Source organism: Falco biarmicus, chromosome 8 (assembly GCF_023638135.1).
Source record: "Falco biarmicus isolate bFalBia1 chromosome 8, bFalBia1.pri, whole genome shotgun sequence".
In the NCBI taxonomy this organism is placed as follows: Eukaryota; Metazoa; Chordata; class Aves; order Falconiformes; family Falconidae; genus Falco; species Falco biarmicus.
The window spans coordinates 26639315-26690274 of NC_079295.1; the positions used below are offsets into that span (position 1 = coordinate 26639315).

Below are 50960 nucleotides of genomic sequence, written 5' to 3' on the forward strand. Positions count from 1 at the left end.
TCTGGCCCCACCATCCCTCCCCAGGAGCATGGGGGGCAGTGGCGCAGCCCCTAGCCCTGGCACAGCCACGTGGGGCCAACAGCCAGGATTCCCACAGTATGGATGGGGTCCAGAGTGCATCCAGCTGGGCAGAAGCCTCCCAGCAGCCACCTTACAAAGGTCTGGGGTGCCTGCGGGGCATCTCCACCTGCTGCCAGTCTGCAAACAGCTCCTAGTGAGATGGCAGCAGAGCACCGGGGACAGTGTCTTGCACCAGTGGGTAGGAAGCGCTGAGGGTCCCCTTTCAGCCTTCTGGCACTCTGCAGGAGCAGAGCGCCCTGGGCAGCAGGAATAGCAGGGTGCTGCAATCCGAAATACCCCATGCTGTCTCCAATCCACTTTTATTCACAATGAGAAAATAACTTACCATACAATAACACAGGCACGCACAGCACAGCCCTGGGCACCCTCCCCTCTGGCCACAATACTACAGCCCAAGCTGGCCCAAGCTCTGCCCTGGCACAGGTGAGCCCCAGCCCAGGGAGCTGTGTCCCCTCTCCATCCCACAGGATGCTCCATCCCCATCCTGTGCAGAGCACAGCCTCGCACGTGGCCGGAAGAATGTGTGCACAGTGCCAAGTGCATGTGTCCTACCCCTCCCCTCCCACCCTGGGCTCCCCATGCCCTGCTGTTCCCCCACCCCACCCTGCCACGTCCCACTGGGTGCCAGCGGGTCCTCCCCTACCCCCATGCCCACCCTCCGCCCCCCTGAGCAGTGCTGGTGTCGGCGGTCTGTACAGCATGGCCATGCGCTCCCCGGGGCCGGGAGCCTTGGTGCTCTGTGTGGGGCCAGGTGGGCGGCAGGCAGTGGGCAGCCCTGCCCTCCCCAGGTGACGACAAAGTGCTGATTTTGGAGGGTGCCGAGCATCTCCTCTCCTGCTCCCCTCAGAGTGGAAGGAAGCGGGTACCGTGGCTCCATATCACCCCCAGCGCTGATCCCTGTCTCCCTCCCACACCATGGGCAGGCATGCTTGTCCCTGGCACCCTGGGGTGGGCACCCATCCCTGCCCAGCTACTTGCAGACACTGACCCACTCGGTGATGCGACACTCCTCGCAGGCTACAAAGCAGCACCAGTGGAACTTGCAGTTGCAGCGCTCGCTGCGCGTCTGCCGCAGGATGTTGTGCCCACGGCCGCAGCACAGGCTCTCGCAGTTGTCCATGCCCGGGCTGGTCTTGTTGCACAGGCGCCCTTGGGTGCCCAAGGAGTCCAGGGCTGGTTCCCGCTCGCAGAAGTCAGGTGACTTCTCAAAGTAAACCAGCTCACTGATGCCGGCCCGGCGGCGATGCCGAGCGTGACCTGGCTCCAGTTGCCCGGCATTGCGGTTGTGAGGTCGGATGAGGGTGGCCCCGTAGAAGCGGTCCTTGAGCAGGGACCCCACCAGGCGAAACTCAGGCGTCACCTGCCAGCACGTCTTCAGCTGGCAGCTCCCCGAGGTGCCATGGCATTTGCACTTCCTCCTCATGTTGTCCATCACCACCTGGGTGGGGAAGGAAGGACAGAGGGGTTAGCATGGAAGAGACATTTTTTGGGGACCGGAGAAGCCATTATAGATGGAGCTCTCTGTGGGCTGGCACTATGGGAACACCGAGAGCTGGCATGAGCACCTTCAGAGCCCCGGCGCAGTAAAGTCAGTGAGGCTTCACCCTGTTGCTGTGCCCAGTGTCACCCATGTACCCCACCCTCTTCCTTCCCATCCTGGCAGTACCAACTGGCTTTTACACTCCAGCAAGGGATCAGCACCTAAAGGAGAGGGTGAGCTCCCTGACCACAGGGAGGAGGAGCCTGGATCTCACCTTCCACTGCTGCTTGGCTCCAGCATCATCAACCTGACCATGGACCCCAGTTAAAAGCTGGTGTGGCTGTATCTTTGCAGCCCTACTGGGAACCCCCAGTGCTGGGATATCCCACACACCTCAGTGTCCAGGAGCACTGGAAGCAGGGCAGGTGGGAGGGATGCTTTCCCCTCCCCAGAGCTTTCTTTCCCATAAAGCCCCAGCTCCAGGAGTCCTGGGAGCAGCTCCACTTTCAGCTCTTGCTTGCTTTCTCACAGGAGCCCTGTGCACAGCATCAGGGGGCTGAGGTGCTGCCTCCCACCATCACCCAAATTTCAAGCAGGGAGCAGAGATGCTCACAGCCCTGACTTGTGGTTTGGGGAGGCTGCAGTGAGGCCAGTGCTACAGACCCACCCCACATGAGCACTAGGGTGCGTGGGCTGGGCTGTGGACATGGTTTGGGCTGGCCAGGGAGCACAGCTCATGCAGGGGCCAGAGGCCAGTGCTGGGGCAAGGAGGACCTTGGGCTCCCTGTGCAGTGCTGCTGAGGCCCCAGGCTGCATGCTGGGGTCCCCCTATGACCCCCACCCCTGCAAGGGATGCTGTTGTTGCTGTGCCAAGGGAAACAGCTCATGCCCAGCAATCTCCAGGGGCACAGAATGGCTGCACATCCCTGAACAGCCTGGAAAGAGGGAGTTTATACCATCCTCTGTTCTGACCCAAAAGGGATTCCCTGCTGGGTCGCATGCCCCCATGCCCACGTGCTTGCACAGGCTCCAGCAAGTTCCCTTCCCATGGGGGGACCCAAGCCCCACAGGGAGCCAGGCTGGGGCTTGCAAAGACTATTGCAGGCTGATGCCCACATCCAGGGCCACGCTCCAGGGCTCAAGGGGAGCCCAGGGGGCATGTGGCCCTGCGCAAGGTCCCATCGCACAATGCCAGCCCTGCCTGACTGCCCGGCTTCACGCCTGACACGCGCTGCCTGTTCCTGCCTGCTCCCTGGGGGGGATGCGTGTGTGAGGAGTGCCCTGTTTTCGTAGGAGTTGGGTAGTTTTTACTCCTTGTTTTCTTGTTTTTGAGTAAATCTCCCCGTTGCTAAGCAGTCATGGTAATGCAGGCAGGTCAGGAAAACACGCCTGGAGCTCGGAGCACACAGCAGAGGTCTGGGCTGGGCTGGAGCTTGGCTTTCATCCTGCTGAGAGTCCCGTCTCCTGCCGGGAACAGCCTCCACCTCACAGGTAATGAGCTGCCTGGCTTCTCCACCATGCCCTGGGTGTGCTGACTGGGAACACTGGCTGCTCACCACATTTGTCCTTGCCACCATCCATGGGAACACACTGGCACTGGGACCCCAACCTTTCCCACATCCCCTCCCTGCTCTCTTAGCTGGACCAGGGAAAATCTGCATATAAGGGCTGTGGCTGGAATGATCACCACCAGGATGGAGGGGACAGTGGCATGACAGTTGGACGGGGGCTTATTTGGGGCTACAGCTGGCTGCAGCAGGGGCTGGAGAAGGCAGCGTCTGTGTGCCATCTCCATCACCCAAGTCATCACCACTGAGCATCCCAAGGTCCAGCACCAAAGCACACACCCATCGCTGCCCAGGGATGGCTAGTTCTTCCTCCTGCATGGGCAGCACAGCAGGGACAGGACCCTTATAGAGCTGGGACACCCAAGAAGGACCTGTCTAAGCCTCGGCCCCATGCTTTTGCCATCAGATCTGCACAACGCACCCCTACCCGGCCACGTCCTCCTGTCTCACAGACACCCAGGTTAGGCACATGCCCGGACTTGCTGGTGCTTTCTTTCACACATTCCCAGCTCCTCCCAGACACGCTCATAAGAGCTTTATCGTAGGTCTTTGTTGTGAGGGTAATGGGTAGTTCCTGGCTGCCTTTCATCCTCTCTTGCTCTCTGATCTGGTTAGGAGGACCTGCAAAGCCTCTTGCATGCTTCTTCTACTCTTTGCTGGGGAACATGCTCCCTCCCAGAGTTGCAGGACACCCAACTCAAGACCAAGATGACCATTGCCACCATTCGAGGATGCTGCGCATCCCCTGCAGCTGCAACCCCCTTCCTAGCTTCACAGTTGGACTGCAAAAGAGCAAAGAATCAACATGTTTCTGCCTGGTTTCGAACCAGGGACCTTCCGTGTATCAGGCGAATGTGATAACCACTACACTACAGAAACCCTCAATCCATGGTCACTGCATGTGGCTCTTGGTGGGATTGCCACCTCCCCCTGGCATTGCAGGGTCTAAGCTAGGAGACAGGCTCACCCATGTGCAGAGCACCCTTGGGACACACAGGGACCGCAGAGAGAATGCTCAGAATCAGTGAGATGCTAGAGAGCCCTGGGTACTGCAGCTGCTCAGTGCATGGAGAGGGATGGTGTGTGGCAGGGCACAGCAAGTGGCATGTGTGTCCACATCACTGCTCTGCTCAAAGGTTTCAAGCCTTGGGACTTGAAGGGGAGGACCACAGAGCTGCTGCATCCAGCACGGCTACTCACTTTCCTGGGAAATCCCAGCAGATTGCTCCTTATTACAGCAGAAAGGTAGTCCTAGGAGTGAGGAGAGCTTGGGTGGACAGGGGACCCACGGCATTGCTAAAAGAGCAGGTGGGGAGCTGGAGGACTCATCCCCAGGCAGTGTGGATGGCCAGGTCCAGCTCTGGCAATAAGGATGGCACCAACAGGCACAGACCAAGCACAGCATTGCCTCCTTGCTCCAGTGCATGGCACCCACAACCATCACAACCTGACCCACACACAGGCTCACACCCTCATCTCAAGAGGGTCCCTGAGCTGGGCAGCCATTCCAGCCAGTGCTTCCCCACCTGCACTGGTACCACTCCCTCCTTTCATCCCTTTGGCCCTCCTCTGCCTCTGCTTCCAGCTTCCAGGCTTCTTCCATCAGTCCAGCTCTTGTCTCTGAAAACACCAAGAGCCAACATTGCCAGTCCTGTGCCTGCCTGCCCTTGCGGACAAGCAGAGCTCAGGCATTTTTGCTGTTGCCGGATCCCACAGGCACCATGTGGTGACATCCCCCACATGCAAATATTCCTCTCTCACCTTCCCCTCCTTCTGCAGGGGGCTGTGGGACCTTCCTTGGTAAGCGGGCAATATAGACCCCAAATTTCTGAGCACTGCCGAGTCCCAGTGGTTTAGGTCACGCAGAGCTGGAGGGGAACTAGGATAAGCCCTGCATCCAGAATTGGGATGGGGGATCTTGCTTGGCTTGGGGCAGAGTAGCTTGTGAAGGATTTAGCTGCCTAATGCTGACCGAGCCTTCACCATGTGCAAGCAAACAAATCCAAACAAGCAAAAAGCTTCAGCTTTCCCCAGGCATTTACAGTTTGGCCAAACTGGGACAGCTTCTTTGGGGTGGTAAAGCTCAGCTCCAGCACCAGGGAAGGGCACACATCAAGGTCCTGCTCTGCAGCGTCCCCATCTCACAGCTGGCTTTAAACATGCTCAAAGCAAGAGGTACATCCAAACATCTGAGCCATCCGAAGGAAACACTCCCTGTGGAATTCTGATCTTTAATTGCTTATTCCTGCAGCTACTACACACACCCCTGCACTGCCTTGGCAGCATGTGACTGGTGCCTTGGGGACAAATGTCCCGCTGAATTCATGGGATGGGGTCTCCCTGGCACCTGCTAGGAACAAAGGCAGGCAGGGAAACGAAGCCATTCTCCCAGCCTCTTCTGCCTGCACGCTTCTTGTCTCCAATGTCCGGCTGCTTTTAAACATCAGCTTCCAGACAGAGTGAGCTACTAATTAGCACCTTTAACGAGGCCTGACATCATGAAAACAGAGGGGAGGCTGCCCTGCTCGCCTGGACAGGCTCCAGCACCCCCTCAGAGCCAGCAGATGAGGCTGTGGGCTGTCACCTCCACTCCCTCCGCACTTCCCAGCTGGTACAGGCGCCTGCTGCCTGCCTCAGTCCCGCTCACATCTGCCCCCTCGGGACACTGGCTCCCTCTCCAGGGGCAGAGCCGCAGCTGGGTGTTGCACAGCCTGTACCATGTCCTCAAGATGCCTGTGCCTTTCTCCTCCTTGTCCATAGCTCCCTCCCAGTGCAGCTGCCTGACACCAGTTTACCCAGTCCCTAAGAGGCAGGAGCTGGCCTCATTGCTGTGCCACCCCTGTAGCACCACTGCAGCACAGGCAGGTGACAGTGGCCTGAGCAAGTGTCCCTTGGCATGGGGGCAGCAGCAATGCTCAGAGGTGCCCTCCCCGGCAGAGATGCTCAGCAGCTGGGCTGCACCTTTTCTCTGGGCAAAAGCAGGGAGAGGGGGTGCCTCAGGGGCAATCCCAGCCTCACACGCGTGTACCACTGCAGCCAGCACGAGCCGCTTGCAGCCCTCCCATGCACGTCCCGGTGACCCTGTCCCCACCACCATCACCCTGCCCCCCTGTCCGGTGCCCCGCTCACCTGCCGGCCCACACGGTTGTTGTGCAGCCTCATGCGGGAGTGGATGTCCCTGTAGGTTTCCCGGGAATCGAGGAAATCCTTGGAAAACTTCTCCCCATAGTCCACATCAGGGCTGCACCCTCCCCATTCCCAGGAGTCCTGGAGGCCAGGGGTCTCGGCTGGCATATGCTCCATGTGCACCCCGTGCACCATGCCTTTGCCGCGGTTCATGGCCTCCAGCTGGAGACGATGCAGCTTGCGCCGAAAAGCCTCCTCATCGCCCCGGCGCTTCTGGTCGCAGCCACAGGCCTGCAGCTTGCCAAGGGCACAGGCGTTGGACACGGCGTGCACCACGCCGGCGGCTGCAATGGCATAGGCAAAGGCGCTCTCCCGAAAGCCTGTGAGGAAGAAGAGAGCAGGGCTCAGGCTGGGTGGTGTGACCCCTGCAGGGAGCTGAATGAGCCTAGCATCATGCTAGGGTGTAGGAAGCCAGAGGTTTGGTTTGTGCCTTGCTTTGTCTTGATGTACCAGCTCCCACCTGGACCATGAGCTAATCCTCATTTGGTGCTCTCCATCCCCATCCCCACGAGGACACACTGCTGCCCTGAAGCCCAGCCTTGTCCTGGCCAGGATCCCAGCTCCCTCCAACACCCTGCCCTCACATTGCCCCGGGAGATGCCGCCACTGCATTGCTCAGGCATCAGCGTTATGGCTCGGATGGGAAAGGCAGTATGTGCTCCCCCATCCACTCAAGAGTTTCCTACTATAAAATAGAATGCTGGTTGAGGAATACTTGTGCTGAGGAATGGGCCAGTATGTGCTCCCCCATCCACTCAAGAGTTTCCTACTATAAAATAGAATGCTGGTTGAGGAATACTTGTGCTGGGGAATGGGCCATTTCTGCCTACCCACAGGGTGCAGGATCAGACAATAACAGGAGCAGGCAGCACTGCCTGCCAGCCACATACATCTGCCCATGGCCCTTCCCTCCCCAAGCCCCGCCAGCTCCCGCAAGAAGCTCTAAATGCGATACTGCACTGGAAAAATCGAGCATCCCTGGTTAGTTAGAGCATGCTGTGACCACAGCGCACGCTGCCAGGGCCAGCAGCTGGTTGTCATTAAACGCTGGGGAACGAGGACATTTGCAAGTGTCATTAGCTGGGGATGGGGCGGATGGGGACAAGGACAGGTCCCATGGCAGTGGCTCCATGGAGCTGCAAGCAGGGGCTCCCCAAGAGCCACTTGGCTTTGCTGCAGCCAGGTGAAAAGTCTCCCCTACCTGGGAACTTCTATTTCATTTTAAATGCAAAGTAATATTTTTATTTGTGGTTCCCAGGCCAAGCAGAGAGCATGCAGTGCCCTTTGCTTTGGTGCACAGTGACCAACCCCAGCACAAGGAGGGAAGGAGAGAGAGCCAGATTTCGTGCTGTGGCTTCACACGTGACTAAATAAATAGTTGGAGTTCACCAGCCTCTCTCTCACTGTTGTACAAGAGCAGCTTGATCAACCCTGGCCTTGCCACAGCTGAAAAGTTTTGGGTCTTTTTCTCCAGCAGATCCATGCCAACAAATGGGGGACTTGGGTGAGCACCCCAAAGCACAGATCTTGGGCAGGGACTCTGCCAGCTCCCTGCTTGTACCGTAGAGTCATGAGAGGTGAGAGTACAACTGCTCTCTGCTGCCGTTGCCAGTCCTTGGCGATGCTCCCCATCACGCAGTGGTTCGCTGCCACCCGCTGAGCAAACGCTATGATCTTATTAAAGGGAAATGAAACGCAGCTCGGAAACCTGCATTTAAAGTCATGCTGCTCTTTTGTGTGTTAATTTGACACTGGTGCATTTAAAAAATTAACGAGGCGCTGCTTAAAAGCCAGTGGGAGCCTCTCCCAGCTTCCCCTTGGTGTGGGACAAGCTTGCTCTCAGCCTGCCTCTTTCCATGCACAAGTTGAACAACATTTTTCAGCAGGCAGGTAATGGGGCTGCTGGTGCGTACACTGTGCAGCCTCCCTGGGGAGAGCGCTGGCAGGCAGCGCCTGCAACACACCCACATCACTGTTAGAGTGGGGCAGCCCAAATCTGGGGAACTTCAGCCCCCAGGTGAATGATGTCAGATGGAGAACCAGCACAGGAAAGTCTCCAGGATCTCCAGATCCTCCCCATATCAGTTCTCCATCCCCACAGCCTGGGCCAGCTCCAGCCCTTCATGAGCCAAACCCAGGCATAGCTCAAGAGCAGGGACTTGTCACTGCCACCTTGCTTGGCATCCCTGGCTCCTCATGCAGCCAGTGCCAGGGGATGGCAGCAGCAAACCCTCCACCAGGCACAACACTCTCCTCGGCCCTGCCTTTCCGTTAGCCTCTTTCTCACACATTTCTCCAGCCTAACAAATAATTTCCTATGTGGCATCTCCTTAAAATCCTTTCTGGAGCCCAGACAGAAGCTCTACCCCACCCAGTCCGTCTAGCAAGCTTGCTTCCTTACAGGGAAAGAGGCTAGGTTCGTTTGGTGCCCTCCATTGCTGGGAAACCCCTGGGGTCAAGCCCTAGCCCTCCTCCTCCTCTTTCCTCTGCTGCTCTCCAGCCATGTGCAAGCTGATGGCTGAGGCACTGATCCTTGTCCCTGGAGCTACCATCTCCTAGGCTGCAGACAGAGGTGGGCTGGTCCCCAGGACTCGACATCCCAGCGCTCTGGGAGTCTTGTCCACATACCACCCTGGCCATTTCCCCACTCAGTATCACTCCACCTGGCCCCACTGCTCCTCCCTGCCTTCTCCCCTCCTTCCCTTACCTGCCCTCATGGGGAGCTGTGAGCAATGGGGAGGAGGGGGCCAGGGCAGCACCAGGACCACAGCAGCCATGCCAGCGCATTTCTGCTTGAAGATTCAGTTTACATTCCTCACTCTACCCCAGCCATGCCAGAGCCCAGAGGATTGCAGCAAAACAGCGAGCAATGTGGCTGCAGGCGACAACCACCAGCCTCATGGGTTCGGTGAGGGTGGGAGCTTCCAGGAACCGCAGCGGAGCATGGCGTGCAGCAGCCGGCCCTGAGCCCTTTGGAAGGGAGGCTCTCCAGCTGCCCCAGACACCTAAGCCCTCAGTGGTGATGTTTGAATCACCAGATCCCTCCAGAGACCGCTGAAGAGGTTGTAGCTGTGGGAGGTACAAAGTATTGCATCCTGCAGGGAAGAAGAAATGGAGGACACCACCCTGACACCACCGCCGGCATCCAGCCTGCCGTGTACTTAAAGGACTGTGCTGGGCAGAGGATGGATCTGAAATCTTGGTCTCAGGTCAGATGCCAATGCAGCTTTCTTAGCAGGGGAAAAATTTCCCTGTCAAGATGCACCTAGGAGACTGGGGGGAATTTAGCAGGACCCCCAGTCCCAGCTGGCGCTGGCTTTGCCATGGATGCGGCACTTTCTTCATCTCTCATGCCCACGTGGGATGAAGGCAATGAGGCCAGCTCAGGCAGAGCTGTGGGCTCCATGTCTGGGGACAGAGGAGAGCTGGAGTTACGGCCTTCCTTCCACAGCTCGCCATCACATCCAGGCAGCGACACCCTGCTGGCACCCATCACTGCGGTGCCTGGGTGGCATCAAGGAGGCAGGTAGGACAGCCTGGTCTGGGCACACCCTGGGGTACCCCAGGGATGCTCAGCTGCCACCGCCATGGGCAGTACCCCCCAGAAGTGGGAGGCAGCTGCCAGGAGCTGCGGGCACATTGCCCCAGCCCTGCTGGCTGGTGAGGCGGAGGAGAGCTGCTCCCGCCACCTCCTGCAAGGCCCGGGGAGACGGCCAGTCCCAACACGCCGCCTCTCCCCCGGCCCTGCTCCCCCCCCTCTCCTTCCCTCTCCCTAATTAAACTGCAGGTGAACCTGCCAGGGTCTGGCCCGGCGCCAGGCGCTAAACGCCTCCCTGCAGATCCCGACTTGCCTCCCTGCTCCTCCTTGAGCGTGCCAGGGGCAGCCGGCAGCCCTTGCTCCCCATCCGCCCACAGTGCTCCAAGCCGGCAGCTCTCGGGGCTCTGCAGGCTGCAGGGAGCTGGCCTCAGCCCCACACCTCCGGCAGTGATGCCCTGGCCCAAGGGTCTCGCTTGCGCTCATCAGCTGGGGGAAGGAAGGTCCAGGGATGGGGGCACTCACAGGGATGAAGCCAAGCATCCAAAGCACCCACGTGTGCTTCGGGGCTGGGTGGGCAAAGCCCTTGGCTTGCCTGGGGGTACCAAAAACCCTGCCAGCAACCCAGCTGCAGCTGCACTGGGCCAGGCGCTGTGGTCTGCGGGCACCAGAGTTTGGCTGGGGCTCTGCAGAGCTGGGAGCTGGGGTCCTGGGCTTGGTAGCATCTCCCTGGATGGCTGTAACAGCACCTGCCTTCCCTCAGCCCACAGCAAGGCCTCCCCAAGCTCCAGTTCACAGCTGGCTGGGTCCCAGCACCTGGCGTTTCCAGCCTTGCAAGGAGCTCCCCCCTCCTTGCTGTAAGAAATAAAGGTTTGGCCATGGCCATGCAGACCCCTTGGTACCAGGGAGCCCTTCTAAGGAAGACACAGGGCATGCAAGCATCACCTGTCCCTCCAATGGCTGCAAAAGGAACCGGGGGATATTGTACTCCAGAGCCACATCCCCTCCAGCCATGCACCCTCGAGGTTCAAAGACACCCAGCTCCTCCGTGGGAGTCCCATTTCTTTCAGAGCTCCATATAGATGGGGTTGTGATGAGCAAAGAGGAATACCTAGGGAGGAGGGATCCCTTACCACACTTCAGACAGCCCCTACCCAGCAGCCGGACAGTCCCAGTCCTGCTGGCATTGTACCCACCCATGGGTGCGTGTGTACCAGACAAAGACAAAGGCTCGGTGACCCATCACCATCTGCAGCTTTCTTTTTGGCAGGCACCCAGGCACAGTTCAGCCTAACCAAGCCACAGTGCCTGGAAGCCCGCAGATGTTGTGGAAGGATCACATACTGCGGGCAGCAGGCCACCCACTCCAGCGAGGTGGACACAATTGTGCTGTTCACACTTGGAGCAGGAGCAAGGGACCTGTCTCTATTGCTGGTGCAGCTGCAGCCATCTGCCTCCACCTCACTGTTCCATCCTCCTACATCTGCCCCTGGGGCCAGGAAAGGATGTCTCTGCTGGCTGGGCCAGCACATGGAGGGAGAGGGAGGGACAGCAGAGAGGGATGGGACCAGGGGCAGGACTGGAGGGTGCTAGCAGGGGTGACAGTGCCAGGGAATGGGCAAGAGGGTGGCAAGAACACAGGCAGCCAGCTGAGAAGCCAGGGAAGATGGGAGAAGAACTTGCAATGGCAATGCAAGCCTGGATGCATGTGGAGGGGACATGGGCCAAGGAGGATGGGGGATGCAGATGGCACCACAGTCTCAGCAAGGGGTACAAGAGACACCCCAGATCCCTAGGGTGCAGCATCAATAGACCAAACCTGAAAAACTCACAGCCTATGGGGGTGTCAAAAGACCCCAGGGGCTCTGTGAGACCAGGGATTGTAAATCCCTCCGCACCCCCTCTGTTTGTCCTCAGCTAACCTGTTGTTGTACCTCGTAGATGCTGTGCCCTGCATCCCAGGGATGGCTGCATCTCCCTGCTACCTCTGGCAGGTCTGTTCTCTGCCCAGGATGCTGTCAGCATCCCTGTCCCCAGCTATGCTGCACAGAAGCCACCCCAGACTCCTAGTCCTGTGTGATTTGAAGCCTTCTTGCTCATTCCTCGTTCCCCAGGGCTTGCACTCAAACTTCCAGGATCAGATGAGTGGGATGGGAACACAGGCATTCATTTGCCACTGTCCCCTGCTCTGTTCCCAGGGGATGATTTCCCTGGCTCCACCAAGTGCCTGGATGCCAGGCAGAGCATGGGACAGGTACTGGTGCTGCACCCAGATGGCTCATGCTCATGCTGGCGAAGATGCAAGAGATGCAGGAGGACGGGGCGGAGGTGGGGAATGGAGCCAAGCGGGGAGAGCAGGAGGGAGAAGCCAGCTACAAATAATTTAAAGTGAGATTCACGCACGGCTGAACTGATGGCAGAAGAAGTGGGAAAAGGAATGAAAGATTAAAGGGGTCTGTCACTTCGGGTTACAAACAACGATCCTACAAGTACGTTGTGTTCCCAGGCACAGCAAGGATGAGGCAGGGCGCTGAGCAGAGACCTGGTCCCTGGGGGTCAGATGCATTAATGCCTGTGGCGCAAAGCCTGCACCCCTTGCTTCCACCACTCGCCTCGCCTCCAGCACCAGGCTCAGGAGATGCACCCAGCAAACTCTGATGGCTGTGTCCATAACAGCTGCAAGGCACAGCTCAGAGCTCCAGCTCCATTATTGAGGGTCACGAGTGGGCTGGAAGCAGGCCAGGACACCAGTCTCAACCATGCCAGAACAGCTCCGAGCAACCGCAAGGGATGGCCTAGGTGCTTGGGATTCATCCTGCACCCTCTGCTGCCAAAACAGGAGTGCCATGAGGTGCCCATCTGCTCTGCTGCTCCAGCCCTACCTCCATCCTTCCCTGGTGCTGGGTGCTAGGTCTCCATCCCAGGAAATGAGATCCCACTGGTGCTGGGAGCCTGGGCTGAGCCATATCCAAGAGCTCAGGACTGGGGCAAGAGTCCAGGGGCTGCAGCAGTCCCCACAGCCATCGGTCACAGCCCGGACAGCTGCGGGAAGGGCTGCTGTGGCACCTGAGACACAAGTGAGCTCCAAGTCACTGACCACCACCATGCCTGGTGGGCTGAGGCAGGGAGCAGAGTGTCAATGCTCCCTGCAGCTGCAGCTTCTCACCCAGCCTGGTGGGACCCAGAGCAAGAAAGCTCACCTGGGTGTGTGAGAGGCTTGAGCCAGCAAGTCAGTGTCTCCTGCTGCCCGAGGAGACTAGAAGTGAACTGCATTCCTCAGAGGACCTGGAAATACCTCGATGCTTATCAGGGCTGATGGTCCCCACCCTCCCTGTCAGGCCCTAACCTGGGCACTACTCCTGGAGGGAAGAGACACTGCCCTTCTCCAGGCACCAGCATGCTCAGAGGGACCATGGCTGCTCCATCCCACCACAGCCCTGATGCCACAGTGTGTTCCAAGGTAGCATCCCCTCCAGTGAAGCTTTGCCCATCTGCCCTGGACACAAGGGATGTCCCAGTACCAAAACACTTCTGTGCTTTCATATCCAGCCATCTCCCCACCTGCTACAGCTGCCTGGAGGCTCCTGCCACCCCATCCCTTCAAAGGCACGTAACCCTCAAGCTGTCAGTCTCTCCTCACAGTCCCAGGGAAAGATGGTGCATGATGTGGAAGGATGTTCCAGGAAGGAGAGACAAGAGGCATCTCTCTGCTGGGCACCAGGCTAGGAGACTCCTAAAGTGGGTAGGTGAGCAGCATCTTTTGTAGTTTTCACCTTCTTCAGGAGCTGGAGGAGCACTGTGTTTGCCAGGCACCTTGCCTGCCCTCAGCACCCTGCCTGCCTGCCACTGGCACTATATTATTCTCTCCTGCCCACAATCTGGGGCAACAGGCACTCTAGAAATGTACTGAGGCCCAGGCTTCAAGCAGGATACTTAGGTGAAAAGATACATTCCAGTCCTACAGAATGTCCCATCAGGTCACAACCCTGATCTGGACCGTGCAGAGAAGCCCCTCTGCACCCCCAGAGTCTGCTTCTGAGGGAAAGAGTATCAGCCGGGGAGGCTCCGATACAGGCAGTGCTGGCCATGCCTGCAAGGGAGATGTGGAGACCCTGGCACCAGGGCTTGGCAGACTATGGAGAGCTAGGAGAGCCCTCCAAGCAGCACAGGTTGGGGGTCTGTGGGCAGGTGAGCTCCCAGGACAACCTACCTTCCCGCCCCTGCATGCCACCATGCCCTAGGGTCCCATAAAACAGAGAGCCCTCAGCTCTGGCATTGGGGAGCAGGCACAAAGGCAGGACGCCAGGGTGATGGGTTTGCAGAGCTATGTCCCATTAGCTAGGGGCATTTCTGCTCACTGTGATGCACTGAAATACCATCCCCAGAGCAGGGACGAACCAAGATGCTCGCTGCATCCACCAAACCAAATTCCAGAGCGCAGCATCTACCTTCAGAACCACCACCTGTACTATACGCCCATGGCACTGCTCCAAACATGGGCCTACTGCACAGGGTGGGTAAGGTGCCAGAAAGCAGTGGGGCTTGGAAGGAGCCTTGAGCACAGCTGGGGCTGGGCAGGGAGAAGCCAGCATAGGTACAAAGGTGCATGGAGAAGAGCCCAGCTTTGCCACAGCACAGTGCTGCTTGGTCTGGCAGACCCTGGGGTTTCTCAAGCTCTGTCTGCCTCCATCCATGGGGATGCTGAAGAACTGGCCTGGTGCCCTTGGCCAGAAAAGAGCTGTGCAAAGGCCCGTGGGGAGCCCAAGAGGGATCCTGACAGCAAGGGCTGGGCAGAGGAAGAGGTAAAGGAGGGAGACCATCCTTACCTCTGCTGAAGATGATGCTCTCATAAGGGATCTTGTTCTTGGTCTCGAGGCTGGAGCAGTTCCAGCGCTGGTCCCGGAACTGATGCTGGCACTCGTGGATGGCAATCTGGATGCCCTGGATGGCCGAGGCAGTGACGTCAGGGTGGCGCACGCACACCTCCAGCTGCCTCCGTGTCAGACCTGGCAGGGTCAGGCACACCGTGTTGGCGTTCAGCACCGGCTCCGATGGCAGCTTCAGTCCCAGGATCTCATTGGAGCAGGAGCTGGGAGAGAAAGGGAAGCCGGTGAACTCAGAGCAAGCAATGTGCCAACTGCTTGCTTTCCCTTCAGGGAGGCGGAAGAGCTTGGCGGGGGACATACATGGGGAGGGGAGATGCTCCTCAGCCCACACTGTGCCAATACAGAAGGGTGGGAAACACCTGAGCACAATGGCAACTCAGCCAGACAGAGATGCCCCAGCAGCACTGGGGCCACAGTCCTCTCCAGCCATATCGGCACAGCCTGGACATCCCGGCAGCCTGGACCCAGCAGCAGCCAAATTTGCCCCTCCTGCCTCTACCACCCAGCATCCCCTGGGGCTGCACCCCCTCTGTGTGCTCCCCCAGAGATCTCCTGCCCTGGCCATGCAGTGCAGACTGCCCCAGCTCACCTTCCCCAGAGAGCATAGGTTTCCCCCAGGAGAATCCAGAGACCACAGAGCAGGAGACCCATCCCAGGTCCAGCTCCATCTGCGTTGCTGGCTGATCCCCTCCCTGCATCTCCCATATGCCCCTGTCACTGCTGGTCCTCACAAGGGAGGAAACCAGAGGGACCAGCCTTTTCCTGCCAGCTCAGCTGGGAAATCTGGAGCCAAGCACCCTGCCGAACATCCTCAAGCTCCCAGCAACAATCCCAACTCCACCGTCACATCCCAGCCCCACTGGACCTGATGCCTGTCACCACAGAAGCACAGAGACCATTGGATGGATGGGTGCAAGGGGAGGCACATGGTCCTTAGTAAGGTGCAGGTACTTATACAAGTAGAGATGCTGCCTGAGGAAACAGGGAGGTAGACAGAGTGTAGTTGAACAAAGCATGTCCAGAGAAAGGTGCCTACGTACCTCTGTGTAGGTACTCTGTAGGCAGTACAGAGGTGCCTAGGTGGTACACAGGGCAGAGAGATGCGGAAAGGTAGCTGAAAGGGGAGGAAGTGTTTGCCCAGCTCCAGGGAATGTCTTGAAGAACCCTGGGATCCCCAGTGTCCAAGCAGAGGACTTGCAAAGCGAGCAGCAGGCAGCGGGATGCCCAGCAGCATCCTGCATCTTGCAGCAGACTCCATCAGGAGCTCAGCACCGCCCCACTCCTTGCTCAGGACAGCTCAGTCCCTGCTGAGAGCTCTCTCCATGCCAGGCTCCCTCTTCCCTGGGACAGCCAAGGGCTGGGTCCCTAGGAGGAGCAAGGACCTTGGAGCCTTTTGAACCTTGATTACAAAGATGAGACTTGGAGGATGCTGGAGGATGGACTGCAGCTGCCTTACAGAGCAGCCAGTTCTCAGGGAGAAGGCTTACTCCCCTTCTGCTCACACAAATCCTGCAAGCCTGGTGCAGTACACGGACAGAAGCAGCTGTCAGGGGTGAGGGACTGAATTCCCCAGCTCAAGCGCTTGCCCACCTCAGGGGCTCAGTCCCAAGGCCCCTGCTGAATTACAGCTTGCTCAGGGGGGAAGGGGAGCTGTCACGGCCAGGCTACTGCTTTCTCCAGCTTTCCAAGTGTGTTTATACCCATCCCACCACTTCCACAAGCGATATGTGGGTCTGCCCCAGTGCAAATCCACAGTGGCTCAAACAGGGAGAACTGAGGTGGAGGGAAAGCAGAGAGGAGAGTGGCAGCGGGTGCATCCCTCCAAAGCCCCTACACAGGAGGGGCAATCTTCTGCCCGGCTCCTGCACTCATTCAGGCTGTTGAAGCAAGCCCTGGCTGACACGAGATGCAAAGCAGGTCCACAGCTACTACCACCCCCAAGCCCAGCAGCTCCTAGCCCAAGCACTGCAAGGACTTTGTCCCCTGCCTGTTCTGAGCCAGCCACAGTGCCTGCCATCTTCTCCCAGGGCATCCTAGGGAGGGGGGCAGGGGGAGGGTGTTATGGTTGTTCTCCCCATTGCACAGCTGGGAAACTGAGGCAGGGGCCCTTGTCTAGGGCCCAGAGAGCGGAGGGCAGGTCCTTCTGCCTTTTGCTCCACCCAGGGCTCAGGGGGACCAGGGACTGGCAAGAAGCTGTCACTGTCACCCTCCCTAGGAGGACACAACGCTCCCCCCAGCTCTCTTCCCCCTTGAAATCTGGATTTAAACTTGATTTCACGGTGACAAGCCCCCAGGTCACAGGCTGCAGCGGCTGCTGCTTTAATTAATACAAGTCCTAACGTTAACAAATTATATTTAAAGGGGCTAGAGGGAGGGGGAAGGGCGGGGGACCCCCCCACACACTCACACCAGCACGAGGGTTAACCCCTGGCTGCCTGCAGCGCACAAGTTTGGGAGCAGGCAGAGGGGAGCTGCCAGCCACCCGGGGGAGATGGAGATGGACCGGGGTGGTGAGTGTTGGGGGACGTTTTCTGGGAGGCAGGAGGCCCCCTCTTACCCCCCCGGCTTTAGGATCAGTGGAGCCGGGGAAGAGACGCAGGTGGATCCCCCGCCCCGGTGTGCGCCCCTGGGATGCGGAGCCCAAAGACACCCATCCCGTGACCACCGTCCCCCACGACAGTGGCATCCCCGCCGGCATCCCCCCGGCCTCCGCGGGGGGGCCCGGCAGCGAGGCCCGTTCTCCTCCCGAAGAGAGCAGGGAAACTGAGGCAGACAGGGCGTGCGCCGGGGCGGCTCCGGCCGGGGAGGCAAGGGGACGACCTCCCGGAGCGGGGGGAGCCGCGCATCCCGCCGGCGCTCCGCCGGGCCGGGGGGATGGCGGAGGGGCGGGCAGCGGCCCTGACAGCGGCCGTGAGCGGGGGCCCGCAGCCGTGCGGGGCCGGGTCGGGGTGGCGGGGCAACCCCGGAGCCCCCCTGGCAGCCCGCCCCCGGAGCGGGGCTGGGCGCGGCGGCTTCCCGGCGCCCTCCCCGCAGGGCCGGGGCGCTCGGCGGCGGCGGGGCTGGGGTGGGGGGAAGCTCCTACCTGGGTACCCAGAGGCTGAGCAGCAGCGAGCAGAGTCCGTGGGCCAGGGCCGGGCGCATCTTCGCTGGGGCAGCGGCTGTGCGGGCTGCGGGCGGGCGGGCGCCTTTGGGGCAGGGGCGGCGGGGCTCGGCGCTGCTCTCTGCCCGCTTTGTTTGTTGTGGGTTGTTTGCTTGTTTGTGTTTTCCCCTCTCCTCCCTCTCACTGGCTCCCTGCGCGCCGGGGCTCGGCTCGCCGGGGCGGCTCTGCCATCCTCCCGGGATGCCCCCCCCGCCTCCCGCCGCCCCGGCGCCCGCCGAGCCCGGCGATAGCTGCGCGCCCCCCGCCCTGCCCGCAGCCGCCCCGCCGCGCTCAGCCCCCCGGCTCAGCCCCCCATGGCGGGACGCGCCGGGGGGCCGGGGGGGCCCTCGTCCCGCGGGGCGCGCTCCCCCGCCGCTCCCCAGGGCGCCCCGGGGCTCCGGGGCCGCAGCGGGCTTGGGCAGGGCTCGCCGGGCGAGCGGCTCTGCGGCTCCCGCGGGGCCCGCAGGCACATGGGGAGCCGCGGCCCCCCCGCCGCCCCCTGCCGCCGGTGTCGCCGGGCCGCCGGCGGAGCGGGCAGGGTCGCGGCCGGAGCGCCCCGGGAGCGCTGGGCGCGGAGCGGCAGCGGCGGCGGCTCTGCCTGGGATCGCGCTGCGCCGAGCATTACTCAGCGCCCGGAGCCCGAGTCCCGACACGTCCAGACAGGAGCCCGCGGGGGAAGGACGGGGCAGAGGGTGGCAGCGGGGCGGGGAGCCGGCGTGTCGCACGCAGCCTGCCGGGGAGGGAGCGGGCGCCGGGGGGGCGAGCGGCGGCCGGGGGGAGCGGGCACGGCCGGCGGGGGATCGGGCGCGGGGCGGGGGGTGCGCACGGGGAGGAGAGGGGTGCGGGGGGGAGTAGGGGCGGCGTGGGGGAGTGCGCACGGGAAGCAGGGGGAGTGGGCACGGCGCGGGGGAGTGGGCACGGGCTGGGGGTTGAGCGTGCACAGCGTGGAGAAGTGTGTGCGGTGGGTGTGCGCGGCGTGGAGCGGTGCGCGCAGGGAGTGGGTGAGTGCGGGGAGCGTGCGTGGCGTGGGGGGTGAGCTGGTGAAGGCGGGTGTGCGTGGCCTCGGGGGCAAGCGTGTGCGGGGGGGTGGTGGTGTACGTGGGGTGTGAGGGGAGCGTGCATGGTGTGGGGGGATATCCACCGGGACTTGGGGGAGTGTGCACAGCGTGGGGCAGCATGCGCAGGGCACGGAAGAGGGATGCTGTGGGCACGGGGTGAGTGTGCGCAGGGTAGGGGAGCGTGCACAGGGCACAGGGTGAGTGCACACAATACGGGTCAGTGCATGGCATGGGATAAGTATACACGAGGTGTGGGGTGAATGTGCACAGCCTGAGCGTGCTCCAGCTGTTGGTGAGTGCACAGGGTGTGGGATGATTGTGCATGGCATGGGTGAGTGTGCGTGGGGCGTGGGGGTGTGTGCACAGCGTCCAGGAGTATGGGGGAGTGTGTGCGGCACAGGGTGTGTGTACACTGCATGGGTGAGTGTGCATGGTGTGGTTGAGTGCCCACTAGGTATGGAGAGAAGGTGCATGGCGTGGGGTGAGTATGCATAGCAGGGTGAGTGTGCGTGGAGTATGAAGAAAGTGTGAGTGGTGAGAATGAGCATGCATGGAGTGTGAGGTGACTGTGCAGCCTGGTGTGAGTGTGCAGTGCTTGTGGGGTGAATGTGCACAAGGCAAGTGTATGCAATGTGGGTGAGTGTGAACCATGTGAGTTGAGTGTGGTTGGGACATAGGGACAGTATGGAGCATGTGGGGCGAGTGTGCATGGCACGGGTAATGTGCGTGGGGTATAGAGAGAGTGTGCATGGTGTGGGGTGTGTAAGGAGTGAGTGTGCATGGCAGAAAGTAAATACATGGGGCATGGAGTGAGTGTGCACAGGGAGAGAGGTGTGCATGGCATGAGATATACAAGGAATGGGGATGAGTGTGTCCATGGTGTAGGGCGTGCATGGGGTGCATGGAGGTATCAGGGCATGCGCATGAGGGCATAGCGTGAACTGCAGGTGTGCAGGAAAGTGTCCCGGCTGGTGTGAGGCACATGGGTACCTGTCTCTGTGCACAGGGATGTGAGTGTGAGGAGCACGTGCTGAGGGTGTGACTCTGTGTGTGTGGGCACAGAGCGTGGCTGCATACATCCTGTGCAGGTGCCAGCCCTGTTTTGTGCTCCCCCAGCCCAGAGTCAGGGAAGAAGCGCTGCAGGGCTGATATGTTTGGAGGAGCTGTGGATGTGGCTCTAGCTTCCCTCGACAGGACCACCAAGCACTCCCTGGCTCAGTTTCCCCATGAGCCCTCCCAAGCTGGGCACCCAGATTGCGCGCACGTCCTTGGCACCATCACCCCAACACCTAGGCACCACTTACCTTCATGGGGTCCTGCTGAGCAAAGGAGTCTCCCATCCATCTGGGAGCTGTGCGGTGGCCTTGCAGGCTGTCCCTGTGTCCTCCTGCAGCTCCCTTGGGGACAGAAAAGTGTCCTGGGAAAGCCTGGAATAACGGGGCTTTCCGTGAACACCGTCTGTCCCCATGCAGCCCCTTCCTGGTCATGGGGATACTTGGTGTCCCCTTAGTTTGGGTGCCCAACCTGGAGCTAAGGGGGCTCCTTTTGGCTGCTGGTGGCTGGGGGGTGGAGGCAGTGCCCCCGCAGCTCCCGGGTGTCCCCAGCTGCCATGGCCCACACCACAGTGGTGTTCATGCCATAAACAGCTGGGCGGCAGCTCACCTGGCAAAGTGCTCTCCTCTGGGGCGGGCACCCCTTGTCTCCACACCAGTGGGAGCTGCCAGTGCTGCTTGTGTGTTGGTTTCTATTTGCACTGGGGAGGAAGATGTGTTTCCTTCAGAAAATGAATTGTAATCTGGAGTTGGGCCCAAAGGCTGTGCTGTCCCCTCCCAGGTACCCTGGGTGCAGGGGAGTTGTCATCCCCACTGAGGTCCCTTTTGCAGTTCTTGGAGGTGCTGGCTGTTCTCCTGCCCTTGGCTGTGCTCTAGAGTGGTCTTAGCCTGTGGGCAGGTGGGAGAACTAACACAGGGCCAGCATCTGTCCTCCAACTTCTCTGTCCATGCAGCTCGGCAGGAGGTGGGATCACAGACCCTTCTGTCCCTTGGTCAATGCCCTGAGTGCACAGAGAGGTACCTCACACAGCATCTCTCTGGCACCCATCCCACTTTTTCCATAGCTGCTGCCCTCCTGGATCCCCACCCAGCACCAAGCAGGTGATGTGGGATGTCCCACAGGAGGTTGGTAGTGCTGTCAGGAACTCCTGTCAGCCAACCTGCCACCAAAGGGGCTAGAGGATGTCTGTCCCCTTGCTGCAGAATTTGGCTGATGGGAGGTGCAATGTCAGGGCTGGGCAGAGCACACCAGGGGACTCATGAGTGGGACGCACACTGGACCCCCATGTAGAGGCCATTGCTCCTGCCCTCCCTGCCTCCTTCCACCCAAGACCTGGCTTCCATGCTCCATTTCCCCTTGGCATCCTGGTACAGGCTGGCTGGACCCCCACCTTAGCAGGCAGAGGAGAGGCAGAGGAGCAGCTTTCCTCTGCCAAGCAGCACCCTGGCTCCGGTGTCCCCAGCAGATCCTCACCACCTCCTCCTTTCTCGGGCCACCCCAAGCATGCACTACCTTTGAGCTGGACCCACCAGAGGATGTTCTGAGGGCTCCTTTTGGGGATCCCCTGGTGAAAGTGGGGCTCCGTCCCACCAGAAGACAACTCCCACGGTTCTGGGGACCCTGGCGCTCGGGCTCCAGGAGCGCAGATGTTTGTGTGTTCATTAGGATCCTGCACACAAATAAATGCCTGGGCAAATCAGAGGGGAAATGCTTTCATCCTCCTCCAGCCCTTAATGACATAATAGCTTCCAAGGGCGGGTGTCTCACTCATGCTCCTGCTGACTTGGGGAGGAGGCTGGCCACTGCGTCCCACTGTCTTGGTGCTCACAGCAGGGGCAGGCAGGGGGGGACCTGTTTCCTCATGTCCCAGCAACGTCCTGGGGCTGAAGAAGAGCCAGGTGAAGCCTTTCCTCCAGCCTCTCTTCTGCGTCACACAGACAAAGCCCTTAAGCACAAGGTTAAACATATGTTGTGGCTTCAGGGAACTGGGGGGCCTATGGGACAGGGTCTGGCCCCTCTGAGCAGGGATGGGTGCAGGCAGGCATGCGAGACTGGTAGGGGATGCTTTGGTCTGATGGGAGCATCAAGACTTAGGGCAAAAGCTGGGCCTTCTGTGAGCACCACGTCTGTCCTTGTCACTGCTGCAGCCCCCTGGTTGGGGACACAGGGCCACGCAGCCATGGGACCTGCCACCTCCCAGCTTCTCTCCCACCTCCAGCACCCCTCAGCAGCTCCACACTCTACAGAGGCGAGGCAGGGATGTGGGAAGCTCTCAGAGCTGGAATGATGAGTGTTTTTCCCCAGAGCCAGGGTAGGAAAGGTGATGGAGGGTTCTCTGTCACAGGGCACCATAAGGACACCCCTTGGACCTCCCCTTCCCAGGCTAAAGCATCCAGGCAGGTCCCTTCCTTCAACAGGTTACATGGTGCCTCAGGGTGTGCTCTGTGCAGGGTATTGAAGGAGCATCCATTCCTCTTCATCTCCATCCTCCATTCCCTCCATCCTTCTATCCTTCTGTCCCTCCATCCCTCCATGTCTGCACTCCATATCCTCCTGCCCAGCCCACAGGCTGTCTGCACTTTCTCTGCTCCTCTCCTCTTCCCTCGTGCAGGAGCAGGTCCTGCCAGCACCCCATACCACAGGCTCCACAATCCCAAGGGAATGGGGCTGACTCTTCTGTTGTCATGTCCATCAGGACTTCTTTCCAGCATCTTTGCATGCAGCCCATGGCTCTCTGGCTCCATTCCCCGCTTCCCTCTTGGCAGATGCTCTTCTTTAGCCCCTTCTGCCTTGGGTTAAGCAACTTCCAAGCCCTGTGCCATGGACAATTGTGCAGGGTCTTCATAGGCGCTGGACAGAGGGTCTTGGTCATCTCTCTGGGTCTTTGGGCTGTCCAAGGATGACGCCCTAGACACCCACAGCAGGGAAAGGCAGGGGTTGAGATCTCTGTGCTATATCATGCTGCTTCCACTTGATCTTACAGTCTGGCTTCAGGCCCACAGATGGGACCAGAAGGCAGCACAAGGAGAGACCAGCCTGCTCCAGCCAAGCTCAGTCCTGGCCATTCTGCAGCCTTGGCGGGGCTAACGGCCCCTAGGACCGCCAGGTCCAGCCAGTCTGTGTGTGCAGGTATGGGAGGATGGGGCAGCTCTGCTGACACAGAGTGGGGCTGAAGGGATGCAGGGGGAAGCTTTGGGGAACCTTAAACCTGTGGAGAAGCAGGAGGATGGACAGAGATGGAGAAGCACCAGGACAGACACTTAGTCTGATGCAGACAGGACCTGGAGGACCTGGAAGCCAAAGGAGAAGGATACTGAGAACTGTGTGGCTTGCAGTCTGCAGTGGGGCTGGTTTAGAGGAGGAGGAGGAGGAGGAAAGAGAAGTTTGCCAGGAGCCCGTGTAGTCAGCAATGCACCCAGCCCTCACCATCCTGCAGTGCAGCTCTCCTTGCTCCCCTGCCCAGCAGCACCCACAGGACCAGAGCGACGGCTGCGTGAGTCAGGGCTGGGCGTGGGGTCGGGGTCACCCTGCCTTTTACGGCAACGTTAGTCACCGTGCCAAGCTGCCCCAGCCTGGCAGCACCAGAGCCCCCAGCATCACTGCCCTCCCGCTGGCACACACCCCACGACCTGCCTGAGTCTGCTTGCCGTGACTCAGGAGCCAACTGCATGGCCACCCGGCCGGCCCGGCCAGTCCTCTGGCTGCCCAGGGCTGGGGCGCTGGCAGGGCCTGGGGCAGTGGGTGCACGCCAGCCCCAGCGCTGTCATTCAGCTATGGTGCCCCTCACGTCTGGGCGGAGAGGCAGGATCCGGCTGCCTCTGGCCATCCCTGCGAGCATCCTTGTGGTGAGGCAGGCTTTCCCTCTTCGTCCTCCTTCAAGCACCTGGCAGTGGGTGCCACAGTGGCAGCAGGGCGCAGGAGAGGGGCTGAAGCCCTGTTGTGGGTATCATCCCTTCGGAGCCTCAAATGCCCACACTGGGGCAGGCTCCCACCCACACTGGCTCCCCCATACCACAGAGACTGGCCATGCAGGGGGACACCCCATGACAGAGCAGCCTCTGAGCTAGTTTGGGTGCTGGTCTGACCAGGATGGGGAATCCCAGACCCTGCATTGCCTCTGGCAGTGCTCCCAAAGGGCCAAGCTGCTGGCTGGGGTTGGGGGGAGGTGACTGGATGGGACTGTCCAAGCACATCTGTGTGGTGCTGCCCTGGGTGCCTCTCCCCTGCAGGAGATGCACAACCCCAGGGATGGGTGGAGAGTGCTGGTCCCCATACGGGGTGAGCAGGGCATGGAGCCACCTCAGCAGCCGTTTCTCCCACAGCTTCACACTCGGGGATATGCATAGTGAGGGCCCCCTCCCCAGAGGTGGAAGATGGCTGCTGCCTTTATTACAGGGTAAGTAATGTGGCTGTGGGTGTGGAGGAGATTTGGATAATGTGAGATGCTGGCAGTCAGAAACAGGACCCAGGAGTGAGGGGGTCTCTGCCCTGCCCTTCTGCTGGGTGGGGCTGAGGTGGGGGTCACCCTTCAGAGCCCACCACCCTCGCAGATGCTGCTTAGTGTGCGCCATGCCAGCACAGCTGGCCCAGGGATGTTGGTATTGCATAGACAGAGTGGGGGTCAGACACCAATGTCAAAGGGTCAAGGAAAATGAAGGGCACATATCCCTCACACTCACAGGCAGTGTCCCTAAACAGCACATCTAGGGGTCCTTGTGCACCCCATCTACTGCCCCTTGAGGGCTCATGCCCACTGTCTGCACCCTGCTTTGAATGCCCCGCATCCCAGCACATCCCCTTGCCCTTGTGCTTGGAGATGCTGCAGCAGGGCTGGCCTGGACATCTCCCTCAGCACCCATCTCCCCCTGGCCAGAGCCAGCCACCGTGCACACCTGAGTCCCAGCAATAGGGCAGAGCCAGGAGCAGCAGGCTGGGGTGGGTCAGCAGAGCCCCAACGACAGGCAGGGATGAGCCAGACCCTCCTCGGCAGGTCAGGGTGGATGTGACCCCATGGCTGCATGGGTGACATCTGTCACTGGGAGCTGGAGTGAGGACAGAGGAGGAAAGCTGCAGGCAGCTCCCTGGAGGGAGCAGCAGAGCCTGGAGGAGAGTTAGAGTCCTCCCGGGACAGCAGGGCCGGGCAGGCAGGAGCCCAGGCTGGGACCTGGCTCTGCTGCCGGGCAGCCCCTGCGCAGCGCCCAGCCATGAGCAGGCAGAGGGACCACAACTGTGAGAAATGGGTTTGTCAGAGGTTTCAGGCACTGCTGTCCGAGCCTTCCCTCAGCTGAGCTGATATCTGGGTTTCTCAGCCTCCCCCTCATAGACCTATCTCTGTAACTCCATATTTTCCTAAAAAGCTTCTTTTTTTGGCAAAAACATTCTATTTTTGGTCTCGGTCCAGAGGGACTATTTTTCAAGTGTGATTTAATTAATCTGTCCGGCTGTTTTCAACTTGGGCAACTGAAGGGAAAATGCGCTCTTCCCATTTAAAAAAAAAAAATAAACCAAAGCCATTAATGTTACAGCGGTTTGGGATGGTTTTGTTGTTTTTTTTTTTTAACCCAAATATTATAAACTTCCTCTTTTTCCCTTGGGAAGTTCCTACAAGTTTTGCAATGTAAACTGCTCAGCACCAGGGATCTGGGCTACACACGCACGTACAGCTACACCCCCCAGACTCCCCAGCTACACGTGGCTCCCACAGAGCCACAGTTGTGCACCCCTGGCTCACAGCAGTCCCCCCGAGCTGGGTCCTGCCTGAGCACTTACCCCAGAAGCATGTGGCCGAGAGTTTGGGGGGAGGAATCGGGGAGCTCATACATACACACGTGCACAGTCCCATGCACTTTTGCCCCAGTACAATTCCATGCACACCCACACACGTACACCCCCGTGCACACAAGTCCCCACATACAGCTTCCCCAGCACAGCCACCTGCACACCCCTGTGAGCCTCCACCAGCTCCCACGCACACCCCCGTTCATTCGGCCCCACGCACATTCCCCCGTGCACACCAATACATTCCCACTCCAAGCCCTCCTACACACCCCCCCGCGCCACCTCCCCGTTCATCCCCATGCACAGCCCCGTACGCCCCCCCGCCACGCACTCCCCCATGCCCCCCATACACACACCTCCCCCATGCCCCCATACACACCACATGCTCACTTCTCATGTTCCCCATGCACACTCCATCGCCCCTGCACACTCCCCATGTCCCCCCCCCGCCCCCCCTCCCCCGGGACACCCCCGCCGTGCCGTGCCGTGCCGTGCCGTGCCGTGCCGTGCCGTGCCGTGCCGTGCCGTGCCGTGCCGCAGCTCCCCCTGGCGGCCGGTCGGCGCCGCGCCGGCCGCCTTGCTCCGCGTCCCGGGTTGCCACGGCGACGGCGGGGATGCTGCGCCCCCCGGGGCTGGGAGCTGCGGGGTCTTGAGAGGGGGTTCAGAGGGCTCCCAGGGGTCTGGAGAGCTGGGGGAATTCTAGAAATCTGGGGAGCTCCTAGGACTTTTCTGGGGACCTGGGGAGTTACTAAGGGGATGAGAGGCCCCTAGGGACTGCTGAGGTGCTTCTAAGAGTCTGGGGTGGGGTCCTAATGGATAGGGAGCTCTTGGGGAGCTCCTGAAAGTCTGGGGAGCTGGGAGGTGGTTACTAGGTGTCTGAGGAGCTGGGACATTGGTAGGGGACTCTGCTAGCTGTTCAGCCTTCTCCAGACCACTGTGACAAGCCCAGCCCCTGCCTGGCTACCAGCACCACCTGCCTATGTCAGGACCTCTCCTGGCTACCAAGGGAATGAATTTGGCTCTTTCAGCTCAGGGACAGCAGGGAGCAGTGGTAGTGAGTTGGCAGCCCCCACAAGAGCTAACCCAGTTGGGCAGGGCGCAAGACACATGGACCAAGTGATGAGATATCCTGGGGGTGCAAACCAGTCACCCCACAATCAGTAGCCACTTGCCTCTCCCCAGATAAGAACCTCTTGCCCCTGCACTAGCTCCATTTTCCATCTTCTTCCCCCTCCACATTTTTGGCTTTTGTAGTGTCCAGCTTTCAGAAGCTGTGATTTGGGACAATGTCAGAGAGGACAGTGGTCAGATCCGTTACTCAAAAGAACTACCTATCTTCCCTAGGGTTTATCCATGATCCAGACCTCCAGAGCCACGTCCATGCACTAAGGAGTATGAAAGTAGCTCATTGTGGGGAAACTGAGGCACGCTCCAGAAAAGGAACTTGCTGAGAGTCAGAGCTAGGATTCTGACGCCACAGAAAAATTCAGAATCCCTCACCATAACCGGCCTCAGCCTGGGATGGCTCTGGGAGAGAGCAGGAGTGACCCAAAGTTTCACAGGACCTGCCTGGACTGAGCTCCCCTGATGTGCAGCCCAGGGCTTGCAGTGTGCCCTGGTGTTTCTAATTCAAAGGGACCAGCTCAGCCTATGAAATGGCTCCCCACAACTCCCAGCACACAGACCCTGCATCTCCGCAGCTCCCATCCTGCAGGGCCCTCCTGCCTCCATGCATGTCCTCTCTGTCCCAGACACACCTGCAGAAACACAGTAAGACATGTGCAAACAAGCATGCTCACACACAGGCACACACAAGGACAGTGTCACTGCCACAAACATGCTGACAATTTGCTGTGTATTCATCGACTTATATGCAGACATGCAAAACAGTTTGTACACCCATGAGGGGCTCACACGCACACTGATTGATATGCACACAAGCTCACATGCACACATATGGTCATGAACACAGGTAGACCTGTTACCTGTGCATGCACACACATGGACATCAACCTGCTTGCATGCACGGGTACCTTCACCTGCACCTGCCCAGCCCTGCTCGCACCCACCCGTGCATTCCCATGGGTGGGTGTGTGGCTGGAAGTTCCCAGGAGCCCCATGTGCCTCCCATCTCCCAGTGCTGCTGTGGGCAAGCCAAGAGGGAATTTCCAGCTGCAGAGCTGTAGCTGACAGATTCAGATGCTCCCACCCCAGCACTTGCTGGGCTGAGTTAATGGTTCAGTGGGTGCCTGGGGCAAGCGAGGACGATCCTGCTGGTGGGCATCACTAACACACCGCTGCAGCTCCCCTTGCCTTGTAGCATGCCCAGCACTGCAAGCTCTGCTCCTGCCCTGCCTGGCAGTACCCAGCATGCAGGGCATTGCCCACCTCGATTGAGAGCCCTGGTAGCCCTTTGGCAGGGGAGGATGGGCAAAATTCCCATGCCCTGCATTGCTACAGTGTGGAGGGCAGGCACAGGAGTGTGAACCTCTCAGCCCAGGTGCTGGGTCTGCTGACATTCCATGAGAGCTCCTCTGCCCAGTGGGGCATTGCCAACCAAGCAGGCACCAAACATACATGTTCCCTTCTTCAGTTACCTAAACCCCCATGCTGCATAAGGCTGGAGAAAACAATTTCTACGGGCACCTTGCAGCATGGGAGAGACCCCTGGAACCTCTGGAGAAGAGGGATGGCAGTCTGCCCTGCTGGGCAGCCAGGCAGGCTGCTCCTCACTGTGTGTTTGCCCACAATGGGCAAGGCTGATCAGGTTACCAAGACATGCCTGGCACCTTGCCAGCCAGGTGAGGCTGCACGTGGACCATGGCATGCCAAGCGAATGCCTTGCATGCCACCAAGCCAACAGTGTCAGCACCCACAGGGCTTCTCCGTGCCAGATCTTACAGTAGGGACTGCAGCAATGGTGGCTGAAGATGGAGTGAAAAGTATAGAAGATACCTTCAGGACACTCATAGCCCATCACCACAGTGTCAGGGCAGCTAGCCATATCTCTTGCATGAGGTGTAAGTGGAGGGACCATGGACTGCAGGTCACCACAAACATCCCAGGTCAGGTGGTGTTGGGATACAAACTAGCATCTCCAACTGATGGTGGCCATGGATGATGGGAGTAGAGCATCCACCACGCCTGAGGGCTGCAGAGCAGGGAAGGAGAGGGCTCGCCCTCATCTACACTCATCTCCTGGCTCCACAACCACAGAGAAAAGAAGAGAGTGGATAAAAAATGACCATGTGTCCCAGCACGGCCAGCAGGAATGGGAGGCTGGAGGGAGTCTGGCTGATGGGGACTCATGGCCAGGGCTGGACAGCTTTTCAGTTGGTCCTGTCCTGGTACCGCAGTCAGTGCTTCCCAGACCTCCCCAGGAAGCTGTGTGGCACACCAGCTTCAAATAGCTTTAAATAGCTTTATTAGTGGAAGCTCTGTGCCCGCAGCCCGCACCTCGGGGCCTGTGGGGATGTCAGGCAGCCCCACGCTGTCCCTTGGGGAAGCTGGGGCTTCCCAGGACGCAGAGCTGGGCTCACCCACACTGTCCCTGCCACTGGCTCAGCCTGTCTCTGTCCCGGTGGGGCAGCAGCATGAGCCTGGGGGTGGCCCCACAGATTGTCCTCGCCTGACCCCAGGCTGTCAGATGCAGAGGCTGAGCTCCTGACGGACAGAGCACTTGCGACACTGCACCACGCAGCACCAGTGGAAGCGGCAAAGGCAGTTCTCCTCCAGCACCACTGTCTCGTCCCGGTGGCCTCGTCCACAGCACAGCAGGTCGCACCCGCTCGTGTCCATGGCTGTGCTGTTGCAGATGCGGCCCCGGGTGCCCAGCGAGCCTGTCTTACGGTTAGCTGAGCAGAAATCGGGCGAGTCAGCCGAGTAGATGAGGTCCTGCTTGTCAGGAGGCTTGATGTTGTCGCCCACAGGGATGAGGGTTTTCCCATCATTGCCTCCCATCACCTTGAAAGCGCCATTGAAGCGCTCGAGCAGGCGGTCCCCCACCTCACGGAAATGGGGCATCTTCCGCCAGCAGGTCCGCAGGGTGCAGGAGCCCGACAGCCCGTGGCATTTGCACTCTGTCCTCATGTAGCTGCGCACCGCCTGGGGAAGAGACAGCGATACTCAGCCCTCAGTCCCCCACCTTCCTGCCCAGCACCCCCAGCCAAAACCCTGCCTCTTGGTGCTGCCCTGGCCCAGGGGAGGGTGCTGGGGTGGGGCACGGGGGGGTTCCAAAGCACCTGCAAAGGGCTACTGGAAGATATTTGATTCATATTTCACTCAAAATTGGTGCAGTTACATGGCTTGTGGGAGATGAAAGTGGAGGGCTGAGCTGGGTAGGGGCACATGGGGATGATTCTTGCAGAGGGCAGGGCGCGCAGGGGCCTTACCAAGCGGCCAGCTTCGTTGTTGTGCAGGTCGATAAGAGCTCGGATGTCATTTTTGCCTTTCTTGCTCTTGGCATCCATGAACTGCTGGGATTTCTCATAGCCGAACTGCACGTCGTCCCCGCAGCCCCCCCCACTCCCAGGCCGTGCCCTCCATGCCCGGACCCACCGTGGGCGAGGGGGGAGCCCGGCTCCGCGTCAGCTCACAGCCGCACTGCAGCAGCTCACCCATGCTGCAGGCCTGTGTGATGGCATGGCTCACCCCAGCTGCCGTGATGGCATACACGAAGGCTGTCTCCCGGATATCTGCAGGAGAACAGACAGGGCCAGGATGCAGCATCAGCTCTGGCAAAGACTCTGCAAGCAAGGCATCCCCCTGACGACATCCCATGAGGGCTCAGACTGCTCATTCTCCCCCTTTGCCTGTGCTTGGTGCCATTCCCTGGTTGATGCACCCTCCCTGGATCAGGCTGCCTGGGGCAAGAGCTGTCTCTTGCAAGCAGATATGCATAATTTGGGGGATGGCCAGGCCCTACCAGTGTTCCTCCACCCCAGCTGTAGGGTCCTGGAGGAAAGAGGGGAGCTTGGAGAGCAGGGGGGGGAGGTCCTGAGTGACAAGGTGGTACCCACAGCTTCTTCACACTACCCTGCAATGTACCTCCAAGCAGTGAAACCCCCATGCCCAGCTGCAAGCTGGCACCTGGGAAGAAGTGCTGCAAGGGACACTATGGGTGCCGCTCACCCCTCTGCAGGGTGGCAGAGATGAAGCTGTGCTGCCCTCTCTCCCTCCATACCCACTTTGCCACAGGGCACTGCCTGCCCCCCTCCCTCCGCCAGCACAGCCTCCACCCTGCAGGATTATTTATTATTAGTATTTGCTCCTGTCTCTCTCTGCTCCGGGACACAAATTCCAAGCATCTTTCCCCTGCCCGGACCTGCCGCTCACAGCCACAGCCAGCGGGGGATTCTGGCAGCAGGGGGTGCGGCGCCTTGCTCAGGGGGCTCCCGCACTCTCTCTGCCCTGTGCCAGGTGGACCCCTGCCCACCCGAATGCCAGGGCAGGCCTAGCCCAAGGTGGTGACACACAGCAGGTGCCTGGGGCATGGGGATGGATGGGAAAGGTGTGTTTTGGGGGGTGCCCCATCCCCAGCACTTTGGCTTGGGGAGAATGTGCAAAGAGGGGTTCCTGGGCACCAGCTCCACGAGTGGCTCCTCCACAAGCCCAGGCAGCACCTGATTCCCACCGACGTTGGTAGGAACTGGGCACACCGGTGCCTTTCCAGCAGTGCCACCCTCGGGACAGATTTTCCCTGCCCTGGCCCTCCTGCCCCCCCAACACACACGACCACCCACCTGCTCCTGCCTGGGGCTGGCAGAACCCTCGGCAGGCAGCCTGCCGCTGGCAGAGGTCCCCATGCCACCCTGCCAGCCAGGGCCCCCGGGGGATGCTGCTCCTCTGACAGCTCCTCCAGACACGTGGCTGCCCCCAAGCCAGCCTGCCCTGGCATGCCATGCCTGGCACCAGGCAGCAGAGAGGGAAGGGGGGGTGGCCACAACTGCAGCGGGGAGGGCATGGCCAGGAACCAGAGCCCACTGCAGCATCCTTGGAAAGAGGAGGCTGTCGGATGGGAGGTGCCTATCTGATGGCAGCTGGGAACCTCAGAAATGCTGGGATCATTTATGCAGTCCCCACAGGCTTACAGAGAGGATGGTGCCTGCTGGCATCTTTTAGTGCAGGGCAAGCTCTCTGCTTCTGGCACCCATGATGCAGCCCTGGGGACCTCCATGCCTCTAGCTGGCATGTCCCATGTCCTCAGAGTGCCAGAGGCCCCCAAACTCACCACTGTCCTCAGGTTTGAGGACCTCAGATGACATTGGTCATCCCCACCACCCCAGCAACGAGGCTGGGTCAAACAGCATGGTGGCTCCTTTGGTATCCCCATGCGGGATGTGTTTGTGTCTCCTCCAACCCAAGCTGACCTTGGGCACCTGACAGTTTATCTGCCAGCATCACCCACACACCACTGGTCTGGCCCTGGCATGCTGGCACCACCCCACTTACAGCCTGGAGCCCTGCCTGGCACAGATCCCACCTGCTTCGCTGTCAGGTTGGTGTGAAAATAGGTGACTCCAGAGGCAGGAGTGTCCCTCATGTGCCTTGGCTCTCTGCCCTTCAACTGAATACACCTTCCTGCATTGGGGGAACCCACACTTACAAATCAGCATCTTAAATGAGCCTGCCCTTCTGTCATGGGCCCATGTCTCCCTTGGGGCCCCAGCTCTGCCCTCACTGGTACCTGCAGCTGCTGAGTACCCTGGGAACTCTGCTCTTGCCAATGTCCCCATGGAGGCCACCCTGACCTCCCTGCAAGGCCCAAGGGCATACCCACTCTGCCTTGGCCCAGCAGATGCACCAGCAGGAGATGTGATGGCTGAGGAGACCAGGGCTTGCTTCAGCATCTTCATCTGCCCCGGCACAGGGACCAACATGGGAAAAAGGGCAAGACTAAACTCACCATCCATTAAGTGGCCCTACCAGCCCAAGGTGCTTCAAGTACCCCCCCTTCCCCATCCACCTCCCAGCCTCTCTCCCCGAGGAGTATGGCAGGGCTTTCCTGTCTCTTACAGGCTCACAGGTGCTCCCTTGCTCTGCTCCTATTCTGGCTTTGATGCAGCTGGGCTGTGCTTGCACCGTTGTAGCCACCTGGCTGGGACGTGCCCATCCCTCCCTGTCACCCCGCCCCTGTCTCTCGGGGTGACATCAGGGTGCCCACCCAGGGATGCAAGGATGGGAGCAAGCATTCCTCTCTTCTGCCCCCTGTAAGGCCAGGAGGAGGGATCTGCAGGGCACCCATGGGGCGAGGGGCAGCTCCCAGTGGCTGCATACTGCATCCCACCCGGGCCCCTTCCCCCAGCACACCCCGGGGTCCCGAGGGAGCAGTAAATCACTGCCAGACGAGGGTGCATTCTTGGGCTTTGTGAAGCCCCGCGCTGTCTGGGAGCATCGGTAATTGCTTCATTACAACACCGGGAGACATGTCCCAGCAGTAAAACCTCAGCCTGACTGCACCGGGGAGCACTGAGCAACCCCCTACACACACACACTCACAGGTTTGCACGCCCAGACTCTGCTCCAGGGGTCCCGGGGAGGTGCTTGACCGGGTGGCTGGAGGCTTTTTGGGAGATGGGAGGCCGAGGAAGCGCTGGCCTTACCCTGCTGCAGGATCTTGCCGAAGTACTTGCTGTGGCTGGTGCAGTTCCAGCGACGGAAGCGGAATTGGTACTGGCACTCCCGGACGCCCAGCTTGGTGCCCTTAGCCACCTCCTGCACGATCTCTGGCTCCAGCTGGCACAGCTCCGCCTGCTTCCCTGCCAGCCGCTTCGTCTTGCGGCAGATGCTGTTGGGGTCCATGACCAGGGGGCTCCCCACTGCCCTGCAGGAGGGGACAGCGAGCAGAGCAAAACCAGCACCCGAGCCCAGGGGGAACGAGGGTGGGGATGGAGCATGGCCAGACCTGCTCCCAGGGACAGAGCGTGGCTGTGGGACAGTGCCGGCTCAGCACTGAGCCTAGGTGACAAGGGGACAGGGAGAGGTATGTAGGGAAGGCAGGACAAAAGGTATGGGTGGCATCTGCATGCCAGCACCCAGGGGATATCTTGCCCTGCCCAGCCAGTTGGGGAATGGGAGAGACCCCCAACTGTGGGACTGGCTGGGGGAAGATGCTAGCCCATGCCACTCCACACCCAAAGCCTTTGGGGACATCCCTGGGGGTCATGGCAGTGTCCCCAGTGGGAGATGGCAGAGATGCTGTGCTGCTCAGCACCTGCTCTTTGAGTCTGGTGCTGACCCAGCACAGCCCTGGCATCATGGTGTGACCAATGCCTGGCGCAGCTGTAGCTCCCGGAGCCCCACGGGCACAGCAGGGAGCCCAGCCAGCACCCTTGGTGTGCCTCCCCCTCTCTGGGGAGCTCGCTGCTTTACCCGTGGGAGACGAGCTGAGTGGCCTTGCCAGTGATAAAACCCCTTGGCTGTTGGCCAGGCTCCCTTGCTTGCCTCCCCCTACCCAGGCACTGGCCCTGGGGGAAGAGAGCCGCAGGCGGGCACGAGCGCGTGAGGGAGGGATGCAGGTGGCATTGCCAACCCTGTTGGTGCCAGCACAGGAGGGCAAGTCTCAGCTGGGCCCTTGTCAGAAGCGGCTCCTCCTTGCCAGCACAGCTGGAGCGAGGTGCCTGGCTGGGCTGGGAGGCAGAGTCTGAGCATGACGCTGTGCTCCCCAGCATGCCGCTGGCTACAGAAACTCCTGTACTTTCCCCACACATTTTGCCTGGAGTGCCCTCCACGGCACGGCTCATGCAGCTGCACAGCCTGCCAGTGCCATGCCCTGTGCTGGCGAGGGCAATGCTCCAGCTCTGCCGTGGGCAACACCAGAGCCACAGTGGGCAGGCATGCCACACTGCTGGTCCTGTGGCATGGAGACTGCGCAGCCACGGACCACCAGAATTTAGCACACCCCAAACACGGCCCCATCCAGCTCCCCCACACCTCTAACGCTGCTCCTGTGGGCTCAGAGCTCGTACTGCTCAATAGCATTATTTTCCTGGCTGTGGATGCCCACAGGACCCCAGGGCTGGACTCAGAATCCCCCAGTATTTTGGAATGTCCAAAAAACGTGAAATCACATCCCCTGGGGTCCCCTGGGGAGCAGCACCCAGGCAGCCTGTGCTACCAGCAGCCCCACTCACTGGGGAGCACCAGCTGTGCTGCAGCTTCCAAACCCAGACCTTTATAGTCTGGCCAAGTCCCAGGGGCTCAAAAATCACAAGCTGATTCTCGTTGTTTAACTATGTTCTGGGTTTCCTTTTCGTTCTTGCACAGCTGGGGGTCTGTGTTCAAGACACCAGGCTGCAGGACTTCACTTTGCCATCCTGCCCCTGCTGCAAACCCCCTCTAAGCCCCTTGTTAGAAGCTTAAGGTCCTGCCAGGATCCCCCTGCCCCACATCAGGCTCCCAAGCTTCCTGCATCTCCTCCCCAGCTGGGTTTGGGGAGGATGTGCCCTCTCACACAGCCTGGAAAAGGAACCTTTATGTTTTGGCTGGAGGTTTAAAGGGTTAAACAGCTCAACTGAGAGGCACAGGCTGTAAAGGTGACCTCCAGCAGGGAAACTGAGGCAAGCCCACACCACTGCTGGGGAGCACCCATCTCCCTTTTCTCCCCACAGCTTGGTTTCCATTTGCTGCGTGAGGCACAGGCACCTCTGCAAAGGGATGGGGCAGCTGGGGAAGCATATCAGGACTGTGGCTGGGTTGGTGCAGGTCCCCCATCGATGGGGACATTAAGGCCCACATGGAAAGTCACCAGCAAGCCTGGCCGGTCCTATCCCACGATGACCACACACATGAGGGTTCAAGCCTCCATGCCAGGCTTCCAGCACACCCCCCTTGGGGACCGTGGGCTCCTGACATCCTCAACAGGATGGCAGAGGTTTGGCCTCCTGCTCTGGTGGGGTGGGGAAGAAGGGGAGCCGGGACAGGACTTTCATTAAGAGACGACTCTTTGTACTCATATAAAAACGATGCGCCAGCCCCCCGGGGCCGTCAGATCAAATGCTGAACTGCGGCTCACCCCGGCCCACCAGATCAGGCCGGGAAGAAGAGCGCAGCCCCGCAGGGCTGGGGGGCGGCGGGTGGCTCGCCGGCACCGCAGGGGTCCCCACCCATGGCCCGGGTAGCGGCAGGGCCAGCGGCAGCGCACAGGAGCTCACCAGTCACGCCGGCGAGGCATGGGGTGGGCTGCCTAAGTCCAGTGCAATATTAATTTCCGCTGGGCTCTGCTTTCTGGCGCGGGGAGGCTTCTGGGAGCCCAAAAGCTGTTTTCCTTTGGAGGGTTTGGGGCGGGGGGGCAGGGGGGAGACAAGGGCAAGAAAAATGCTGCCAAACTGCTACCGCTTTGGCAAGGGCTCCGGCGCAGGGCCCAGATCTGCCTGAGCTTGTCCTGCTCCAAGGCCTCCCGCATCTACAATTAAGGTACCCCACCTCTGCTGCCGGGCACTCCTCCCCCTGCCCTGGTGAAGGAACCAGGTCGCCAGCCCAGCTCCCCATAACCTGCCTGGGGCACCCCGGACCCCCGGCACCTCCTGCCTGGCAGCCCCCAGCCGGGCTCAGCGCCTCAGCAGCATCCCTCCCACCTGCCCCCAGTGCCCTTTGCCTGCTGCCGAAACTGCCGCCGGGTGGCTGCTGCCTCACCCTGAGAGGAGCCAGGACAATGAGCCCTGCTTTCCCACCTGATTCCCAGCACCCCTGTGTAAGGCAAACAAACTCCATTGCTGAAAGAGGAAACTGAGGCACAGAAGAGGAGCTGCAACCCACTGCTGTCACCCCTTTGTCTGCCATAGCCGCAGCCTGAGCCCCGTCCCAGTGACGCACAGGAAACAGGAGTCACCGAGGCTTCTGATGCAACCCCTGTGCTCTGGATGCTGTCCTCACTGCAACAGAGCCATGGGCTCCTAAGAGCCATAATCACCAGATTTTCCAGCCCAGATTAGGGTCACAGAGGTTCCAGTATGTCCCTGTCTTGTTCCCAGCCAAAATCGTAGACCAAGGAGCACAAGTCACCAGCTTCCTCTTAGACATGGGTATGATATGGAGTAGGGCTTCTCCTGGTGCCTGCCAGAAGACCATGACTGAGGGGAGCCGGTGGGTTCCCAGTTTGCAGGGAGCTGATGGAGAGGGGCTGAAGAGCCATGGGGCGAGGAAAAGGATGGTCAGACTTAGCAAAATGGCACATGCATTTTGGGTGGAAAAATGTCTCCTTTGGTCCTGACAGCCCTGAAACCCTGAGGGAGAATGACAGTTGTGCCATGCCAGCTCCATGTGGCACTAGCCGGGTCTGTACCCATTGAGTACTGCTGCCTGGGCATTCCCATGCGGCAAGAGGACCCTGCTGTGGGGTAGGTAGCAAGGGCATGGCTTGTCTTGCATCCAGGTCTGCGTTCTAGACCCTGGATGCCTTCAGGAGAGGGATACAGGTTGCCAGGGTACGCAGCCCATCACTTGGAGCCCACAGGCACTTCTCCACCTGCTTGGAGAGGTGAGAGCCACAGGATTCCAGCCCTGGAAAGCTGAGCTCCATCCCTGGGAAGACAGGTCACCCCGCATCCCACCTAACAGTGTCACACTCAGTGACAGCCCTGCAATGAAATTGGACCCGATCGGAGCCCATCTCTTTCCAAGCTGTGCAAACAGGGCAAGGAGTGGGGACGACATGAATTTTCACCCTTGAGCTTTCCCTTCAACCCACGCAAGCACACAGCGGGTACCCGGCCCCTCACCGGGGGCAATGCGTGGGTGCTGCCACTAACCAGGGCAGCCAGGCACGGAAAGCAGAGCAGGAGGCGCATGGAGGGGGGGGTGAGTAAGCAGCAAGTCACTGCCCTTGGGGGCACAGCTGGGGCTTGGCTGCTGAACAGCACTGGGGGCACCCAGGGAGAAGAAAATGCAGTGGGAGCCTGTTCCCTGCCCTCCTCCTCGTACCTCCTCGGCAAGGACCACATGCAAACAGCTGGGAAACTGCCCAAAGGAAAGAGGCTTTGGCGTGGCATGGCATCAGCCCACGGATCTGCTGGCTGCAGGGTCACACCGAGGCCAGGCGCTCGTGGCCAGGAGCTGTCCAAGCTTGTGCTGCAGGTACTGGGAGGGGATGGAGGGAGAATGTGACCACAGAGGTGGCAGTCCCAAAGCCGTGTCCAAGCCCTGGAAGGGCTGGAGTGAGAAGAAAGGGGTCCACCCACCTGTGGTCACCGTGTCCTTTCTCTGGGTGATGGTGGAGGCTGGAGCTAGGGTAGCACGAGGGCTGGGTTAGCATATGCCCAAATGTGGGTGCCACATGTGATGGCAGGACCCTGCACATCCTGAGCAAGTATGGAGGTATGCCCAGTTCTGCCCAGCACCCTCCTGCATGAGGGGGATTTGAAGGGGTCAAGCCTCTGATGCAAATGCCAACCGAGCCCTCCAGCCTGGGGCATGTGTAGGGCAGGGCTGGGCAGCCTGGGTGTCACTGGGGGAGAGTGGAAGTGACCAGGAGCAGAGATGAGGGATAGCATGGAGGAAAGCTCAGTTGTCTTCAGCAGAGGACACAAGTAGCCCAATTCTGGAACCAGTACCATCCCAAAGAGTGCAAGGGAAACATTTTCCCTTTGAAAAACCCCACGGGTCAGTGGCTGCCCTAGAAGGGGCACAAGGAGGTGGCACCGGGAAGGAGCTCCCACACTGGGAGGTGCTTTGCTGTACACTGCTCCAGGGGTGAAGGCATGCCTGGGATGGCTGGGCAGCCCTGTCTACTGGGCGCTGTGGGGGGCCGTGGGCTGCTGGTCAGCAAGCCCGGGGGGTGACTCATGATGCTCACCCCAAGGCACGCAGGCAGGGCCCACAGCCCGGCAGCCTGCCCTTACAGGCTCTGCGCAGTGTGGGTGCTGGTCAGGGAAGCAGTGGAGAAGGTGTGGCTTTGGGGGGCACAAGCCTGGGACCCCTTCAAGCAAGGGTGCAGCCATGGGTGCTGGCAGATAGGTCTTCCCCTGAGCTCCTCTGAAGGAGCCCCATGAAAACCTAGAGATGCACTGCCCACATGCATGCATGGGAAGGGGACACAGGGCAGACATCCCCCTCAGACTCACAGCTGGAGTGGAGCACGTCTCACCTGGGATGGTTTAAACCCTTGCTCTCTCTTCCACCTCCTGATTGCTCTCAGTCGTGCCCATAGAGAGCCGATGGACACTGGGGCACTGGGGAAGCCCACCTTTGCTCACTCCCATCTCCGCAGTGCCTCCATCCCTGCGAGCACAGCTCAACCACAAACCAGCTCAGTTGAAATCCTGTCCTGAACCTGCCCAGAGCTCCTGAGACACCAGGTTTGCCTGCCCTGTATCCCTGCACTCTCCGGGCCATCCTAGGAGCCCCAGGCGGTCCCTATCTGTCCTGCTCAGGGAGGAATCACTGTTGCACAAGGGCACAGATAAGAAACATGAAAAGATGAGGGGAGGAGGAAGAAAGGTATTTTACAGAGCTGGTGGGAGCAAGGGGAGCCTCTTCCCTGCAGCCTGACACTAACCAAGGGACTGGCAGCATCTGAATGACACATCTTCCCATCAGCACTGACCACAGCCTGCTCCCCTCTGTCATGGAAAGGTGTGTCTGCCCATCATTCTGCCTCTTCTTAGACACAGAGGCACAGGGGGTGTAGGACAAGGGTGACTGTATCTTCAGTGAGCCCTCTGGGGACATCCTACCACAGTGAGGATGCTCTTTCTCAGGCTATGATGTCCTCAGCATGATGTCACTGCTTGTACATCACACATGAACCTTTCTCTGTAGATACAGCTGTCTGCCAGGATCCTAATGAGTACAGTTACTGCCCACGAGTGGCCCAGCCCAGCTGTGTGCTTGGGCTGGGGACCCAGTCCCACATCACCCTGCCATGTCACTCTCACAAATCAGTTTGTTGCCAGTGTGGGGAAAAAATGCTTCAAACAGGCAGTCCCTGTGTCCCTCTGCACTGCACAGCCAATGCACCCAGGGGTGGGGACAGGGGAGGCAGTATAGACCTTCCTTTCCTGCTCAGGGAAACATGCGCCCTCAGCTGAGCACCCACAGGTGCCCAGAGGTTCATGGGTGAAAGCATGACACTGAAGTCCCTATATATCAGTGACAGGGACAAGGAACAGCTCTACTAATCCCACCAGGCCTGGGGCTTCCAGGAGCCCTGGCACAACACATGGCTGCACCCCTGAACCCATCCTCACCAGAAGCAAAACTCACAGACATCAGTGCTACCAAGACCTGGGAGAGGGGATGGATACTGGGAGCAGGCACGTGGGAAGATGCCTGTCTTGAGCTGGCTCAAAGGGCCAGGCAGCACCCAGACCTCTCTCCCCCGCGTGGAAACAGCTCCCTGGAAATGAGGGATGATCTCAGCCCCGGGGGCCAGAGATCCCAGGCTCTGGGCGAAGCAGCTTGTGAATCAGCTGGCTGCTCCAGTGCTCCATCCCAGGAAGCCCAGCATGTTTGTTTGGTGGTGCTGGTGGCCTCATCCACACATCACCTCCTCCTGGCTCACTGGCTCCAGGCTCCAGAGCAAAGCAGAGTGTCTGCTGGTGATCCCCCTGCTGCCACTCTGATGCCTGGTGTATATGGCCATGCTGTGTGCAACTGGGTTATTATTCTTAAATTAAAGGTTCCTTTTCTTCTTTTTTAAGAGAAGAAAAAACAAGTTTGACCCCTTGCCCTCCTCTGCCAAATCCTGCTAATCTCCCCCAAGCCGGCACTGCCAGCACACGCACGGCCCAGGCTCAGTGGTGAGACACAGCTCCGAGCAGCCAGGGAGGGGGCAGCGGTACTCCAGCACCCTGCCCCTGTTGGTGTCATCTGCCTGCCCCCAAACTGGAGACAAAGTGAGTTCCCACTTCACCCCTGCCTGCTCCAGCCATGGGCAGGATGGCACCCATGTCCCCAGAAGCTTGGGAGTGAGGGCCCACTGGGCAGGTGTTGATGAGGATGGGGCAGAGGAAGCAGGGAGAGCTGAAGGGACAGCCATGTGTGCAGGGCAGCAGTCTGAGAATTAGCCAGGGAAAATGAGCAGCTCTTGGGCAGCAAGAGGGACTGCGCCCCAAGCTGGCACAGCTACCCCGAGGTGGTGGCAGGGAGCAGCCCCCTGAACCCTGTCCCAGCCAGGGCTCCCCCTACCTTGCTCTCCCCTCCTCTGGCAAAAAAACCAAGACAAACTCCTCTCAGACCTGTGTTAACCCCTTCCCCGGCAATAAACACAGAGCTTGGGCTCCGGTGCCAAACTCTCAGCTGGTGTACAACTGATTGTAACAGCGCCATTTATACCCACCAAGGCCCCCCCTTTCGCCCTGCACCCCTGGAGCCAGGGCTAGAGAAGGTAATGGAGCCACAGAATAAATCACTGGCAGGCGGGCAGGGGACCAGGAGGGGAAAGGCTTATGGAGAGCTTTATTTTAGGGGTCAAAAGAGTGTGACAATGTGGAGACGAATAGCCTCAGATAATGAATGATAGCCCGGACGGCACGCTGGGGAGCTGGAATCTAAGCACTTAAAACCGGATAAAGACAGGCTGGGTGAAATTCTTAATAGATTTAAATAGTTCATGTTTCGACAGATACCTGGGCTTTCCAAGGCTGGGTCCCAGCTCTGTGCCTGTAATGAATCCCCCACCCCCTCCAGTATCCTGCAAGGCACCGTCTCTGCCTTTGATGAAGGCACCATTACAAACAGGGGTTTTGTCCCCGCCATGTCCAGGCCACTGCTCAGGAGGGGACACTGTAGGGACCCTCGGGCTTTTAATTAAAGTTGACTTATTGGAGGGGTTTTGAGGCCCCTATCCCCCCTTCCACGCCCCTCAGGCATACAACCCTCCCAAGCTGTGGGCTTGGGGTGCAGGGAGGCAGGTTGCAGCTCTCTCTGCAGGACCTGGGTGCCCCAAACCCCTGGGGGTCCCCCAGCCTGCTGTCCTCGACGCGCTCGTGTGCCTGATCCCCGACAGTTTGGGGGTGTCCCCAACTGGATCCGCCTGGCCAGCGAGCAGCAGTCCACACCCAAGGGGTGTCCTGGGTGTAAGGGCTCTGTTGTCCCCCAGCTGGCGTGGGGGGACCACCCCCGAAGACCGAGGGACCCTGAGCACCCCCTCGGCATTCACCCCGGGATGTCCTACTCACCACCAGAGCCCGATGATGTTGGCGGGGCAGAGGAGGATGAAGAAGAGCCCCAGCTGGGTCCGGGAGGAAGGCAGCATCCTGCCAGGGCTGAGGGGAGCGCCGAGCCCCCTCCGCGCCCCCCGCGGAGACCCAGGCAGCCGGGCTCGCCGCCGCCCGAGGGTCCGGCCGGGGCCCCGGCGGGTGGGTGCCCGCTGCCTCCCTCCGCCGGGCCGGGGCGGGCGGGCACCGCGGCCGGCGGGGCTGGGCTGGGGCTGGGCTGGGCAGGCACCTCCGGGCGGCTGGAGCGCGGCGCGGCGGCTGCTCCGGAGAAGGAGGAGGAGGAGGGACGGGGCTGCGAAAGCATCTGCCTCCGACTGGGAAACCGGAGCCCGGGGGGACGGACAGGGCGGGCCAGGCGGGGGGACTCCTGGGTGCCAGGCTCGGCTCCCGGCGCCCAGCCACGGCCACGGCGCGGGCACGGCCACGGCCACGGCCACGGGCACGGGCACGCTCCGGCAGCGGGACGGTGGCCGCAGCCCGCCCGGCCCCGCGTCCCGGCGCCGCGCTTGGACGTGCACCCCTTTTAGCGGGGTCCGGCTGGCACAGCCCTGTCCCCCACAGCCCCGGGGGACCTGACATGGCACAGCCCTGCGTGGCTCCACTCAGGGTCCTGGTGTGGCACTGACAAAACCAGCCTGGCCTCAAGGCTCCCGCTGGTACCTGCTCATTGCTCTCCTGCCCGACCCTGATACCCCTGGCATGGTCTTGCCCAAACCTGGCATCCCTGTGTTGCCCCCCAGCACAGCCCTGCCTGGCCCCTGCCCCTGGACTGGGTCCACCTGGCACAAGCCTGGTTCCGTGGCCCTGCCTGCCCTCGGACCAGTCTGTCCTGCCTGAGGACACTGGAGGAATGACCCCCACCAAGCATCATTTGGCTCCAGCTCTGCCATAGAGACATCCCTGGGGCAGGGGGGCATGCAGATGGATGATGGGAGCAAGCCCCAGGAGCAAAGAGTGTGGAAAAAGAGTGCAGGGAGAGCCGGCTTGTTTGTAGTGATCTCATCTCAGGTGCAGCCGGGACCCAGGAGGGAGACAGCCCGACAGCCCCCAGCACCAGATCACTGCAGGCAGTAGGAGCTGCCTGGGGCAGGAGGAAGCTGAGGGGCCTGGGAGGAGGTAGTGGTGGTCCACACCAGGGCTGGACGGCTGGGGACAGAAGGAGCTGGTGCCAGTAAGGTGCCACCCCAATTTTGTCCCCCTTGAGCAGCCCCAAGAATAGTTTCCCCGGGCTCAGCCCAGGGCCCTGGGTCTCTGCTTCTTGCACCGCTCGTGACACAGCAGAGCTTGGGGATGCAGCTCCCAGCCCTGCAGTATCCAGGCCATGGGGGGTCCTGGTCCATCTCTGCACTCACCTCTGCTGAGCACCCAGCCAGCCCACTGGGTTACCCTGAGACAAATGGAGCCTGTGCCACCAGTGATGGGCAAAGCAAAGCAACCTCGCTGCTGGTGAGCTCACCCCTCCCTCCAGCAGCGATTCAGGCTCTGCCCTGCTTCCTGGGAGGGTACCACCCCCCATCTCCTGTCCATCTCTAGCCCCTGGATTGCCCATCGCTGCTCCTCTTCCCCCCATCACCAGCAGCTTCTCTCCTTAACCCAGGTACGTTCATCCCTTGCTAGCAGCATTTGATGGTGAATGACTCAGGTTTTATCTGTGACTTGACACGATTCTCCTTTCCCTCCTGGGTGCAGGAGGTAAGACACCCACCACCTCCAGAGGTTTCCCACCTGCTCCTTCCCTACCCTCCCACACGGGTACTGGGTTCACAGTCTGCACCCTTGGCATGGTGACTAGGACTGAGCTGTCCTGGCTGCAGCACGGGGACATGGGGACCTTCTCTGAGCTGGGCATTGCATCTGGGCTGCTGCACTACAGTCCCCGGTGCCTTTTGCTTTCACCCACCAGCCTCCATCTTACCTGCCCTACAGGAGCCCCATCACCTCGAATCTAGGGAGAAAGTCAGCAATGGGCAGCTTTTGGAGAGGAGACATCCCTGCCAAGGCTGGGGGCACGCTGACACTGTGCCCAGGGCCCCAGCCCCTGTGGGCAGAGCTCCACGGCAGCTCGCTGCAATGCACAGCTCATCTGCCAGTGTGTTGAAAGTGCCTGTTGTCCCCTCTGTCCCCCCCGTACCCCCCCCGTGAGCACCCGGCCTCCTCGCAAAGGCAGCGCAAGGCAGGTGAGAAGCCTTTATCTGATTTCCTAAGGGCAGAAAAATCCCTTTGATTTTGCCCCGAAGAGGGGAGCGGGAGGAGGGGGAGCCCTGTCCTGGCGAGCAGGTGCGGCTGGTGCACAGTGACTCGCCTTATCATGTCCCAGCTCTGTGCAAGGCTGGAAGGGGCCAGGGGTGTGTGTGATGGCCCCAGCACGTATATGGGAATGGTTTCCACCACCTGAGTCCTGCTGCAAACCCCCCTTCCCGCCCAAGAGGGGCTGGTGGAGCAGGGTGGGCAAAGATGAGCTCCTTCCCTTGTGCCTGTACCAGCTCCCCTGGTTTGCCCTGTGGATGCACAGGGTTTGCCCCTGCCTCCCAGCTTTTCTCCCAGTTGCATAAAAATCTGCTTTTAGGAAAGAGGAAACTGAGGCACAGAGCTGCTGAGACTTGCTCAAGCATCCAGGGGGTGATTGCCTGCTCCCCCAGCCACAGGATTTTGCTTACCCCCCTTCTGCAACAAGACCCAAAGGGCCACATCCTTCAGGACACAAGGCCACAGTGGTGACACCGAGCCAGGACTATGGGTGACAGGGATGCCACCACCATCATGAAGCAACCTTCTCTGCCGTAGCTGATCCTTTGTCTTTGCCTTCCCTTGCCTTTCGCAGCTCAACTCCCCCCCCCAAGCTTTTGTGTTATTACAAATTATAAAACAATTTTTTCCTGCCGTCCCACATTCTTCTGCCTCCTGCAAGAATTTTAATGTATTTATTTTTGCTATCAGGGGAAAGCGCCGTGTTCCTCGGCCACCCCCGGGCAGCCCTGGCCTTGCTTGGCCACTGATGGAAATTAATGATGGGGGATGCAGGGGGAGAGCAGCAGAGAGGCAGGGGGACGGGTGTCCCCCCAGCCAGCTGTGGTTTCTACAGTGGCAAGGTTTGAGTGCAGAGGATGGAGAACTGGACTGTGGCAGGAAAGGATCATGGGGCAGTGGGGGCTGGACCCCAGGAGTTGCTGCTGGCTATGGGCTGGGGAAGGGACAGCTGCTGCGTGGCTGGGCAGGGCCAAGAGTGCTTTGGGGTCCAGCTGCAGGGTGCTGTGATGGGGAATCATGTTCCCATGTAGCAGCACAGCGCTGGGATTCCCTTAGGGAAGAGGACACCTCCCCCCGACACCAACCCATTCTGCCCTGTGCGAGAGCATCCCTAGTGGTCCCCATTCTGCTCCTGGGACAAAGCACCCCCCAAGTGCCCCATCCTGCCTGGGGACACTGCACCCTCTGCCCCTAAGCTGGTGCCTTAGTGCTGGACTGAGCTCCAGTTCTTGCTCCCCACTGCATGGCCCCAAGGGCAGGGATGGGGGTGCCCCACTCCCCCAGCCCCCTGCCCCACAGCCACAAGGCTGTGGGGGCTCTGGCCGCTGGGAGGGAGCGGATGGGGGGAGGAAGGAACAGGCCTTTCCTGCTGTGGGGAAAGCACGACGATTTCCAACCCAAACACCCTGGCGCTCAGCAGCCACATACTTTCCCAGCGTCCCTCCCCTCCTTTATTCCCGAGGACATTGGCGATCAAACCCAGGATGGCCCCATCTCCTGCTCCTGCAGTGAGGTCATCGAGCTGTGTTTGTGACATCCCGGTGTCTCCATGGCAGCGTGCTGTGATGTCATAAGCCCAGGGTTGAGACCTCACGGCAGGAGAAGAATGATCTTATTAAAACAACACGGTCCCCATCCGTGGCCGCTTGCGGCCAGGGGACTCTGATGCAGAGTAACAGCCGGTGGAGGGGCTGGTGGCAGCCAGTGGGACACTGAGGACGGGGCCCACCCTGGGGCTGTGTCACCAGTGGGAGCTGGTGGTGACACAGGGCATGATCCAGTGCCCAAAGCAGAGGGCAGCCCCCAGAGCTGAGCTCCCTGACCAGTCAAACACACAAGCCCCGTGCTGCTGGGGTGACAATGAATCTGGGGACAGCCATGCCAAGGATTATTGCTTGGGGGTCTCCCAGGCTCAGCTGCAGCACTGCCCACCTCTGAGGCCAAGTGTCTGGGGCCTTATCGGGGCACAGAGCCCTTTCATGTCAGGCTGGCGGGCGGCAAGCAGAGCTGATGAGGACCTGTCCCCAGATCAGAGCCGCCCGGTGCTGACAGCGACCACAGGGCCCGTTCTTAAATTAGACAGGTCTCCTGCCTCCCCCCAACTGTCGATCCTGGCCCCTGCTCCGTGGCCGGACACAACCCAGGACATCCCTGCCCGCATTGCTTTGTGTGGCCAGCATGCCCCACACAGACACGTGTGTACATGCATGAACACACATCATACCTACAAGGAGGGCTGTTAGGTGGTTGGGCATCATGCAGGCATCAACAAGCGTGATGGATGGATGGAGGGGTGAACAGGAGGGTGGACAGAGGGATGGGTGGCTAGCTGAACGGGTGGGTGGGTACGTGTGGGGATGGGTGGGAAGAGTGACGCGTGCGTTTGTCGATGGATGGATGGGCGAGTGCACAGTAGGTGGGTGGGGAGATGGCTGTGAGATAGAAGGCTGCATGCAAGTGTGGATGGATGGACGGATGGATGGATGGGAGAAAGGGTGGCCCCAGCCCTCCCTGGTGAGCTTTTGTGGCTGTGGACATTGTTGCTCTTTCCCAACATTCTTAATTGAATGCAGCAGCAGCAAAGGCCCAGCTCTGTCCTGGGACAGTAGGGAACATCCACATCCCAAGGGGTGAAAACTTGCCTTTCTCTCTGGGCAACAACTCCAGGGCCTGACCTTGTGCCGCTGCAGCAGTGCACCCTCGCTGCTAGCGCAGGATCTGCTCTCCACTGCCCAGAGGGGAAACAGGGCAGGGGGGACCGGCCTGCAGCGCAGCAAAGCTGAAACCACCCCTCTCCAGCCAGGCGCGGTGCTGTGGCTCCCTCCAGCTCCCCGCACATCCATCTGTCTGGCCACGGGAAGGGCACACCGTGCTTGGGCTGGGAGTGATGCCGCTGCGAGGGGGTGTCCTTGGGCCCCTGCAGGCTGTAAACATGATGTCATGTGGCCGCATACACAGCCCGCTCTGTGCGCGGGTCCCCGAATGGGCTTCACAAGTTCTGCGTGGGAGGCATCGACCATGGCCCACAGCCAAGGGAACTGGAGTTGAGAGATAAAATCAGTTTGCTTTGGGCTGGAGCAAACAACATTTTGCAGGAGGAGTAACGGACAGGGAGTGCGGCTGGAGGGAGGGGAGGCACCTCCCTGCCTCAGAGGGCTTGGCACGGAGCAGAGGTGATGGAGGATGCCCCAGCAAAGCCCGGTGCTAGTCTCGCAGGTCCCAGGTCGGCTCCCTTTGCGCCTACTTGACTTAGAATAACTCCATAGGCACTTGAAGTCACTAATCAGCTGTGACCACTTGAGAGCAGCCCAGGGCTGCCTCCTGTCTCCCACGATAAGGGGCCGCCAGCTCTGGGCTTGCTCTGGCATCCCGCTCCCACGTCCTCAGGGAAAGGTGTCAGCCCACCGGGGTCCTGTGGGGCACAAAGGGGGAGGGAGCCTGGAGCAGAGCTTGCCACCAGGTGCTGAGTCCCATGTAGTATGTGAGGGGGGGACCATCATGTGCTGGTCAATTTACCTCTTGTTTCAAAAGCTTTGTGCTGTCGCCAAGCCCCGGCCCAGGTCCAAGAGGTCAGACAGAGGGAAATGAGGGGATGGGGACCTTTGAGAGAGGGATAAGAGGATCCCACTTGAACCCTCTATGTGGGAGAAGAGCAGCTATCTCCAGGCCTGGCATCTGTCCCCATCCCTCAGGATCTCCCATGACCCCCTTGTGCAGCCTCACTGGCCCCAGCATGGTTCATGACTCAGGCAGTGACAGTGTGGTGACACACAGCTGGTGTCATGGGCCATCTCCAATTAAATGCTGTGACTATTTACTCTCTGTAGAAAAAGTGTCTCTGGGCCCCCACGCTCAGCCTTCTCACAGCCTAGGTTTTCCTGGGGGTGAGTCAGGGGATGCCCTCCCCTGGGACACCCTGCTTCCCCCCTGCCAGCAGCTGTGGGAGAGCAAATGGGGGTTAGTGGACACAGCCCTGGGAAAAGTTTCCAGCTTGTGGGTGACACTGCACAAGTCACGTAAGGAAGCTGTCCCTCTGTCCCAGCAGCCAGGACTCTCCACGTTGGAGGCAGCACTCCATGAGCAGTGTGTGGTGGATGGGTTGAGGGGCAGAGCAGCTGGGGGTCCCACGGTGCCTGTCTCTGCACCCACAAGTCCCACAGGCCAGGTGAGGTCGGACCTGATGACGTGGCTGTGGGATGAGTGGAGTCATAGCATCTCTGGGGCAGAAGGACACGCAGGACGGGACCTGCCACCCCCAGTTCCTCATTCCCACGCATAAACACAGCAGTTGCTCTCCTGCCTCTGCCCCATTTGTCACCAAGCTGGGGCGAGGGCTGGCCCGGCACTGGGGGACTTCCCAGGAGCTGGCAATGCCCCCGGCTCCCCGCGGCATCCTCCGGCTGCGGATGTGTCATGGCCCAGCCGCTTCCCCTCGGAAGTCCCCGCCGGGCGGCTCGGGGGCGGGGAGGGGGGTGACTCACGCGACCCCCCCCCTCCTGCACGGCCACCCCCACGGCCCTAGCGGCCGGCCCCGGCGGAGCCCCCGGCCGGCCCCCTCCGCCGCCCGCGGTCCGAGGGCGGGGAGCACAGCCTAGCGGCGGGAGCTGGAAGGAGCCGGGCTGCCGAGGCAGCGGGGACCGGCCCGTGGACCGCTCCGGTCGGAGCTGGGATGGTAAAGCCTGTCCTTCCATAAAGTCAAGTGCGAGGTGCTACACCCGAGTCGGGGCAACCCCAGCAGCAGTACAGACTGGGGGATGGATGGATGGATGGATGGATGGATGGATGGATGGATGGATGGATGGATGGATGGATGGATGGATGGATGGATGGAGAGCAGCCCTGCATAGAAGGACCCGGGGATACTGGTGGATGAAAGATAGTATATGAGCTGGCAATGTGTGCTTGCAGCCCAGAAAGCCGACTGTATCTGGGATCACAAAACAGCACTGAGGCAAACACGGCCGAGGAGGTGATGCTCCCCCTCCACTCTGCTGTCGTGGGACTCACCTGGAGTACTGCATTCGGCTCTGAGGTCCTCAGTACAAGAGAAGCATGGACTTGTTAAAGCAGGTCCAGAGGAGGGACACAAAAATGACCAGAGGGCTGGAACACCTCTCCCATGAAGAGCTGGGGTTGTTCAACCTGAGAAAAGAAGGCTCAAGGAGCCCTTGTCATAGCCTTCCAGTCTGTAAAGGGGTTTATAAGAAAAATGAAGAGACACTTTAGCAGGGCCTGTGGTTTTTGTAAGGGGCGATGGATTTAAACTGAAAGAGGTGGTGGGGTCCCACCCCTCAGCAAGGGGAACCGCTGCCACAGCATGGCCGGAGAGGCCGAGGGGTGTCCTGCCGCGGGGAGCAAGGGCGCCAGGCGCCCGGGTGCCGGCTGCACAGCCCCCAGCCCGCCTGGGCCTGGGGTCTCCAGCTGCTCGCGGCTCTGGGCCTCGCTGCGGCAGGGACAGCTGCGGAGCTGGCTGGGAGCAGCCATGAGATGGCGGCAGGCGCTCGCGCTTGGCTGTCCCAGCCTGGGGTGCCACGGGTACAGGGGTGCCCGGCCCCTGCACTGCCAGCCCCGGCCCCGCTGGCAGGCACATCGTGCCTGGAGCCCAGCCCGGGACAGCCCCGTGCCACAGTGCGGCAAGGCCAATGGGGACAACAGCCACGCATGGGGCTCTGAGATACCTACCCAGCCTGGGGACAAAACCTCCCTGTCCAGGACATTGAACCCGCCACCCGATAAGGGTGGTTAATGATCAGCACTGGGATGTCCCAGCCAGACGCACGGTGCCAGCTGCCCCGGGAGTGGCACCCGGGCAGAACAGTGACCTACCCCACGGCCCCAAGGCCTGGCAGTGCCAGGCTGGACAGAGGGGACATGCCCTGCACCCATGGCCCTGCCCACTGCCACAGCAGAGCCCGGCTTGTGGTCTAGACAGCTTGACTGCACCAGGCTGAGGCAGGAGCTGGTGCCATGCTCTCCCTGGTGTGAAGACAAACCAAACCTGCCTCCAGGTGGGCTGCCAGCCAGCTGCACTGGGCATGCCAAGGTCTCCCTAGCTGGGCTCCTGGCTGGCAGTGCCCAGAGGAAGTGCTTGAGAGACCCATGGGACAGCTTGGACCCAGCTTCCCAGGGCACCATCCTGTACTGCAGGGGATCAAGGCAAGGACAGGGGTAAGACAGGCAGGGGATGGAGAAAGGGCAGAAGGGCTCCGATCAGGAGGGGCAGCAGCCCTAAAGAGCAGGTCCAGTGGTGAGCCTGGTGCCGCTGTAGGGTATGCAGTGTTTGGGATGCACTACCCAGTGCCAGAGGGCAATGCCACCGCTGTTCACATGATGCACGGTGCCTGGTGCTGGTGCCTGGTGAGCAGAGCCCAGCACCCGCTGCCCATTTGCAGTGCTTGGCGTGCAGCACCTGATGCTGGTACGGGTGCTGGTGCCACACACTACATTGTGCCCAGGGTGCTGCGGTGCTGCACTACCACACCTTGCCAGCGCCGGCTGCCAGCTGCCGGGTGCACGGTGCCATTGTGCAGTGCACAGTGCATGGCATCCAGTACCTGACACACGGCACTGCGTACTGCTGATGCCAGTTCCAAGTACGTATCACCCGGTGCACGGTGTGTGATGCTGCTGGGCAGGGTCCAGTGTCCAGTACTTTGTGTACGGCATGTGGCGCCTGGTGTGCTGTACCTGGTACCCAGTGTGCCGTAACGGGTACTCGGTACTGCAGCCGGTATCCATGGTCCAGCAGCAGGTGTGCAGCAACTAGCAGAAGGTGCCCGGTACGCGCTGCCCGGT

At 60.3% G+C, this 50960-nt stretch overlaps 2 protein-coding genes and 1 non-coding gene across 3 annotated transcripts; all 3 read right to left on the reverse strand.

The window, feature by feature from the left end:
* Positions 1–747: 747 nt before the first annotated feature.
* Positions 748–18639, reverse strand: WNT10A (Wnt family member 10A). The gene is made up of 4 exons (XM_056349361.1): positions 17819–18639; positions 14677–14939; positions 6259–6635; positions 748–1519 (listed from the first exon to the last, which is right to left on the reverse strand). Exons 1-4 carry the CDS (start codon positions 17875–17877, stop codon positions 1052–1054), a joined length of 1167 nt encoding a protein of 388 aa, XP_056205336.1. The 5' UTR covers positions 17878–18639; the 3' UTR covers positions 748–1051.
* TRNAI-GAU (transfer RNA isoleucine (anticodon GAU)) lies at positions 3936–4008 on the reverse strand. The gene has a single exon. It is a non-coding gene; the product is annotated as a tRNA-Ile (tRNA).
* A 10466-nt stretch (positions 18640–29105) lies between the features above and the next one.
* WNT6 (Wnt family member 6) lies at positions 29106–41956 on the reverse strand. Its single transcript, XM_056350605.1, is given in 5 exon segments — positions 29106–29868; positions 30156–30284; positions 30286–30458; positions 33366–33586; positions 41880–41956. Coding segments are annotated over 5 exon segments (1062 nt in total). The 3' UTR covers positions 29106–29406.
* Positions 41957–50960: the final 9004 nt, after the last annotated feature.

What these genes read in the sequence shown, in the direction of transcription:
- WNT10A (XM_056349361.1), bottom strand. Translation starts at nt 17,877, where the DNA reads ATGCGCCCGGCCCTGGCCCACGGACTCTGCTCGCTGCTGCTCAGCCTC. An exon ending in GAGCATCATCTTCAGCAGAG is followed by an intron (nt 6,636 to 14,676) that starts GTAAGGATGGTC and finishes TCTTCCTCACAG; the next exon opens with GCTTTCGGGAGAGCGCCTTT. An exon ending in ACAACCGTGTGGGCCGGCAG is followed by an intron (nt 1,520 to 6,258) that starts GTGAGCGGGGCA and finishes TTCCCCACCCAG; the next exon opens with GTGGTGATGGACAACATGAG.